The sequence below is a fragment of the Cornus florida genome, unplaced genomic scaffold (genome assembly GCF_030987335.1).
Source record: "Cornus florida cultivar Cherokee Brave unplaced genomic scaffold, ASM3098733v1 CherokeeBrave_3.0.0_Hap2_Chr02, whole genome shotgun sequence".
Classification (NCBI taxonomy): domain Eukaryota; kingdom Viridiplantae; phylum Streptophyta; class Magnoliopsida; order Cornales; family Cornaceae; genus Cornus; species Cornus florida.
In genome coordinates this window covers 44,397,996-44,469,365 of record NW_026775572.1, presented here as the reverse complement: position 1 = coordinate 44,469,365, position 71,370 = coordinate 44,397,996, and the positions used below count along the sequence as shown (strand labels likewise).

General features: G+C 36.0%; 4 protein-coding genes, 10 non-coding genes and 2 pseudogenes across 15 annotated transcripts; 5 read left to right on the top strand and 11 right to left on the bottom strand.

Annotated features, from left to right (window-relative positions):
* The first annotated feature begins 14,196 nt into the window (after positions 1-14,196).
* On the top strand, positions 14,197-22,864 carry LOC132294834 (putative pentatricopeptide repeat-containing protein At1g26500; annotated as a pseudogene).
* Positions 17,646-17,806, bottom strand: LOC132297571 (U1 spliceosomal RNA). Its single transcript, XR_009479275.1, has one exon. It is a non-coding gene; the product is annotated as a U1 spliceosomal RNA (small nuclear RNA).
* Positions 20,515-20,675, bottom strand: LOC132297552 (U1 spliceosomal RNA). Its single transcript, XR_009479256.1, has one exon. It is a non-coding gene; the product is annotated as a U1 spliceosomal RNA (small nuclear RNA).
* A 29-nt stretch (positions 22,865-22,893) lies between the features above and the next one.
* Positions 22,894-23,032, bottom strand: LOC132297608 (U1 spliceosomal RNA; annotated as a pseudogene).
* A 175-nt stretch (positions 23,033-23,207) lies between these two features.
* LOC132297556 (U1 spliceosomal RNA) lies at positions 23,208-23,368 on the bottom strand. Its single transcript, XR_009479260.1, has one exon. It is a non-coding gene; the product is annotated as a U1 spliceosomal RNA (small nuclear RNA).
* A 982-nt stretch (positions 23,369-24,350) lies between these two features.
* On the bottom strand, positions 24,351-24,510 carry LOC132297549 (U1 spliceosomal RNA). The gene has a single exon (XR_009479253.1). It is a non-coding gene; the product is annotated as a U1 spliceosomal RNA (small nuclear RNA).
* Positions 24,511-26,214: 1,704 nt separating this feature from the next.
* Positions 26,215-26,374, bottom strand: LOC132297551 (U1 spliceosomal RNA). Its single transcript, XR_009479255.1, has one exon. It is a non-coding gene; the product is annotated as a U1 spliceosomal RNA (small nuclear RNA).
* A 2,313-nt stretch (positions 26,375-28,687) lies between these two features.
* LOC132297560 (U1 spliceosomal RNA) lies at positions 28,688-28,847 on the bottom strand. Its single transcript, XR_009479265.1, has one exon. It is a non-coding gene; the product is annotated as a U1 spliceosomal RNA (small nuclear RNA).
* A 52-nt stretch (positions 28,848-28,899) lies between these two features.
* Positions 28,900-33,912, top strand: LOC132294832 (uncharacterized). Its single transcript, XM_059792834.1, has 3 exons — positions 28,900-29,588; positions 29,701-33,408; positions 33,602-33,912. Exons 2-3 carry the CDS (start codon positions 32,820-32,822, stop codon positions 33,910-33,912), a joined length of 900 nt encoding a protein of 299 aa, XP_059648817.1. The 5' UTR covers positions 28,900-29,588; positions 29,701-32,819.
* On the bottom strand, positions 29,775-29,935 carry LOC132297570 (U1 spliceosomal RNA). The gene has a single exon (XR_009479274.1). It is a non-coding gene; the product is annotated as a U1 spliceosomal RNA (small nuclear RNA).
* On the bottom strand, positions 30,630-30,790 carry LOC132297555 (U1 spliceosomal RNA). The gene has a single exon (XR_009479259.1). It is a non-coding gene; the product is annotated as a U1 spliceosomal RNA (small nuclear RNA).
* Positions 33,913-36,085: 2,173 nt separating the features above from the next.
* On the top strand, positions 36,086-36,742 carry LOC132296148 (protein ACCELERATED CELL DEATH 6-like). Its single transcript, XM_059794377.1, has one exon. The coding sequence runs from the start codon at positions 36,086-36,088 to the stop codon at positions 36,740-36,742; it is 657 nt and encodes a 218-aa protein (XP_059650360.1).
* A 1,867-nt stretch (positions 36,743-38,609) lies between these two features.
* Positions 38,610-38,770, bottom strand: LOC132297577 (U1 spliceosomal RNA). The gene has a single exon (XR_009479281.1). It is a non-coding gene; the product is annotated as a U1 spliceosomal RNA (small nuclear RNA).
* Positions 38,771-41,318: 2,548 nt separating this feature from the next.
* Positions 41,319-41,479, bottom strand: LOC132297586 (U1 spliceosomal RNA). The gene has a single exon (XR_009479290.1). It is a non-coding gene; the product is annotated as a U1 spliceosomal RNA (small nuclear RNA).
* Positions 41,480-44,648: 3,169 nt separating this feature from the next.
* On the top strand, positions 44,649-49,672 carry LOC132294830 (ribulose-1,5 bisphosphate carboxylase/oxygenase large subunit N-methyltransferase, chloroplastic-like). Of its 2 annotated transcripts, none has more exons than XM_059792832.1 (6): positions 44,649-45,238; positions 45,510-45,538; positions 46,235-46,443; positions 46,965-47,090; positions 47,547-47,951; positions 49,403-49,672. In XM_059792832.1, exons 1-6 carry the CDS (start codon positions 44,751-44,753, stop codon positions 49,421-49,423), a joined length of 1,278 nt encoding a protein of 425 aa, XP_059648815.1. In that variant the 5' UTR covers positions 44,649-44,750; the 3' UTR covers positions 49,424-49,672. The 2 variants fall into 2 exon arrangements, with proteins under 2 accessions (XP_059648815.1, XP_059648814.1); XM_059792831.1 differs by lacking the exon at positions 49,403-49,672 and adding an exon at positions 48,363-48,911 and having other exon boundaries at positions 44,651-45,238.
* A 1,969-nt stretch (positions 49,673-51,641) lies between these two features.
* LOC132294831 (transmembrane emp24 domain-containing protein p24delta9-like) lies at positions 51,642-59,978 on the top strand. The gene is made up of 4 exons (XM_059792833.1): positions 51,642-51,959; positions 52,055-52,264; positions 59,442-59,518; positions 59,627-59,978. The coding sequence occupies exons 1-4, from the start codon at positions 51,753-51,755 to the stop codon at positions 59,769-59,771; spliced, it is 639 nt and encodes a 212-aa protein (XP_059648816.1). The 5' UTR covers positions 51,642-51,752; the 3' UTR covers positions 59,772-59,978.
* Positions 59,979-71,370: the final 11,392 nt, after the last annotated feature.

Below are 71,370 nucleotides of genomic sequence, written 5' to 3'. Positions count from 1 at the left end.
AAAGTTTCATGTTGAAGGTAAAATACGTGTATTTTACTGCATTTTTCTAACCTGAGACCGGAATATTTGTTAAAAGAATTATAGGTATGCTTATAATTCACGTGTCACTAAGTAGTACTATTACTTCATAATAAGATGGATAAATGGTAATTCAATACTAATATATCAAAAGGCCTTAAATTGATCAAACTTATTGGACCATAGATGAAATGCTCACCCCATGTACTTCGAGGTAAAACATGTTTTTAAGGAAATTTGAACTTTTCTAGGTCTCGATTGACTGTGAAAACAAAATTCACTCATTACAATTTTTCAAGAAAGCTTAAAGCATAAATATATGTGATTTTAGTGGTTATTTACTTGTGAGTTGCTTTGGAGGAAGCTGCTGTCATGGAAGTAGCTTTTAGGTTAAAATTTTGGGTAACTAGATAAGTTGGAAGTGATTAAGTGAAGTTGCCATAATAGTGAATTGCCTTTCAGCATGTAAATGAATACAATATAAGTGAATAAGTTCTATACCAATTCTGGTCATTCTCATCTTTTTCAATCAGCCTAATTAGTAAATGTGATTAGCTGTAAATTACAAATTTGAATTGGAGGGTTTGAAAACAAAAAAGATATTGCCAAATTATTAGTTACTCTGTTATTCCTCAACAAATTTACAGTTACAAATATCTTCATACTTATTTTGAAGAGTTGTTACTAGCATGATTAGATGAATGTGTTTGAAATGCTATTTGCATGAAAAGCTTCATTTTAATTTAATTTGTTTTATTTGTAATATTTGTGTATATGAAATATTGGACAAAACTAATGCACTAAACATATAGCTATGGCTGCAAACGACCTGAAATAAACCAACCACGTTCTCTCTAAACATCTTCATAGCGCGCATTTCTCCATGGCGGAATCTAAGTGAATATTGAAGCATACACATATAGAGGGGCTTATACGATCTGTATTTCTTTTTTCGGAAATTAGATTATGAGATTGGTATGATTGTATCCCTATATATTATATATAAATGTGGGGTTCTTTAATACAATGTTGCTACAAGTAACAGATGCTATTTCTAGACACAAAATGTGATGGACCTGAAGAAGAACCTTGGGAGAAGGAGAAGAGGTAGACTAGTCAATAAGACCTGTGAAAGAATGTAGGAATACCGATTGCCTTGTGTGTGCGTTCTCAATTGTTTATTGCATGCATGAAAGTCCCTATTTATAGTCTCAGCTTGTTGCCTGACCCTGGAGAGTTGCTCTCGGAGCTCGAGCCTACTTGCTACGCCTGCCATCACTACCCCTCTAGGTGTATTAGGGTCATAATGTTCATTCATCTTGTGGCTCTATTGTATTAAATGCACATCCCCTCAAAAGTGGCAATATGTGATTATAAGTGTTACACTTGAGGCTTCATCATCTCATTGACTAGGTCTATAGGCTTAGTGAGCTCTAGTTTCTCATCCTCCAAACCAAAGGTCCTTCTGGATCACAGAGAGAGATATAGACCCCCTAGTCCATCCTACTTTGGTCTTGATGTAGTGTTATACCTGTGGAAGTTGTCTTCGAGTGCCCTTAAGTGGGTGTCACACTTGAGATTACGATGCGTGTTTGTAATGGAGCTCTACTATGGCATCCTTAAGCTCCACCAATGTCGTGCTGTTATGCCACCATGGACGAATCTAGCTTGGGCTCAGGGGGGGCACATGCCTCCCCTTGGCCCAAGCTGGCTCATTAAATTTATTATATATATAAATATATAGGGATGACAATGTGGCAGAGTTGGTGCGGATTTGACTAAACCCTACTCCGTCTCGTTAGAAAATTTATCATACCAACTCCGACCCTATTCCAAAATGGGTTTGTAATTGTTATACCATCTTTACCCCTACTTTGGTAGACAAAATACCGACTCCGCCCCATATACTTAGTTTAATTGCGAGGTGCGGCGGGAGTGAGCCAGGTTATGCCACTTTTATTATGTAGTTAAAAATATAAAAAAAAACTAACCCAATGTGCTCAAATTGGGCTAATAAATAAGTTAGTCCAACTTTTAAATTACTAAGTATTGAATATTAATATATTAATATATTAACAGACATTTCCAGTAAAGTAACAAGGGTCTTAAAATTATAAAATATGTATTTTTTATATAAAAAAATTAAAAGATACATATATAATTAGGGGAAGGACGGATTTAGTGATGACGCCGCCCAAAACTCGCTTCGAGTTTTCAATTATTTCGTCCTACCCATCCCAAACCTATTTAAGGGCCACTAAATCCACCCCATTAGGGGCGAGGTGGGGCGAAAACCCTTCGGGTTGGAAAAAATTGTCATCCATATATATATATATATATAATATTTGTAAAATATTACTTTGTGCCCTTTTCGAAATATATTTTCTTTCAAAAACACCCTTAAGAATGATTTTATTTTTATTTTTTAATTATACATATAGGTATATAATGTGTAAAGTGTTACTTTATGGCCCCTTAGAAACTAATCTTGGCTTTGTCACTGCATGCCACATGGATATGTGGGATCCACCCCCTACGGAATGTATATATACACATTTAGGGAAAGCAAGTCTTAGATGTATTTACTTTTTTAGAAAATTTAAATCTGAGATTCGGAGAAATTATTTTTTGTGTGGCCAGGATGCCAATTCCCCATGCCTTGCCCGCCAACTACTTTTTACATGTATATGAAATATTCTATATAATCCTCCTAAAATATTTAATTTATAAAATTATCTCTTTTTTTTCTTTTCTTTTCTACTCTTCAAATCTCTTTGATTTCCTTTAAAAAAAAATTAAATCTCGTTTCTTCAATCAAATCCTAACTTTTCGTCCCATCAAAGTTCTCATTTTTCTTAAAATTTTTCCTTTTGTACTTGTTAATTTGCTATGATATATGTAGTATGTAATTTTTCAATGAAAATATTACTACTAAACAATATTTTAGTTCTTATATTTCTTTTATTACTCATTCATTTAGCATATTATTTTGCATTATTATTATTTTTTGATTGATTTGAACAATTAATATTCATCGAGCTCAAGTATGCTTGGCTCGTTATAAATAAATCACAATTAATATTCATCGATCTTGAATATGCTCGTTATAAATAAACCAAGTAATAATAACGCATTGATTTATTTGGGTGGATTACAAAGCCAAGGCTACAGCATTATATATATAATTTTGGATATTTTTTATGTTAGGAGTTAATGGGGGTTATGAGAAGGGATTCCAACTTAGGATCATGGAATTGAGGTACTTAAGATATGACCTTTTATTACTAGCAACACCACCACACCTTATATTAAGATAGATACATGGCAGGATAAAATATATAAATGCAAAATACTCCCATGAGGTTCAAAACACCCTTACATTTTTCAAATTGAACAAATAAAGATATTTTCTCAATTTGAATATTAAAATACTTAAAAGGCCCTTAAGCACAAATTTCATTCCAAACACAATGGAAAATAGACTTGCACTGCTCAAAAAAGTTGTTTAAGATTAATTTTCTAAAAGTATCCTTAAAAACAATTGATGCACTTCAATTTGTATGTTTACATCATCTTTCACATCATTTGTTATATCTTTTCAAACAAACAGATCAATTCTTTTCTCTCTTGAGTTTGAAGGAGATAAAAAGAAATCTGTTGACAAACCCCAAATGTTATAATCCACCTCTTTAATCCTCTCCACTTCTCTTCCAGCTCTGTCTTGTGGTTGGCCTATTCCTCTCCATATCTGAAGACCGTAGTCCTTGAAGTGCCTATAGTCCTCGATCACCGACTCTGTGCTCGTCTCCCAGAACACTCCTTCATTGTAGTCCTTTCCATTATTGGTCTTCGCGGTGAGCAGCCTCGAGTCCTCAGACTTAACTAGCAGGCCAGACCCTTGGCTGAAGTAGCCCCTGTATGGTGTGGTGGATGATTTCATCCTTAGTACCACTTTGTGCCACCAGAGCTGATTGGCTTGTGTCGAGCTTGAGAATGAAGATGTCCTCTTTGTTAATCCCCTTCTCTCCTATGCATAATGCTTCTATGAACACAATCCATGCATCAATTAGTATGAAATTAATGTAATATCACTACTTTTAAAATTATAAAATCAGAACAATAAATATGTCTATATAGTAGCCATCTCATATATATATATATATATATATTCAACATATCAAAATAAGCATGATTGACACGAAACATTTGTAACTCTAATTTTGTTGAGTAACCGGTTACCAATAATTTAGCAATGCCTTTTCTTCCGAACTCTCCAATCCAAAGTCGGAATTTATAGCTAGTCACATTTACTGAGGTGAAACTTAGCAATTACATTACACCAAAACACGAGTTCTTGAATTTGGTGTTTGGTGTGTGCGCCTCTACATTAGAGTATTAGACTCTTTTATATATTGATGACATTACACCAAAACATGAGTTCGAGTTCTTGAATTTGGTGTTTGGTGTGTGCGCCTCTACATTAGAGTATTAGACTCTTTTATATATTGATGACAATATATAAAAGAGTCTAATACTCTAATGTAGAGGCGCACACACCAAACACCAAATTCAAGAACTCGAACTCGTGTTTTGGTGTAATGTAATTGCTAAGTTTCACCTCAGTAAATGTGACTAGCTATAAATTCCGACTTTGGATTGGAGAGTTCGGAAGAAAAGGCATTGCTAAATTATTGGTAACCGGTTACTCAACAAAATTAGAGTTACAAATGTTTCGTGTCAATCATGCTTATTTTGATATGTTGAAGAGTTGTGTCTAGCATGACAAGATAACTAAATGTGTTTGAAATGCTCATAGCATGAAAAACTTCATTTTAACTAACTTGTTTTGTTTTTTAGCTTTTTGTGGATATGCATATATTGGAGAGAATGACAATCATTATGAGATATTGGAGAAAATTAATGCACTGGCATAACTAATTTCTTGTATTTCCCGCTTTGATGATTTATTTAAAATTACATGGTTGGTGTAATCTAAAGAAAATTGGTGTGGGTTTTAACTTGTTCAAATCAGGGAGATAGAAGTGTTCGAGTAGAGAGAAGTTTAACGGATGGATTCTATATATAATATTTAAACTATTTTCATATTTATATATATATATCAAACTTTTAATACACTACACAACTCTGTTACTCAAAAAACTATGTTTCTCAAATTTTTAAGTAACTACAATTATGTTGACAAGTCTATTCTAAATACAATTATGTTGACAAGTCTATTCTACCTTAGGAAGTGTACTGATTTAATAAAATTATCTCAATTTTGTTAATTTTGATTTTTTTTTTTTATATGTTTGTTCAAAGGGTAAGTCTTAACTATAAATTATTTCCACCACTTTTCAATGAAATCACTTTTTGTTGTTTAAGCATATTTAACATGAAATTATGTGCCGATAGAGAAATAATAATAATAATAATAATAATAATAATAATATCAAAATGCCATCAATTGATCAAACTTACTACTACAAGTGATCAAACTCACTCCATTTATTTTCAGGTAAAAAAAAATTTCAAACTTTTTATGTTACAGTGGTACTGTTTGATTGTGAAAACAAAATTAACTTACTACAATTTTTTTTTTATGGGCAAGTCAATTTCTTAAATTACAATCGAAACTTGTATACATACACACATATATACAAATTTATATACATGATAACTGTGAAGTCTGTGTACATAATTGTGTGTGTGTGGTGTGTGATTTAAATGAAAAGAAAAAGAGAAAAGAAATATAAAAAAAAGTGGGACCCACATCACTTTTTAAGTGATTTGTGAGACCAAAATTGGTCTCTGCTGCTCTCTCTCTCTCCCGACTGCTCTCGGCTTCTCTTTTTTTCTTTTTTCTTTTCTTTTCATTTTAACTTCCATTGTTGATTGCTCCTTCATCTTTTGTCGGATTGAGGTGCCGTTTGAGGCGAAACGAAGCTTGTAGCGAGCTCTACGCATCCATACTATCAATTTCCAGTTTTGAGTCTTCCTTGGAGCTCGAATTTGGAGGACCTATTCTAGGGATTTCGGCTTAGATTGTGAGGTAGGGACATCTTAAGCCATGGAATCTTGCTCTATAATGAATCATGCTCCTCTATGTGTGTTATAGCATGTTTAATTGTTGTTGATTTTGATTAAAATGATTTAATTGACAACATGCTAGTTATGTAAATGTGTATAACATGGTTGAATGAGAAGTATGTCTATGTGATGGTTGTTTACATTTTTTTTGAGGTTACTAACATGCTATAATGATGCCATGAGAACATGCTTATTTATTATTGTGCTAAGTTCCCATTTGTCATTATGTTGAGATCATGACATGAGCCTACATCTCATTGGGTTGCATGAAAAAGGGAAGTGGTTGTCTTGAAATGAAAATGGGGATTTGGGAATGAATGTTTTGGAAAAAAAATTGGTTTTGACAAACCCGGTCGCTGCAGGGTTACCAACGGATCGAAGGTTAATGTAGCCTAGGGAGGACTAGGGAGAGTACCCTAGCGTGGTTGAGCTATTCGGGCCCCTCGACGGCGCCACGGGGTCACCAAGGGCCTAGGGACGGTAGCCAATCCTCCTCTCGTCGCGGCGGGGTTACCAAAGGGGGTTACATTAACTTTGAACGTGATGGTTTTGAGAATGAAAACAGGGAGTGACTTTAGCATGCATTGCATCTCACTCTATTTGCATTTGTGTGTGATTGAATTTGACTTGTACTTGTAATTATTTTTCCCCTTCAATGCATGTCCCCAATCTCCCATTGGCCTATGGTTTATTTGGATTCACTAGGACACAAGAATTGTGTCTTAAGTGTCACCTGCTGAGCTATATGCTCACCCCTATATCTATATATATATTTTTTCAGGTCTTGGAAAAGAACTGGTGGATGACAACCCACCTCAAGCTTGAACGGCGTTAGAAGTCCACTTTTGTATCTTTGTATATTCCCCATTATTTTGTAAAACACTAGAAGTGCAAAGATGTATAATTATTTTGTGGAACTTTGTCATGTAATATAACTAAAGTATTGATGATGTTTTAGATGGGGATTTGATAGTATGCAACTTGTTGATGAACGGATGGATAATCCTAGTTTGAAGCATTGTCTAGATTAGTTGGTTGTATCATTATCTTTTGTTGCCGTGAATTCGGAATTTGAGCCATGACAGGTTAAAAAATGCAATTAAACAGGTTGTGATAGGCCTATTTTTAGGGGAAGTCATGCTAAATTTTTTTTGTTTAAAAAGTGTTAGTTTTGAGTCGTTACAAATTTAGTATCAGAGCCAAGGTTCGAAAACCTTTAGGACGACGGGTAGAGGCCTACTTAGGGTCACATGGAATGTTGTTTGTGTTGCTTACTTGACTACTTGCTACGAGATATTTTACTTAAATGAGCATGCTTAACTGCCTATGTGCTTACTGCTTACTTGTTTATGTTAAAATGTTTCTTGCATAGTCTTGCATGCTAAGTGTTGTACGGTATCAATTTTTGTTGAGTCGTCCACAATCTTAGTGTTATGTTTCTGAATCGTTTTCTCGTTTTATAGCACGATGTCACGGCGTGAGGAACCTAGAGAAGTTGGCCCTAGGCCAACAAGGGGCGATGTTGGTGAGAGCTCTAGCTCCAATCCGGTGGAGCCAGTTGATGAGAACATGTTTCTTAGGGACTTGATTCCCCCAAGAGCTGTTCCCCCAAGAAGAGATAATGTTGAAACACCCTTACCCGTAGAAGTGGGTGAAGGTTCTGTGGCACTGGAGTTTAATCGTTTGTTGCAAAATGTCATGAGGGCAACGATTGCTGCTCAGTCGCAGTCGGCACCACAACCTACAGTTCAAGTTGAGGAGACTCCAGCTCAGAAGCGTCTCAAGATCATAAAAGGGTTTTCTCAGTTGATGCCAGTAATGTTTGAGGGCAGTGCGGATCCAATGGTAGCAGATGACTACCTGGATCAAGTTGAAACCCAACTAACTTCAATGGATGTGACAGAGGATCATCTAAAGATCATCCTAGCTACGTATAAGTTTGTTATGGATGCCAAGGTTTGGTAGAAGTCAATCACCAACCAGTACAAGATTGAAGAGATGAGTTGGGACAGGTTCAAGGAGCTGTTTTATGAGAAGTATTTTCTACTTTCCAAAAGATGGGAGTTACAAGACCAGTTTTATAATCTTATTCAAGGGAACATGTCAGTGGCGGAGTATGAGAACAAGTTCACCTCACTCTCCCTTTTTGCTCCAGAAGTGGTGAGAGATGAAGCTAATAAGACTCGGAAGTTTGTTTCCGGTCTTAATGATCGGATGAGGCCATTGATCATGGCACAGTTCATTAAGGTTTATTCTGAAGCAGTGGAAAGGGCTTTGATGTTAGAAGTTGATAATAAAGAGAAAGATGCAAGAAGAGAACAATGGAAGCAAAAAAGGGGTGCAGGGCTATCTTCAGAGGGATCTTCTTGGAAGAAGAACAAGGGTGGTTCATCTCAGTTTCAGGGACAACAGTCTACAAGATCTGCTCCTACCACTTCTATGCCAGCTGGATCTGACAGGAGTGCAGTTGTTTGTTATCAGTGTCAGCAGCCTGGGCATTACAAGTCCAGTTGTCCGATGAGATCGTCTTCAGTTTCGTCAGCTCCGAAGGCTTGTTATGGGTATGGCCAGCAGGGTCACTTGATTCGTGATTGTCCAGGCCAGGGAGCAGGCACAGGTAGTGGCAGGGGGTCACGACAGAGGCCGTCTCAGTCGGCTACAGTTCAGTCAGGTTTCAGACCGCCACCACCACAGCCTGCCATGTCTTCACAGGGTTCACGGTCAGTTTGGAGGGATACTCCTACTATGTCAGTGCAACAGTCAGGTGTTCAGGTTGGCAGTCCTCAGGCACAGGTACCACAGGGACGTGTTTTTGCACTGGCACATACCGATGCATCTTCTGGACCGTCAGTTCTTCGAGGTATATTTCCAGTGTTTGGTTGTTGGGCCCGTGTTTTGTTTGACTCTGGTGCATCTCATTCTTTCATTTCATCATCATTTGCACTTGCATCGGGGTTGGAAGTTAGCTTCTTGGAACGGGCGTTGAGTGTTGATACGCCAGTTGGGGTTTCAGTGTCTTTAAGCTGAATTGTGCGGGAGTGTCCCATTGTGATAGTCGGGCGGACTTTCGTGTTTGACCTTATCCTCCTGGAGATGACTAGCTTTGATGTCATTCTCGGGATGGATTGATTGGCTTCATTTCATGCCACGATCAACTGTTACAGAGGAAGGGTTATAGTTTGCACTCCCGAGGGAGACTGTTTCTTTTTCGTGGGAGATCGGAGTGATTCCCACATTTCATCGTTTATGGAGTTCATGGACGAAGTCATGGTGATTACTTCTTGGCTAGCCTTATAGCCGAAGAAGATGATGTTGGGAAAAAGGATTATCCTGCAGTTGTTTGTGATTTTCTGGACATGTTTCCGGAGGATTTGACAGAGTTGCCTCCACACCGGGGAGTGGAGTTCTTTATTGATTTAATGCCAGGTACCGCGCCGATTTCTATGGCACCATATCGAATGGCCCCAGTTGAATTGGAAGAATTGAAGAGGCAGCTTGATGATTTGAGGATGAAGGGTTTTATCCGACCGAGTGTGTCACCGTGGGGCGCACCGGTCTTATTTGCTAAGAAGAAAGATGGATCTTTGAGGTTGTGCATTGCTTACCGGAAGTTGAATCATGCCACCATCAAGAACAAGTATCCTTTGCCAAGGATAGATGATTTATTTGATCAATTGAGGGGAGCCAGTTGTTTCTCGAAGATTGACTTGAGGTCTGGCCATTATCAGTTGCGGGTTAGGGATGAGGATATCCCGAAGACAGCATTCCGTACACGGTATGGACACTATGAGTTCCTTGTTATGCCTTTTGGCTTGACTAATGCGCCAACGGCATTCATGGACTTGATGAACCGCGTCTTTCACGATTACTTGGACCAGTTTGTGGTAGTTTTCGTGGATGACATTCTTGTGTACTCACGGACTCTGGAAGATCACGAGGTCCATTTGAGTATTATTTTACAGATTTTGCGAGAGCACCGATTGTATGCCAAATACAAGAAATGTGAGTTTTGGCTACAGGAGGTGAAGTTTTTGGGGCATGTTGTTTCAGAAGGTGGAGTATCAGTTGATCCATCAAAGGTTGAAGCAGTTTTGACTTGGGAGCGACCCAAGAATGTGTTTGAGATCCGCAGTTTTCTTGATTTAGCGGGTTACTATCGGAGACTTGTGAAGGATTTCTCCCGTTTGGCAGCTCCTATGACCCGTTTGACCCGGAAAGGGGTCAAGTTTGTCTGGAATGAGGCCTGTGATTCATCTTTTCAGGAGTTGAAGACGAGATTGACTACAGCGCCAGTGTTGGTGATACCTGAGCGTGGCTTGGGTTATGTGATCTATTGTGATGCTTCACGTGACGGGTTGGGATGTGTGTTAATGCAGGATGGTAGAGTAGTGGCTTATGAGTCTCGACAGTTGAAGACTCACGAGTACAACTACCCTACTCATGACCTGGAGTTAGCGGCAGTTGTACTTGCCTTGAAGTGTTGGAGACATTACTTGTATGGTGAGAGATTCGAGGTATTTTCACATCACAAAAGTCTCAAGTACCTTTTTTCCCAAAAGGACTTGAACAACAGACAGAGACGATGGGTTGAGTACTTGGAAGATTACAACTTTGATTTGCAGTATCATCCGGGCAAGGAAAATGTTGTAGCTGATGCCTTAAGCCGAAAATCTCATGGAACTTTGGCCAGTTTAGCTATTCGGAAGTGGAAGATGCTTGAAGATCTGGCAGAGATGGGATTACAGTGTTTTGATGATGATGGTTACAGTGAGTCGGCATTCTTATTTAGTCTTGTGGCTCAGCCTACTCTTGTTGTACGAGTGATTGAGTCACAGAAACAAGACCCGGACTTAGATGCCATCCACGCTTTGATCTCTAGTGGTGAGACAGTGAAAGATTGGGCCTTGCATGCAGATGGGGGTCTACGGTTCAGGGGTTTGTTGGTGGTTCCCACAGTATGTCGTGAGGATGTCCTACGGGAGTTTCACACTTCCCGTTTTGCAGTTCATCCAGGTGGTACTAAAATGTATCACAATTTGAGACGTCAGTATTGGTGGAGCGGGATGAAGAATGATGTTGCACAGTTTGTGGCTAGATGCCTTACCTGTCAGCAGGTGAAGGCCGAGCATCAGATGCCAGCAGGTTTGTTGCAACCATTACCTGTAGCGCAATGGAAATGGGAGCATATCGCTATGGATTTTGTGACAGGTTTTCCAAGGTCACGGAGGGGCAATGAGGCCGTATGGGTCATCATTGACAGATTGACCAAGACGGCTCACATTTTGCCTATTAAGGCAACAGATGATGCAGAGAAGCTTGGTGTATTTTATGTGAAAGAGATTGTAAGGTTACATGGAGTCCCTGTAACCATTGTGTCAGATAGGGATGCTAAGTTCACTTCGAAGTTCTGGGAAGGACTTCAAGCAGCGTTTAGTTCAGCGTTGCATCTTAGTACGACATTCCATCCACAGACAGACGGTCAGTCAGAGCGTGCTATCCAGATTTTGGAGGATATGCTTCAGGCATGTGTACTTGATTTGGGAGGTAGTTGGGAGGATCACCTTCCACTTATTGAGTTTGCCTACAACAACAGTTATCAGGCGAGCATCCAGATGGCTCCATTTGAGGCGTTGTATGGTAGACCTTGTAGGTCTCCTGTTTGTTGGATTGAGGTAGGCGAGACAGCCGCCTTAGGACCCGACATTGTACTCGAGACTACTGAGAAGATTAAGTTGGTAAGACAGAGGTTACTTACAGCTCAGAGCCGACAGAAGAGCTATGCGGATAAGCGGAGACAACCGTTATCCTTTGAGGTGGGAGACCACGTTTTTCTACGGGTTTTTCCACGGAAGGGGTTGATGAGATTTGGGAAGAGTGGCAAGTTATCGCCATGATTTATTGGACCATTCGAGATTTTGGATCGGGTAGGAGAAGTTGCTTACAGACTTGCTTTACCACCACAGATGGACAGAGTTCACAATGTCTTTCATGTATCGATGTTACGAAAGTACGAGCCAGATCCATCTCACATTTTGAGTTGGGTAGATGTGGATATTGATGAGGATGTTTCCTACGAGGAAGGACCAGTTCAGATCCTTGACACTCAGCAGAAGGTGTTGAGGAACAAGACGATACCAATGGTGAAAGTCCTTTGGAGACACCACGGAGTCGAGGAGGCTACTTGGGAGTTTGAACAGGAGGTTCGGTCCAAGTATCCAGCGTTGTTTTCTTCCTCAGGTATGTCTTAATTTCGAGGACGAATTTTTTTTTTAAAGTTGGGGAGAATGTGAAGTCTGTGTACATAATTGTGTGTGTGTGGTGTGTGATTTAAATGAAAAAGAAAAAGAGAAAAGAAATATAAAATAAAGTGGGACCCACATCACTTTTTAAGTGATTTGTGAGACCAAAATTGGTCTCTGCTGCTCTCTCTCTCTCCCGACTGCTCTCGGCTTCTCCTTTTTTCTTTTTTCTTTTCTTTTCACTTTAACTTCCATTGTTGATTGCTCCTTCATCTTTTGTCGGATTGAGGTGCCGTTTGAGGCGAAACGAAGCTTGTAGCGAGCTCTACGCATCCATACTATCAATTTCCAGTTTTGAGTCTTCCTTGGAGCTCGAATTTGGAGGACCTATTCTAGGGATTTCGGCTTGGATTGTGAGGTAGGGACATCTTAAGCCATGGAATCTTGCTCTATAATGAATCATGCTCCTCTATGTGTGTTATAGCATGTTTAATTGTTGTTGATTTTGATTAAAATGATTTAATTGACAACATGCTAGTTATGTAAATGTGTATAACATGGTTGAATGAGAAGTATGTCTATGTGATGGTTGTTTACATTTTTTTTGAGGTTACTAACATGCTATAATGATGCCATGAGAACATGCTTATTTATTATTGTGCTAAGTTCCCATTTGTCATTATGTTGAGATCATGACATGAGCCTACATCTCATTGGGTTGCATGAAAAAGGGAAGTGGTTGTCTTGAAATGAAAATGGGGATTTGGGAATGAATGTTTTGGAAAAAAAATTGGTTTTGACAAACCCGGTCGCTGCGGGGTTACCAACAGGCCGGAGGTTAATGTAGCCTAGGGAGGACTAGGGAGAGTACCCTAGCGTGGTTGAGCTATTCGGGCCCCTCTACGGCGCCACGGGGTCACCAAGGGCCTAGGGACGGTAGCCAATCCTCCTCTCGTCGCGGCGGGGTTACCAAAGGGGGTTACATTAACTTTGAACGTGATGGTTTTGAGAATGAAAACGGGGAGTGACTTTAGCATGCATTGCATCTCACTCTATTTGCATTTGTGTGTGATTGAATTTGACTTGTACTTGTAATTATTTTTCCCCTTCAATGCATGTCCCCAATCTCCCATTGGCCTATGCTTTATTTGGATTCACTAGGACACAAGAATTGTGTCTTAAGTGTCACCTGCTGAGTTATATGCTCACCCCTATATCTATATATATTTTTTTTCAGGTCTTGGAAAGGAACTGGTGAATGACAACCCACCTCAAGCTTGAACGGCGTTAGAAGTCCACTTTTGTATCTTTGTATATTCCCCATTATTTTGTAAAACACTAGAAGTGCAAAGATGTATAATTATTTTGTGAAACTTTGTCATGTAATATAACTAAAGTATTGATGATGTTTTGGATGGGGATTTGATAGTATGCAACTTGTTGATGAATGGATTGATAATCTTAGTTTGAAGCATTGTCTAGATTAGTTGATTATATCATTATCTTTTGTTGCCGTAAATTCGGAATTTGAACCATGACAGGTAAAAAAATGCAATTAAACAAGTTGTGATAGGCCTATTTTTAAGGAAGGTCATGTCGAATTTTTTTTATTTAAAAAGTATTAATTTTGAGTCGTTACAATAACGGCTAGGATCACATTAGCTGTTAAGTGTACTGTGTACGGTCAAACACCAGGCAACTGGGATGATTAGGTATGGACGCCTTTTTCAAAGACCATTAAGCTAATGATTAGGTATGGACGCCTTTTTCAAAGACCATTAAGCTGTTTTCCGACGAGTCAGAGAGAGATGATGGCATTGTAAAAATCGTAGAGTCAGAGTCAAAACATTATACCCCAACCTCAAGATAGACTAGACAGACAGACAGACAGGCAGACCGACCTTTTACTTTGATCTGATACTTGTTGACTCCTTGAATGCATAACTGATCTTTGTTAGCAAAAGAGGACAAGTCAGTGAAATTGATGGTTGATGAAGGGTGAATGCATATCTGATCATTGTTCATGTTATTACCCTTTTGTTATTGTCAAATACAAATACAAAAGCAAGCTTAAAAGTTGAATGCGCATATCTTCCCATCTTTCTTGGTTGGGGCTTCAATGGTTTGGAAGTTGATGGTTGATGAAGGTTTCCAGGCGGCGGATATTGAGACAGTTTAAGAAATGACGGAGAGACCGGCCCTTTTCAAGACTAAACAATTCCATAGAAGCATTGAAGCCTTTTCAATCAACGAGGACCAAAAAAATTTATGATTTGGGTTTGTCAGTTAGATGTGTAAAAAAAGCAAGCTTGGGCAAGCTCATTTGGTGTTTGAAGAAATGCACAAGAGAGGGATTGAAGCAGATAATTTGACATTGGCGTCACCAATTTATCGCCTATTAACAAGGGCTAGTAGAGTTAGAGAGGCTTATAAGATTGTGGAAGGGACTGAGAAACCAGATGTAAGTGTGTGTGTATCATGGATTGATGAAGGGGCTTTTGAAGTTGACAAGGGCAAGTGAAGCAACACAAAGTGTTTAGAGAGATGATAAAGAGAGGTTGTGAGCCTACAATGAATACATATAGTATAATGTCACTGCAAGGGCATCTAGGGAAGAGGAGGAGGAAAGGGATCAGACCCACTCGTGAATTTTGGCCCCATTTTTGTTGGCGGTTTAGTGAAGGCAGGGAAGTCTTTAGAAGCAACAAAGTATGTGGAGAGAGTGATGAATAGAGGACTTGAACTTACTAGGTTTTCTTACAATATATTTTTGCATTATTATTCAAATGAAGAAGAGGTGATTATGTTTGAGGAGGTGGCGAAGAAATTGAGAGTGGTTGGGTTATTTGATTTAGCATATATATTTGCGAGACATGGGGAAAAAATGGCAACTAGAGATTGGAGGAGAAACAGGGCAATTGAACCTCTCCGACGAAGATAGGCATAACTCAGGTGATAATTCTTGTTTCATGAATTCCCCTTCTTTATTTGATTATTTCTTGAAGTAGCATTTCTTTACTGTTTATATATCGGCTGTTAAGGTCCAAACATTGTGAAGAGTAGTAGTAAAGAGATCACTAGTGGTGGAGTTGGTGAAAGATGGAACAGCTCAGAAGATAAGGTTTTCTCGGATGCTGTGCTAAATTTTCAGATAGTGGGTTTCATTCAGGATTTGAAGGGTGTTTGGAGGGTGTTAGAGAATTGGATAAGAATGAGGAAAAGATTGTGGATGGTTTGATAGCAGCCAATCACTAACGGTCAATGCAAATGTTGGTAAGCATTTAATGAGATTAGATAATTCTTTGATGCTAACTACTTGTTGGGTAGTATAATTATGGCCTATTGACGATTGCTTAAAAGATTTTGTTTAAGTAAATTTATTGTTGTTTTACTTTTACTGGGGAATATACTATAGAAACAATGAAATAGAATTATCATTGCAGAACAATGGTCATCTAAATTCCTTGGCATAAATGAATTGTTGACATAAAAAGGGGGTTTCACGAAACGTCTCTAATTTGATTTATTTCCTTTAGATATTCTCTTCACTTGAGTAGTAATGAGAACTACAACTACAAAAGCGTCTCACTTTGGTAATTTGAACATGTAACTGTGGTGATCAATTTTGACCAAGTGTATGCTATGAAATCAATGGGGAAAGAGTGGAATGGTGATAAATTGATAATTTAATGAACTATTTGAGTGAATCTTTCCAAATGGGATTTACGACATAAATTTGATTGATAGGACAGAAGTTTGGGAATCAATAAAGTATGTTTGAGTGTGGACGTGGAGCTCGATGAGCTGAAAGACAGGGACAGATTGAGAAGAGGATGCGTTAGGATACCTAAACATGGACTTTGTAAGTAGCAAAGTAAGGGAAAGGGTATTTTTTTTTTTTTTTTTGATAAGTCAAAGTAAGGGACAGGTTTAGATGGTTAGGCTTATTGAAAAATTTCTTTCGATGGCGTCTACCAGGACTAGCGCTTGTAGATGGATAAACTTTTCTTGAAGGTGAAGGGAAAAGACAAAAGGAGCATGGAAGATTTTTCTGCATAAGATCTGAAGTTGCTCAGATAAATGGAAGATATGGCTTTAGAAAGAGTAGAATATAAAATAAGTTAAGAGATTACAGTATGGTGGATATTGGTCTAAAAACATGCCTAGAAGCCTTGTATTTGGGTTATTTGTACAAGAACTATTTGAAGGGTTTTGGTAGATGTGATTAGATGAATGTGACGTAGCTTGAAGGAGAATGAATATGGTCAAATCCTCTCCTATTTATCATATATAAACAGTTTTTTTTGGCTAAATGTGGTTATTTATTGAGGAAGAATCTCAAACAAAACCAACAGCAAAAGCCCACAAGGCAGGCAAGGATCAATAAAGCAGCACTAAGGATGAGATTCAAGGAAGAATCAGCACCCTAGTTACATTACAATCTGAAGATCAGCCAAAGTAAGACCACATAAGGCAAGACTCTCTAACCAAGCAGAAGAAGCAATATCCTCAGTGCGCCTTCTTGTATCTTCATGCATTCTGCAATTCCTTTCACTCCAAATACTCCATAGAGCAGTGACAAAAAAGGACTTTCACCAATTTCCTCCTCAAACTAGAAGAAGAATAATTTAGAACCCAATGAACAGATTGTTGAAAAGAAGTCATCTGAAGAAAATCTTGACAGTGAAAAACTGAAGCAAACCAAGTCCAAACTGATTGAGCAAAGGAACAGCCCAAAAAAAGATGAGAGACTGGATCAACATCTCTAAAACAATTGTGACATATAGCAGCAAGAGAAAAACCTCTTTTTCTGTAAATTCACTGCTGTAGGCAACGCATCATGGATAATAAGGACTGATGCACAGGAAACTCTAGGTCTGTAGCAACACCAAACCAAATGGTGCCAAAAAACCTTACTGCATAATAGCAGGTTTTTTTTTCTTCCCTAGTGACATCATTAGATTATAGATTTTCACTGGTATTGAATCCGATATGTTCACTCACACACACACACACAACCTGATGTGTGCTCCTTTAGCCAATCTCTATATTGGACTCCTCGTGCATGAACTACATTCACTTTTAATGGTTCTAGTTTTTAGAACCTCTGTTTCTAATGGTGCAGGCGTCCATTCACTTTTGATGGTTCTAGTCCATTCACTCTAAAAAGGTAAAGAGGCCGGCCACATAATAGAATATCTCTGGGCTTCATGTTTGAACCCCACACATAAAAACCACAGAAAAAAAACTTGGAGCTTTATGTTTGAAACCACATAAAAACTTCATACTAGAGATTTGGGAGGGGCCGCGCGAACGCAGGCCCCCACTACCACAAATTATGACGTAGGCTCCACTACTTGAGTAGACCTTAGACAGGCACCCCTCCTAAGTGCAATAGAGGTCACCAACCTAGACCATGGGCGTCATTGATCACCCATAGATCCCGTCCAGGTAAGTATGTTGTGGGTTATGCTTTCGACTCATTATATAGGCCTGTCTACATAACTCGCATTTATGTTTTCTCGATGTGGGACAACAGAAGCAAACATTATACCCCAACCTCAAGATAGTCTAGACAGAACTTTGATCTGATACTTGACTCTTGAATGCATATTTGATCTTTGTTAGCAAATTAGGACAAGTCAGTGAAATTGATGCTTGATGAAGGGTGAATGCATATCTGAATATCTGATCATTGTTCATGTTATTACCCATTGTTAGTGTCAAATACTAATACAAAAGCAAGCTTAAAAGTTGAATGCGCATATCTTCTTATATTTCTTGGTCGGGGCTTCAAAAGTTTGGAAATTGATGGTTGATGAAGGGTTCCAGGAGGAAATTGAGAGTGTTGAAGAAATGATGGAGACCCTTTTCAAGACTAATCAATTCCATAGAAGCATTGAAGCCTTTTCAATCAATGAGGACCAAAAAAATTGATGATTTGGGTTTATCAATTGGATGTGTAAAAAAAGTAAGCTTGGGCAAGCTTATTTGGTGTTTGAAGAAATGCACAAGAGAGGATTGAAGCATTAACAAATAAAAAGCGGATAAAAAAGTAAGCTTGGGCAAGCTTATTCGGTGGTTTTAAATGAACTTTTACTTTATTAAAAAATAATAATAATAATTGGAATCCTGTCGGGAACAAAGAATGCAAGAAAATTCTGCAATTATTTTGTGGTGCTCAATTTAAATGCAGAAAGCATTTTGAAATAATTCATGGAAATAGCATTAAAATTTTATGAAACTGGACTTAAATTCATGGAAATAGCATAAACCCAGATACTGTTTCATATTCTACATATTATCTTGATTGATTTAAAATTTAATTTTCTAGGACTCAAATTTCAAGAATCAATAAGATGCCTATAATTTCCCAGGAGAGAAAAAAAAAAAAAAAAAAAAAAGAAAAAAGAAGATGCCCTATATACCTTATTCCTTGTGCCAAATAAGGTTTTGTTTCAAATGCTTCAATTTAGCTTCTTATTATTGACTAGTGTTATGTTTTTTGTTCAGATGGTTAAGAAATGCAAGTTCCTTTACTCTGCATAAGCTTGCAAAGCCCGTTGGTTAAAATGTTGCATTTATGCGGATGCAGGGGAGAAGTTTGGGACCTGCTAGAATAATTTGATGCCTCAATAGCATTCAATATTTCGCTAGAGCACTACAATTGCACTGATATTTAATTTTAAAATGTGATACCTCACTCACTAATATCTGCACGATGGGAGAAAAGTATTTATGGAGAATTCAACCATATATTACATTGTCATATGTAAGGTGTGAATAATAGTTCTCTTGTATAAGTAAAAGTAGTAGGGATTCTGGATTCTGTCTAATTTAAAAGACTACATAAATAATGGGATTAAGTAGTGATATCTGGCTCTTGTTGTTTGCTTTTGATGTACTTCCTTCATCAATTTACATGGTCCTTATATGTATAAAATTTATACTCAACTTTTCTTTTCACAAGGGATAAACATATATCGGTTTATATGTATATTTAATTAGCATATTGTGTTGATGTTTGTGGATATTGATAAGAATTTCAATTCAAGTTTCCCTTTGTAGCTTGATTATTTTTACAATTCAAGTTTCTTTAATTCTATTTTATTAGATGCAGATACTGAACATCCACCTAACAGTCCGAAAAACACATGCCAAATGAAAAATCCTGAGGTTCTTGAAGGAGCAACCAACCAGCTGGGGTGTACCACAACAGTTCAGCAAACTCAGTTAAGCTGCACTGATTCATGGTAAGTTCCATTTTAGATATCAGAACTGATGAATTTGTTGGACTCGTTATTATAAATGGTCCTACATCATAAACTAATGATATATTCATACATAATCACTGGTTGATACTCCAAAAAAGTATATAAATGCAAATATTGGTGACAATGAAATACAATACTCTGCGAATGGATCTTATACTTGTTTTGGACATTTGAAGAAAGATTGTTATATCTATCTTCTTAAGATTTCGTATATTTAATTGGAGAACTATATATTTGCTTTTCCAATATTTAGGGAGACTCCAGCGAAGGCGTATAGGAGGTCAAATAATGACGCAGAATGGAAAGTTGCTAAGCTCGTGGAAGAATATATTATAGCGGTTATGCAATTTCCCAATTCGAAGCACCTTGCATCATGTCTATTTCACTTGCCAAGCTGATAGATCTTTCTCTTTGTCAAGTGTGAACCAAATGCTGTGCTATGAACTTGTGATTTCCAATGGCCTTAAAAGCTCATTCACTCCTTTATATTGCAATCAAACATTACTCGGATATATGTTTGTTTGGCATTGTGGCAATGCAATCAAAGTCTGGTACCGCAGTTTTTCAAAGTTATCTCATATGCATCTCCCCATTTTGCTGAGGGATTTTTGGGCACTCTGTTTTGCTTTGTGGATAATGGGGCGCTGGAAGAGGATTGTTGAAATGGAAAATGGATGATATATACATATATAGATATGGCCTTTTACAAAAAGTGGCCATAGATTGCAGCAGTCCGGTCAACCTGTCTGTCAGGGAAACAGGTGGTCATTGCTAAGCAATGCTAAAATTATTCAAAGGGGGTGGATTCTGAGAATTTTGAATAATAGAGTTATTTTTGGAACACTATGGAATTTTTTCTTCAATAAAAAAAAACCTTGGGCTTAAAATATTGGGTAGGGGCCGCGCGAACGCAGGCCCCCACTACCACAAATTATGACGTAGGCTCCACTACTTGAGTAGACCTTAGGCGGGCACCCCTCCTAAGTGCAATGGAGGTCACCAACCTCGACCATGGGCCTTCTTGATCACCCATTGATCCCGTCCAGGTAAGTATGTTGTGCATTAGGCTTTCAACTTAATATATAGGACTCTCCAGATACCTCACATTTATGTTTTCCCGATGTGGGATTACAGCAGCAAACATTACCCGAGGTTAATGTGGTGATGTCTGAGAAGGCATACTTAAGCAGTTGAAAACAGAATTGGATGGATAGACGGTTGAGACAATGATGGAGACCCTTTTCAAGACTAATCAATTCGATGAAGCATTGAAGCTTTTTCAATCAATGAGGAGAAAAAGGATTGATGATTTGGGTTTATCAACGTACCAACTTGTGATTAATTGGATGTGTAAAAAAAGTAAGCGTGGGCAAGCTCAATTGGTGTTCGAAGAAATGCATAAGAGAGGGATTGAAGCTGATAATTTGACATTGGGGTCGTTAACTTATAGGCTATTGACAAAGGCTCGAGTTAGAGAGGCTTATAAGATTGTGTAAAGGATTGAGAAACCAGATACAAGTGTTTAGAGAGATGATAAAGAGAGGTTGTGAGCCTACAATGCATACACATGTAATGTTACTGCAAGGGATCAGACCCACTAGTGAATTTTGACACGATTTTTGTTGGCGGTTTAGTGTAGGCAGGGAAGTCTTTAGAAGCAACAAAGTATGTGCAGAGAGTGATGAATAGAGGACTTGAGGTTCATAGGTTTGATTACAATAGATTTTGCGTTATTGTTTAAATGAAGAATGGGTGATTATGTTTGAGAAGGTGGCGAAGAAATTGAGAGAGGTTGGGTCGTTTGATTTAGCAGAAATATTTGTGAGATATGGGGAGAAAATGGCAACTAGAGATCGGATTATGGCTGGGACTTTGATACTTCTAATAAATCAATGTTTATAGATTTATGTTTATGCTGGAGCAGGGAGTAACCTGTTCTTCGATATATACTCTGCATGATCCCAAAGTCTGTTGGAACTACTCTGCAGGTTGAAACATAAAGGTTACATTCATGCGTTTTTCTTTGCAGATTAAATAAAAATTGATTGCAATTTGTAAGACTATGCAAAATGTAGATTGTTTATTCAAGTGCACTTTGAATTTCTTGCTTTGATGGAGTTTATACATTTGATGGCTCTTTTGATGCCATTGCATACCTCTTGGAAACCTCAGCTAGAAACATGATGATTTGGTGTCACATCAAAATATAAATCTATAGCTATATCTATCTATACTATTTATAAAAGTGACAAAGTGTATAAATTTTTTATTTTTTCTATACATTTTTTACTCTCTTTTTTCTTTTTAATCAAAATATAGAATTTGAAGAGACCACACTCAATGACCTTTCCAATACAAAATTTACATTCCCACTCATTTTTTAAAAGATAATACATCTTTTCACTCCTTTTTAATGCATTGCCCAAAACTGCAGCAAGTCAAACCATTTCTCAATCTGTCTCACTTTCAAACTAGACACAAACCTTACTCGTCATGATAAGGTCATTTTGGAGGCAGCCAGGAGATGCTGGATAAACCCAGATGCAGTCTCAGGAAAGGGTCTCCATCATTTTCTCATCAGAGATGCGGCGATATTCCATCGACATTCATCTAGAGTACACTAATTCAGTCACATATTGGTGGGTTTGAGTTTATTTGATTGTTGGGTTAATGTTTAAGTTATTCAATAAAACTTATTCCTTACTCATGTTTTATATGTACTTTATTCTCATATTATGTTAAATTTTTTGTGACTTTCTATTTCTTCTAAAGGGTTCATTATCTGTTAGTTGGAAAATTCTACTATTGATGGGTTTGCTTGGTTTGCTTTTTGCTCTTGTGCTTTTTTTGGGGCTATCCGAAATCATGTTTTCAAATTTGCATATGCATTGCTCATTTGTTTGTTAGTCTTTGTTGTTATCTGTTGGGTGGTTGAAATTTTGGTGTTGACAAGTGTTATTTGATGCTCTTCCCGTGTAGGTCAGAAGAGTAGCTTTCTGAGATTCAAGGTTAGAGTTCTTTCTCCCTTTAATTATGGTGGTCCTTTTGAAAATCTATTAAAATATTGACGAACTTGTTGATTCCAATTGTTGTTTTTCATTTTGTGTTGAGGTAGGATAATATAACATTTTGGTGTAAAAAAGTTTTAAGATAACACACCTTTTCACTTCATTTTTACTATTATCAAAATGTGGTAAAATTCAGTTCAGTTTTGGTGACCATCAGAGTAATGAATTTCTTTTTGCTGAGATTTTTTTTTTTTTTTTTCTTGGGTAGGGGCCGCGCGAACGCAGGCCCCCACTATCACAAATTATGACGTAGGCTCCACCACTAGGGTAGACCTTAGACGGGCACCCCTCCTAAGTGCAATGGAGGTCACCAATCTAGGCCATGAGCCTTCTTGTTGTTTTTCATTTTGTGTTGAGGTAGGATAATATAACATTTTGGTGTAAAAAAGTTTTAAGATAACACACCTTTTCACTTCATTTTTACTATTATCAAAATGTGGTAAAATTCAGTTCAGTTTTGGTGACCATCAGAGTAATGAATTTCTTTTTGCTGAGATTTTTTTTTTTTTTTTTCTTGGGTAGGGGCCGCGCGAACGCAGGCCCCCACTATCACAAATTATGACGTAGGCTCCACCACTAGGGTAGACCTTAGACGGGCACCCCTCCTAAGTGCAATGGAGGTCACCAATCTAGGCCATGAGCCTTCTTGATAACCCATTGACCCCGTCCAGGTAAGTATGTTGTACCATATGCTTTCAATTTGTTATATAGAGCTCTCAATGTAACTCCTACTTGTGTTTTCCCGATGCGGGACTTCAGAAACGAACATTCAGTACTCATGCACAGGTTAATGTGGTTATGTCTGATGAGGCAATAGTTAAGCAGTTGCAAAGAGAACTGGATATATTGGAGAGAATGTAGAAGAGTTTGGGATCAATTTTTGCCACATCTAATACCGTGGCATTTCGTAATCATTTTCCATTTGAAGGAGAGTTGTGGCAGCCTAGTTTTGTGGTTGGTCGAATTGTCTCCCACTTCTGGGATTTTTTGGATGCTCATTGCTCAGAGGCAATTGGATCCAGGTCAGACCATCTCTAGGCTCTAGCCCTACTACATTCATTCTGTTCATGGATGGCAGCCTCCTAGAAAGGGAGTTATTAAAATCTTTGATTTGGCTTGTAAAAGCATTTACTAATACATCAAGCAATGAGACATAAAATATACATCGTTTGATTTTGATTTCTGAAGTTCGGACGGAGAAGAAGTGATGCATTATTTGATTTCTGAAGAACTGAAGTGATGCACTTACTTCCTCTGCTGTAAGAGATGGCAGTAGAAGACCGGGGGATGTTAACTTGCAGATTTCTGTAAGACTTTATATCTAGTGTTTTATTCATGTGGTGTGGCTCCTGTAATGATCCAAACTTTGTTGGTTGACATTAGGAACTTAGTTTCCTCATTTCATAATTGTTTCTTCTCTTATGTAAAAAAAAAAAAAAAAAAAAAAAAATGGCCAATTAATCTGTCTGTAAATAGACTGGAAGGAAAGGTTTACTTTTAGATTCTATTTGAATCTACACACACACACAATAAGAGTTGTACCCTACTGAGCAACATAGAAAAACACTTGAGCAGAGATCATTAGTGATTCAACACAAGAAAAATACTCTTAAGGTTTGAGGACCATCGGATGAGCAAATGCTTGGGCTTTAGATATTGGACAGGGGCCGCGCGAACGCAGGCCCCCACTACCACAAATTATGACGTAGGCTCCACCACTTGGGTAGACCTTAGGCGAGCACCCCTCCTAAGTGCAATGGAGGTCACCAACCTAGACCATAGGCCTTCTTGATCACCCATTGATCCCGTCCAGGTAAGTATGTTGTAAATTTGGCTTTCAACTTAATATATAGGACTCCCCAGAAAATTCACATTTATGTTTTTCCGATGTGGGACTACAGAGAAGCAAACATTACACAATATCAGTACATCAACTTCACATCACCCTCACGAGGTAAGCTGCTTACTTGTTATTGTCAACAATACAAAAGCTTAAAAGCTGAATGCATATCTTCCAGTACACAAACATGCTGATTTGATAGTACACAAAATGAGTCATTTTGAACTTTGATATGTTCTTGTTGTATGCTTTTCTTTTCTTCCCCATTAAAACAACCAGACTAGAAGAATTGTAGTTCTAGGTTATTTTGATTTGGAAAATGATAGAAGTAGAAAGAGAAATACTCTATTTTATACCGTTCTTGTTGGAGACTGTATATTGAAATCGCCAAAAAACCAATTCGGGCATCGTAGCATTACTCGTTTCTTTGGGTTGCTAATGAATAGAACTAAGGTCAAAGTTATTTCTCCCTTAATTAAGCCTGGTATTTTTGAAAATCTATTAAAATGTTGGGGAACTTGTTGGATATAATCGATTCCACTTGTTTCTTTGTGTTGAAGTGGGATAATATTAAATTTTGGTGTAAATTTTTTTTGAGATTGTTGTGTCTATATATGTTCATCTGCTGTAGTGCTGTTTTACTCTTTTTTTTTGTGATGCAACTCCTACCTTAGTACCTTTGTGTTTGTTGTTCACTGGAGATGTGTTAGGGGTGTGATTAGGCATTCTGTGGAAATTAATGATATATTCATACATAATCGCTGGTTGATACTCCAAAAAAGTATATAAATGCAAATATTGGTGACAATGAAATACAATACTCTGCGAATGGATCTTATACTTGTTTTGGACCCACATTTGAAGAAAGATGATTATATCTATATTCTTAAAATTTCGTATATTTAATTGGAGAACTATATATTTGCTTTTCCAATATATAGGGAGACTCCAACGAAGGCAAATGCAACTCGTTTAGGTGGTCAAACAATGACGTGGAATGGAAAGTTGCTAAGCTTGTGGAAGAATATATTATAGCTGTTATGCAATTTCCCAATCCGAAGCACCTTCAATCATGTCTATTTCACTTGCCAAGCTGATATATCTTTCTCATTGTCAAGTGTGAACCAAATGTTGTGTTATGAACTTGTGATTTCCAATGGCCTTAAAAGCTCATTCACTCCTTTATATTGCAATCAAACATTACTCGGATATCTGTTTGTTTGGCATTGTGGCAATGCAATCAAAGTCTGGTACCGCAGTTTTGCAAAGTTATCTCATATGCATCTCCCCATTTTGCTGAGGGATTTTTGGGCACTCTGTTTTGCTTTGTGGATAATGGGGCGCTGGAAGAGGATTGTTGAAATGGAAAATTGATGATATATATATATATATATATATATATGGATTGAGGAGTGAAAGATATGGCCTTTACAAAAAGAGGCCATAGATTGCAGCATTTTTCCTATTGTAGTCCGGTCAACCTGTCTGTCAGGGAAACAGGTGGTCATTGGTCCCTAGTGAAGCTTATCACCTTGAAGTGTCCATAGGATAGTTAAGCAATGCCAAAATTAGATTTAAAGGGGGTGGATTCTGAGAATTTTGAATAATAGAGGTTAATTTGGGAACACTATGGAATTAAAGACAATTTTTCTTAAACAAATAAACCTTGGGCTTAAAATATTGGACAGGGGCTGCGCGAACGCAGGCCCCCACTACCACAAATTATGACGTAGGCTCCACTACTTGAGTAGACCTTAGGCGGGCACCCCTCCTAAGTGCAATGGAGGTCACCAACCTAGACCATAGGCCTTCTTGATCACCCATTGATCCCGTCCAGGTAAGTATGTTGTGCATTAGGCTTTCAACTTAATATATAGGACTCTCCAGATACCTCACATTTATGTTTTCCCGATGTGGGATTACAGCAGCAAACATTACCCGAGGTTAATGTGGTGATGTCTAAGAAGGCGTACTTAAGCAGTTGCAAACAGAATTGGACAGATAGTCGGTTGAGACATTGATGGAGACCCTTTTCAAAACTAATCAATTCGATGAAGCATTGAAGCTTTTTCAATCAATGAGGAGAAAAAGGATTGATGATTTGGGTTTATCAACGTACCGACTTGTGATTAATTGGATGTGTAAAAAAAGTAAGCTTCGCAAGCTCATTTGGTGTATGAAGAAATGCATAAGAGAGGGATCGAAGCTGATAATTAGACATTGGGGTCGTCAACTTATAGGCTATTGACAAAGGCTCGAGTTAGAGAGGCTTATAAGATTGCGTAAAGGATTGAGAAACCAGAGACAAGTGTTTAGAGAGATGATAAAGAGAGGTTGTGAGCCTACAATGCATACATATGTAATGTTACTGCAAGGGATCAGACCCACTAGTGAATTTTGACACCATTTTTGTTGGCGGTTTAGTGTAGGCAGGGAAGTCTTTAGAAGCAACAAAGTATGTGCAGAGAGTGATGAATAGAGGACTTGAGGTTCATAGGTTTGATTACAATCGATTTTTGCGTTATTGTTTAAATGAAGAAGGGGTGATTATGTTTGAGGAGGTGACGAAGAAATTGAGAGAGGTTGGGTTGTTTGATTTAGCAGAAATATTTGTGAGATATGGGGAGAAAATGGCAACTAGAGATCGGATTATGGGTGGGACTTTGATGCTTCTAATAGATCAATGTCTATAGATTTATGTTTATGCTGGAGCAGGGGAGTAACCTGTTCTTCAATATATACTCTGCATGATCCCAAAATCTGTTGGAACTACTTTGCAGGTTGAAACATAAAGTTACATTCATGCGTATTTCTTTGCAGATTAAATAAAAATTGATTGCAATTTGTAAGACTATGCAAAATGTAGATTTTTTATTCAAGTGCACTTTGAATTTCTTGCTTTGATGGAGTTTATACATTTGATGGCTCTTTTGATGCCATTGCATTCCCCTTGGAAACCTCAGCTAGAAACATGATGATTTGGTGTTGCATCAAGCTATAAATCTATATCTATATCTATCTATACTATTTATAAAAGTGACAAAGTGTATAAAATTTTGATTTTTTCTATACATTTTTTACTCTCTTTTTTCTTTTTAATCAAAATATAGAATTTGAAGAGACCACACTCAATGACCTTTCCAATACAAAATTTACATTCCCACTCATTTTTTAAAAGATAATACACCTTTTCACTCCTTTTTAATGCATAGCCCAAAACTGCAGCAAGTCGAACCATCTCTCAATCTGTCTCACTTTCAAACTAGACACGAACCTTACTCATCATGATAAGGTCATTTTGTAGGCAGCCAGGAGATGCTGGATAAACCCAGATGCAGTCTCAGGAAAGGGTCTCCATCATTTTCTCATCAGAGACGTGGCGATATTCCATCGACATTAATCTAGAGTACACTAATTCAATCACATATTGGTGGGTTTGAGTTTATTTGATTGTTGGGTTAATATTCAAGTTATTCAATAAAACTTATTCCTTACTCATGTTTTATATGTAGTTTATTCTCATATTATGCTAAGTTTTTTGTGAGTTTCTATTTCTTCTAAAGGGTTCATTATCTGTTAGTTGGAAAATTCTACTATTGATGGGTCTTGCTTGGTTTGCTTTTTGGTGTTGTGCTTTTTTTGGGGCTATCCGAAATCATGATTTCAAATTTGCATTGCTCATTTGTTTGTTAGTCTTTGTTGTTATCTGTCGGGTGGTTGAAATTTTGGTGTTGACAAGTGTTATTTGATGCTCTTCCCGTGCAGGTCAGAAGAGTAGCTTTCTGAGATTCAAGGTCAGAGTTATTTCTCCCTTTAATTATGGTGGTCCTTTTGAAAATCTATTAAAATATTGACGAACTTGTTGATTCCAATTGTTGTTTTTCATTTTGTGGTGTTGTTTTTCATTTTGTGTTGAGGTAGGATAATATAAAATTTTGGTGTAAAAAAAGTTTTAAGATTACCAGGTCAGAAGAGTACCTTTTCACTTCATTTTTACTATTTTTTTCCCTTTCCTTTTTCAATGTGTGCAATTATCAAATGTGATAAAATTCAATTTTGGTGACCATCATAGTAATGAATTTCTTTTAGGAAGGATTTAGAAACTATGAAGATCCAATTATGATACCATTAGATTGAGAATTTTTTTTTTTCCCTGGTCAAGGGCCGCGCGAACGCAGGCCCCCACTATCACAAATTATGACGTAGGCTCCACCACTTGGGTAGACCTTAGACGAGCACCCCTCCTAAGTGCAATGGAGGTCACCAATCTAGGCCATGAGCCTTCTTGATAACCCATTGACCCCGTCCAGGTAAGTATGTTGTAACATATCCTTTCAATTTGTTATATAGAGCTCTCCATGTAACTCCTACTTATGTTTTCCCGATGTGGGACTGCAGAAATGAACATTCAGTACTCATGCACAGGCTAATGTGGTGATGTCTGATGAGGCAATAGTTAAGCAGTTGCAAAGAGAACTGGATATATTGGAGAGTGTAGAAGAGTTTGGGATCAATTTTTGCCACATCTAATTCCATGGCATTTCGTAATCATTTTCCGTTTGATGGAGAGTTGTGGCAGCCTAGTTTTGTGGTTGGTCGAATTGTCTCCCACTTTTGGGATTTTTTGGATGTTCATTGCTCAGAGGCAATTGGATCGAGGTCAGACTATCTCTAGGCTCTAGCCCTACTACAATTCATTCTGTTCATGGATGGCAGCCTCCTAGAAAGGGAGTTATTAAAAGCTTTTATTTGGCTTGTTAAAGCATTTAGTAATACAACAAGCAATGAGACATAAAACATACATCGTTTGATTTTGATTTCTGAAGTTCGGACGAAGAAGTGGCGCATTTGTGCAGTGATTCGACTTCCTGTGCTGTAAGAGATGGCAGTAGAAGACCGGTGGATCGATGTTAACTTGCAAATATTTGTAAAACAGTAATAATCCAAACTTTGTTGGTTGACATTAGGAAGTTGTTCTCCTCTCCTTCCTCTTCTCATTGGTGGTCTTTGGAGCATTTTGAACATTGGCTAATTTGGGGGGGGTTTTACTCTCCTTGAGGTAAAGAGTGATCTATGATTTTTGAAGTGTTTTTATATCATTTTGAAGTGTTTTTATGGACTTGTATTCTGCCCTTACTCTTTTAACTTGAAATTAATCTTGTCAAATACAGATAGCTAGTTGGAACTGGAATTTTGTGCCCTTACTCTTTTTGGACAATTTGAGGAAAAACTTGTGCTAATTGGGGCAGGGGCCGCGCGAACGCAGGCCCCCACTATCACAAATTATGACAGAAGCTCCACCACTTGGGTAGACCTTAGACTGGCACCCCTCCTAAGTGCAATGGAGGTCACCAATTTAGGCCATGGGCCTTCTTGAACACCCATTGACCCTGTCCAGGTAAGTATGTTGTACCATATGCTTTCAATTTCTTATAAAGAGCTCTCAATGTAACTCCTACTTGTGTTTTCCCGATGTGGGACTTCAGAAACAAACATTCAGTACTCATGCACAGGTTAATGTGGTGATGTCTGATGAGGCAATAGTTAAGCAGTTGCAAATAGAACTGGATAGATTGGTGAGTGTGTAGAAGAGTTTGGGATCGATTTCTACCACATATAATACCATGGCATTTCGTAATCCTTTTCCATTTGATGGAGAGTTGTGGCAGCCTAGTTTTGTGGTTGGTCGAATTGTCTCCCACTTCTGGGATTTTTTGGATGCTCATTGCTCAGAGGCAATTGGATCCAGGTCAGACTATCTCTACGCTCTAGCCCTACTACAATTCATTCTGTTCATGGATGGCAGCCTCCTAGAAAGGGAGTTATTGAAAGCTTTGATTTGGCTGGTAAAAGCATTTACTAATACAACAAGCAATGAGACATAAAACATACATCATGATTTTTGTAAGACTTTATATCTAGTGTTTTTATTCATGTAGTATTGTAGTGTGGCTCCAGTAATGATCCAAACTTTGTTGGTTGACATTAGGAAGAAAAGTAAGCAGAGATTATTAGAGGTTCAACAAAAGAAATATATAGGAAAATATTCTTAAGCTTTGAGGACCATCGGATGAGCAAAAGCTTGGGCTTTAGATATTGGGCAGGGGCCGCGCGAACGCAAGCCCCCACTACCACAAATTATGACATAGGCTCCACCACTTGGGTAGACCTTAGGCGGGCACCCCTCCCGAGTGCAATGGAGGTCACCAACCTAGACCATGGGCCTTCTTGATCACCCATTGATCCCGTCCAGGTAAGTATGTAATAAATTTGGCTTTCAACTTAATATGTAGGACTCCCCAGAAAACTCACATTTATGTTTTTCCAATGTGGGACTATAGAGAAGCAAACATTACACAACATCAGTACATCAACTTCACATCACCCTCACGAGGTAAGCTGCTTACCTTTGTTATTGTCAAATAATACAAAAGCTGAATGCATATCTTCTTATCTTGTTAATGGTTAAGACATATTATTTTCAAATAGTCTTAAAAAAATATCAGTTTTGAAGAACCCTGTAGGAGGAAATGCAAGAACTGCCATCATTTGCACTTATCAGCCCTGCACGCAGTCATGTCGAGCAATTGGATCCAGGTCAGATTATCTCTCGCCCTAATATAATTCATAGTCTTCATGGATGGCAGCCTCCTAGAGAGGGAGTTATGAAATGCAATGTTCATGCTTCAGTCAAGTATGTTTCGAGAATCACGTGTTGTTGTAAGTGCTGTTGTTGGGGAGAATCCAGGGCTTGAAAGCTGTGTTGTTTGATATTCGCTTTGCCATTTGCAGTTTAGCCACATGATAAGCAACCTCATTGCCAATTCTCACCTGTGATGTTTTTGCTTGATTCAATTCCTGTTCATGGCATTACTGAAAATTTCTTTTATACTGTTCTTGTTGGAGACTGTATATTGGAGTTGCCAAAAAACCAATTCGCGCATCGTAGCATTACTCGTTTCTTTGGTTGCTAATGAATAGAACTAAGGTCAAAGTTATTTCTCCCTTCATTAAGCGTGGCACTTTTGAAAATCTATTAAAATGTTGGGGAACTTGTTTTATATCATCGATTCCGATTGTTTCTGTGTTGAAGTGGGATAATATTAAATTTTGGTGTAAAAAAGATTTGAGATTGTTGTGTCTATATATGTTCATATGCAGTAGTGCTGTTTTACCTTAGTACCTTTGTGTTTGTTGTTCACTGGAGATGTGTTAGCTGTGTGATTTTAGGCATTGTGTGGAAATTAAATTGTGCAACTTCGTTTTCTGCACAAATTTAAATGGAAGTCATTATCGTAAATGAATGCATCATGATATTGAAATGGTGGCATTTTATATAATCCTAAAATAGACCATGTTCCATCCGTTATGGTGTTGACTCCAATTTTCTATAACAGTGCCTACAGGATCCATATAACATTCAGATGTGCTCTTTGTTTATGTTACTATGAATATTGTCTTGTTCAATCTAATGTGCATTTTGATTTTCTGCAATTATATCATCTGCAATGTCATTTTTTGGCATGCTGCCGTTTGTTGATGTAATGCTGCGGTTTTTGAATTGACCATCCCCTCTTTCAGCCCCCATTCATTCATAATACAGCTTTAAAAAAGCAACATTTCAGCCGTGCTGGAAAATCAAATTGTGGATGATATGGCCACTAATTTTGTGGACATCTCCTGCCATTTTGTTCCTGGTTACTTGCCCTACTTCATATTTTTTTCACCTGTTCGAAATGCTTGAGGGGATTTTATTTGTCTAAGGTATTACATTAATTAGTGAGTACTAGCTGGAGTTTAATTAAACTAATTTTCTAATAAATATGGTGATATGAATATGATAATATCGTCACTACCAACCACAACGGTGATCGGTCGGCCATGACAAAGACGTTGCAATTCAAACAAGAGAAGTATATACCTTTCTACCACTGTCATGATGCATACCTTATTTCTTGGTGAGCCCTTAACCCTTTGTAACTTATACACATCTGTTAAACTAATCCATAATATCAACCTTTATTAATTTAGAATTTAGACCAACATTAATTCCTTAGTGGACCAACTTTGAAAACATCACACCATTGGAGGAAAAAAGACAAAAAACATTGAAAACATCATTCTTTTTACTTCTCCATAGCAAGCTAGGTTTTCTTTGGCATACATATTCATTTGATAATGTAGATAGGAGTACAAGAAGTTGGTTGTTTAAATATATACTTGTTCAAGAGGCTAAGGAGACTAATTCCAAGCAGAAACCAGTGTCAAAAAGCTAACCCTAGTGATATGCATGATGGATCCAATCTTATATAAGGCTGCAATGGAAGGAAATATTGAGGTTCTCAGGCAAAAAGCTGATCAATTTGAAATCCAAGTGACCCCCAACAACAACAAAGTCCTCCACGTTGCAGCTCAGTTCATTCAAACAAAGTGTGTGACGGAGATCTTACAGAAGTGCAGTCGATCACTGCTTTGTTCGGTGAATATCAAAGGTGAGACTTCACTTCACATTTCGGCAAGAGAAGGACACACCGACATAGTACAAGCACTTATTGAATATGGGAAAACACTGGACATTGACCTTGAAAGAGGCATTGGAGCTACCATGGAGATGTTGAGGATGAGGAATGTGGAGGGTGATACGGCCTTGTACGAGGCTGTGCGAAATAATCATCTTGATGTGGTTGAGATTTTGACGAAAGAAGACCCCGAATTTTTACATTTTCCCAATAATGCCAATGAGACTCCACTTTACCTGGCTGCAGAGAGACGTTATCTAGCTGTTGTGATTCAAATTTTACAAAATTGCATTTCACCAGCTTACATTGGCCCAAATGGAAGAACAGCTTTACACGCCGCAACAATTTGTTACGACGAAGGTAGTGATCACTAACTAAATCTTTTGTTCGTATGTTTTTGCTATCTTTAGAAGAGAATAAAAAAATAAAAAAATCTTAGGTGCCAAATTAACACAATTTAATGTTATGCTGGAGACTTCTTTTTATTTTGCAGTAAACATTCACACATTTTGTCTATTTGCTGCTATGAGTTGCTAAAAAACGTTTTTGTCAGAATGCATAAGAATTTTATTCGCCTGGAAGCCATCACTAACCAAGGAAGCAGATGTGTATGGATGGAGACCACTTCACTGTGCTGCATGGCTTGGCCATGTATCCGCGGTTAGACAATTACTTGATCTGGATAAATCCGTGGCATACGTTGTTACAGACAACGATGACAATATGTCAGCACTTCATATAGCAGCAAGCGAAGGCCGTGTAGATGTCATGAAAGAACTATTATCACATTGTCCGGATTGTTGGGAGATGATCAACAGTAGAGGCCAGAATATCCTTCACACTGGGGGGAGCATGAGAAAATGAAAATAATTGAATTTGTCTTGGTAAATTCCTTCGCCAGCAGCCTTATAAATCAGAAAGACATCGATGGAAACACACCTCATATGCTTACTGCTAGTACCAATTTCTTCAAGTACAGTGCCTTACACGTCCACCCTAGAGTGGATAGAAGGATCTGCAACAAGAAAAACTTGACTGCACTAGAAATAAAAAATGAAGATGTGCGTCCAAACCTGGTAAGGATGTCCACCTTGTCTTTTATGTGAAAATTTTTCATTACATGAAAGTAAGCCATATGCATGACAGTTGTTTAGAAGCTAGTTATGAATTCTGGTTTGAGTACTGAAAGTGCTCTCGATAGTTGAGCTTGTAAAACGTAGATGTGTATAAACATTGTGGATTTTTTTTTTTTTGGTCTTGTATTTTTTGTTCATTTTCTGGTGTTAAACTATTAGACCTAGTTGAAGAAAACCAAATCCATTATGGAGAAAGAGTTGTACAACCTTAGTTAACAGTTCAGGACCCTAGAAACCCTAGCTACCAGTAGACACACGTGAACACGAAACCTTTGGAGGGAAGATCCCAGAGTCACTAAATATATACCAATTGGCACAATGTGCCAATTAGCTTTGTTATGACATGCCTCTGTTGATGCATTTTCCTCCAATTTCATGTGCATTTCTATGTATTTTCACATACCATAAGCTTTTATTTTTGAGTAGGTAAGTGTGAGCCTATTAGCCACAACTCTTTTCCCTTATTCCTATTCATTTTCTTGTCATTGTTCCTCTGCATAGCCTATTTTCCCTGTCACGACTCCTACTAGTACTCTGCTTTCCCCATCACACATTGATCCTTATTCATCCATAAATGGAATTTGTCCAGCATAGTTTTCTGGGCTCTACTTCAACACATATCCTTGCATACTTTATTCTTGTTGGAGACAACATAAGAGAATAAGCATACAAGGGCAATCCAAAAACACTAACTATACGACTTGATCCTTTCTAATTCAAATTGTTTGGGGATACCTGCCTATATCAGAAGCTTCACGGACCTCTTTCAATGGTAGAATCTCTTTGTTGCTTAGGCATATTCGAAAAAAATAGAAACCCTAATCATTTCTTATCAGTTATCACCTCTCTAAGTAATCTTCGTTCTTCCATAATTTGTTAAAAATGAATTAATCGTGGAGAAACGCCATTTTTTGTCTATAAAGTATCCCAAAAGGCAGTCTTCCCATTTAGTCTCAGACATTGCTACTGCTTAGCAGTCATGATAGTGGAGATACATAATTTAGCTTCATTTCATCTTGGGCCATTCCTTTTTGTTGGTTTATACCAATAGTCCCATTATTCCTTCTCGGGCCTCAAATTTTTTTCCATTGTAGAATTATTACCCATGTCAAGAGAGATCTCTTTTGTTAGAATTCCATGTGGTTTCCATCCTTTGCCACAATGTCCAAATGCTTTGGGGGTAAAAATTCCCATCTCAAATTTGAAACTAACCGGATGCCATCTCCACATGTTGGTGGCAAGCATTCTTCACTCTATCCATCTTCTCCATCAGCACTAATCCAAGAATTCAACCACCATTTCCCATTCTGGAAGTGATCATATGGGGGAAGGATTGTGAGTCCTTCTACGTAGATCTTAAATATATGAGTCTTGATTTAATCTCCGAGCCCTCATTAACACCCTTTCACATCAATAGAGCTCTTCCTAACTTTTCCTTCGCCACTCTCTCCTTGCATATGAACAAGAGGTCGTCAGTTGCAATCTCAACAATAGGAACTTTTCATGGTTAACCTCATTCTAACACGCCAATTCAAGTATACCAAGCACCACAGTAAGAAATACCTAGCTGAGAATTTAAGAGGACTTCGATTAACAATTTTCTTGGAGGAGAACTAACCCCGGAAAATAGAAAACCATCATAGTACGTATAACCAGATTATCCCATCGCCCCATCTCATTAAACGTTTTATCCCTGTGTAACTGTGTAAGACAAACACATGGACCCGAAAGCTGGCAGAAGGCCAACCTGTAGAATAGAGCTATAGGTAAAAACAAAGTCCTCAAGAGGAACATTTACATCTGAAACTCATCTTTCATTTCAATTATTACTACTAATAATAATAAAATAAAATAAAATAAAAAATTAATGATGGAAAAGGAAAAAATTCACGATCCATAACATGAAAATTTTCAATGGGATCACTTCTCAAAACGAAAATTTTAAGGGGATCACATATGATCTCACTGTAAAAGTGTTTCGTATTAATTTGTATGATTCACTAATTTTGACCATACTTCAGTACTGCTCTTTTCAAATTGATCAAAGAACAAATTTGCAGGTAGCAAAGGTGGGTTGTCGAAACAAATTCAAATTAGAGAAAAGAAAGGAACCAAATCTAGACCTAACGAGACTTGCGGAGACACATTTGATAGTGGCTACACTTATAGCAACCGTGACATTTGCAGCGGGTTTCACCATACCCGGGGCCTATGATGGCGACCAAGGGCCAAAGCAAGGCACAGCTGTTTTAACGAGACAGACAGCTTTCCAATTATTTGTCATGACCGATACTTGTGCTATGGTCTGCTCAGTTAGTGCTGCAATTCTCCACTTGTTTGCATCATTTTACGATGATTGGGACAAGCGTGCTCGCCACTATGCCATTGCGTTCTTTCTCATTATAGCTGCTATGGGAGCAATGGTGGTTGCATTCGTGACTGGCTTTTGTACTGTGTTGGAATTTTCATCGGCAGCCATGGTATGCGTCAGCTGTAGCCTCTTTTTTCCCATTTTTTATTATGTATTCAAGAAATGGTGCAGCGGAAAGCGGCATTAAGAATTGTCTGGCGGTGTTTTTCATTTTAGGTTGTTGTTCAATGTTATATAAATTTTACAATTTGATAACTAGTTTTATGAATTTTGTTTTTTGTAGCCATTTTATTATTGTAATTGAGCGTAACAAAAAATAATAAATAATAATAAAATAAAATTCTCCAATCAACCATAAGGTTTGTAACCTTCCAAAGTAGAGACCAGACTCTAATTGTTGGTTGGTAACTAAGATGGCGCTTTGAATTGGGTTGTTTGCTCCTGGTCGATTTTAACAAGCAACAAGGCCGCACCGTTTAGCTCCCAGAGGAGGGTCTCTTGTATTTGACTCCGGGGATTACCTGGAGGTCTTGTGTTCGACTCCGGGAATTACGCAGCCAGAAATCCTGACATGGAGCTCATAGCAGTTGTATTTTCTTTGTTTTTAATCAAATTACTAATTCCTTGTTACCAAAAAAAAAAAAAAAAAAAAAGAAGAAGAAGAAGAAGATATATATCAATTATATATATATATACACACACATATATATCAATTTATCGTGGTTGGATAAAATAGACCATATATAAGTCCTATTATAAGATCCACTTAAACCTGTTAATAAAGTCAGATAACTAGTGGAATATAGAACATGAGTTTATCCAGAGTTGTGGAATTCTAGGAATGCAGTCAAGATGAATCCATGAGAAGTTCACATTTAGTGGACCAACCAATCAGATATTTATGCAAAGCCGTTTCTAAGCAACCATATAATATGATTACGGTTAGTCCACCTTCGTGAAAGACGTAGTGTCTTTATGCATCTACTCATTTCTCGTGTTTGTATAAAATAGAAAGATACATTTTTCGAATTGAGAAAATTCTATAGAGAAGATATGTGAGTGGGGACATTAGCCCACCACTAGCATTGCCGTGTAATTTAATGTGCCCCCACAACCCTATCTCACATTCTATATCCACAAATATGCGTTGAACAAAATCTACTGGACTATTGAATATGTAAATTTATGGAGCAACTTTTAAAGATCAACACAATTTATAAAGTTATCACACCAATCTCTCAGGCTATATATGTCTGCGAAAGAATCAAATGTCTGATACAATTGTCTCATCTTCTCTTAATTAAAATGCTGCTTCTGTGTATATATATAGTTACCAATGTTAAAAAATAAAGCTAGACTTATTAAATTCAGTAAACAACTTAGCCATATTCAATTTTCCTATATTCTGTAAATTGATGTGCGAGTATATAATTAATATTCTCCAGTGTTTTAAATATTAGATGTGCACAGTTTGCAATTTGTACCACTTTTTTCAAGAGTGTTTTATTATTATTATTATTATTTTCTTTGACATTATGTGGCAATGCAAAAATTCTGGTTTCGCAATTTTTCAAACTTATCTGGCATATGCATCTCCATTTTGCTGAGGGGTTTTGGGGCACTCTGTTTTGCTTTGTTCATTGAGGGTACTGTAAGGAAATTGTTGAAATATAAAATGGATGATATGTGTGTGTGTGTGTGTGTATATATATAATATGGATTGAGGAGAGAGATGATGGCCTTGTACAAAAAGAAACCATAGATTGGCACCATTTTTCTTATTGCACTTCGGTCTAACGTTTGTGAAGCTTATTTTATATCACCTTAAAAATTAATTGGAAACTAGACAATTTTCTTTTTTACCAAAAATAATAAATGCAAAATCTAAAATATCAATTCATACTATTAAATTTGACAATCCAAACCCACAACCTAAGAGCGGGCCTTATAATATATGGCCCACCCCATAAGCTGCATATGATGTATACACTATGCCTTGTCTACACGCCGAAACACAAACAAAACTGTACAAAACCTTGGGCTTTAATAGTTGGGCAGGGGCCGCGCGAACGCAGGCCTCCACTACCACAAATTATGACGTAGGCTCCACTACTTGAGTAGACCTTAGGCGAGCACCCTTCCTGAGTGCAATAAAAGTTACCAACCTAGACCATGGGCCTCGTTGATCACCCATAGATCCCGTCCAGGTAAGTATGTTGGTGTAGAGGTTTTCAGCCCAATATATAGATCTCTCCACGTAACTTCAATTTATGTTTTCTCGATGTGGGACAGAAGAACATTACGCAACACCAGCCTCACTTCAACTGTCCCTCACCAAGCACCCTTTGTTATTGTCAAATACTCCGGATGAAGTTTTTTCAATCAATGAGGACCACAAGGATTGATGATTTGGGTTTTTATCAATTGGATGTGTAAAAAAAGTAAGCTTGGGCAAGCTCATTTGGTGTTCAAAGAAATGCACAAGAGAGGGATTGAAGCTGATAATTTGACGTTGGAGTCGCTAATTTTTGGGCTATTGACAAAGGCCAGAGTTAGAGAGGCTTATAAGATTGTGGAAGGGATTGAGAAACCAGATGTAAGTGTGTATCATGGATTGTGAAGTTGAGAAGCAACACGAGTGTCTCGAGAGATGATAAACAGAGGTTGTGAGCCTATAATGCATACATATATAAGAGCAAGGGATCAGACCCACTACTGAATTTTGACACCATTTTTGTTGCCGGTGGGGAAGTCTTCAGAAGCAACAAAGTATGCAGAAAGAGTGACGATGAGCTTTCTGAGATTCAAGGTTGAACAATTTTTTAACTCAAGCATGGTATTTTTGTGAAAATTAATTAGATATTTTAAGAATTTTGCTGGGTTTCATTTATTTGAACTTCTGTTTTTATTTTTTATGTTGAACTGGCACCATTTGGATCTTGCAATAAAAACTGAGGTTGTCAAACTCGCATTTTAGAGCTTTTTTCTGTATGAAATACTTCGATTGGCTTAATGATAAGGCATTAGTTTGCATAATTTGCTGCTGGAGATGAGTAATTTGACACAAATGCACTTGATTACTCAGATTGGTGGTATGTCCTAAATAAGATATGTAATATTAATGATGTCAAGTATTACATTTTCTAGTTGGGTGAATGGGATCTGGGGGCAAAGGGCTTTTTGTGGTAGGTAGTCATCTCATGCCTATATATATATATATATCATGGTTGGATAAAATAGATCTCATATAAGTCCATTTATAGGATCCACTTAAACCTGTCAATAAAGTCAGATAACTAGTAAAACGTAAGATATGAGTTTGGCCAGAGTCATGAAATTCTAGTAACGCAGCCAAGATGAGCCTACGAGGAGTTCATATTTAGTGGACCTACTAATCAAATATTTATGGCTTTTCTAAGTAACCGCATAATATGATCACGGTCAATCTACCTTTGTCGAAGACGTAGTGTCTTTCTCTATCTAGTCATTTCTCGTGTTTACATAAAACAGAAAGATTCATTTTTTGAATTGAGAAGATTCTGAAGGGAAGATATGTGAGTGGGGATATTAGCCCACCACAAACATTGTCGTGTAATACAGTGTGCCCCCAAAACCCTATCTCACATTCTACATCCACAAATATGCATTGGCCAAAATTTAATAGAGTATTGAATATATAAAAATATGTAAATTTATGGATCAACTTTTAAAGATCAACACAATTTATAGAGTTATCACAACAATCTCTCAGCCTATATATGTTTGTGAAAGAATCAAATGTCTGATACAAATGTCTCATATTCTCATAATTAAAATGTTGTTTATGTGGTATATATATAGTTATCAATGTTCAAAAATAACGTTGACTTATTAAATTCAGTAAATAACTTAGCCATATCCAATTTTTCTATATTCTTTAAATTGATGTGCAAATATATAATTAATATTCTCCGGTGTTTAAATATTAGATGTGCACATTTTGCAATTTGTACCACTTTTTCCAAGAGTGTTTATTATTATTATTATTTACTTTGGCATTATGTGGCAATGCAAATAGCCTGGTTTCGCAATTTTTCAAACTTATCTGCATATGCATCTCCCATTTTGCTGAGGGGTTTTGGGGCACTCTGTTTTTCTTTGTTCATAAAGGAGGGCCCTGTAAGGAAATTGTTGAAATATAAAATGGATGATATGTATGTGTGTGTGTGTGTGTATAATTTGTGTGTAATATGGATTGAGGGGAGAAAGATGATGGCCTTGTACAAAAAAAGGCCATGGATTGCACCATTTTTCTTATTGCAGTTCGGTCTAACGTTGGTGAAGCTTATCTTATCACCTTGAAGTGTCCATAAGATTGCTAAGCAAGCTAAATTTTAATTTATTTTTAAAAATTAATGGAAAATTTTCATGTTCGTGAACATGGTACCACAAATTACAAAAAGACTCATAGGTACAGTTTTCAACCAATGAACGAAGGCCTTTTAATTAATTCAAAAAAGGGGTGGATTTTTCATTATAGAGTAATTATAACAAAATAGAAACACAATGCGGAACACTAAACAAGTTTCTTTTTACAAAAAATAATAAATACAAAATCATAAATATCAATTCATACTAATAAATTTGATAACATAAATCCAAACCCATAACCAAAACAGGTAGACTGGGCCTAATAATATAAGCCCAAATCATAAAGAACAGGACCTTGTCTACATGCTAACACATAAACAAACCTATATAAAAACTTGGGTTTCAATAATTGGGCAAGGGCCGCAAGAATGCAGGCCCCCGCTACCACAAATTATGACGTAAGCTCTACTACTTGAGTAGTCCTTAGGCAGGCACCCCTCCTGAGTGCAATGGAAGTCACCAACCTAGACCATGGGCCTCATTGATCACCAATAGATCCCGTCCAGGTAAGTAAGTTGAGAAAGAGGCTTTCAGCCCATTATATGAGTCTCTCCACATAGCTCCAATTAATGTTTTCTCAATGCGGGACAGAAGAACATTATGCAACATCAGCTTTCCTCATTTCACCTGTCACCAGGTATGTAGGAACGGATCCACGTTCAAGGGTGTGGGGCCAATTGCCCCCGCTGAAATTTTATTTTTTTATAGCATTTTACCCTTATAATTTAGTCATTTTTAGTAATATACCCATGACATATTACATTTGCCCCCACTAAAATTACTAAAAAAATGCACTATTGCCCCCCAAAATTCATTTTTGCCCCCACTTACCTTAGATCCAGGCTTCGTCCCTGCAGGTAAGCACCCTTTGTTATTGTCAAATACTCGGATGAAGTTTTTTCAATCAATGAGGACCACAAGGATTGATGATTTGGGTTTTATCAATTGGATGTGTAAAAAAAGTAAGCTTGGGCAAGCTTATTTGGTGTTCGAAGAAATGCACAAGAGAGGGATTGAAGCTGATAATTTGACGTTGGGGTCGCTAATTTTTGGGCTATTGACAAAGGCCAGAGTTAGAGAGGCTTATGAGATTGTGGAAGGGATTGAGAAACCATATATAAGTGTGTATCATGGATTGTGAATTTGAGAAGCAACACAAGTGTTTCGTGAGATGATAAATAGAGGTTGTGAGCCTATAATGCAAGGGAAGAGAGGGAGGAAGGGATCAGACCCACTACTGAATTTTGACACCATTTTTGTTGCCAGTGGGAAAGTCTTCAGAAGCAACAAAGTATGCGGAAAGGGTGACGAGTTAGGTTTACTTCCCAAAGTGAAATAACTAAGCCAACAATGTCAAACCATTCAAATTAGACTCAAATGATACGGTAAGGATTTTTTTATTTATTTGGGTGTGTGTGAAAGATATAGAAGGATGATTTCTATGCCCAAATGTTGAGCATCCAACCCTAGCGTGTAAGCTTAGTATGTATGCAACTCAAATGGATTAGCTAGATTGGCGGGTCAAATCCAAGCTTAACCAGTTACAAACTTACAAACCCTCGATTCATACTGACTTTCAATTATAATTATCTCGGCTTAGGGTTGTGTGGGTTGAATTATTTCATTCATCTAATTGCTCATATGCTTTTTCTTTAACCCACTCGTTCACTCTGAAAAGTACTAATTTAATTTCGTATACTAGCTATTTTTTTTTTTTTTTTTGATAAGTAATTTCTTATACTAGCTATTACAACATCATAAACTTTAGTCGACAATTTTAGGTCACAATTAGATTAAGTTCGAGTTGGTCGGTTTAGACTTATATCTAACATTTTAATGTAGTACCACTAATAATAACTTCACTCTAATGCTAATTCATAGCCTATTTTAAAATTATTTTATTATATCATCAATTAATTATATCATTTCACTTAAATAAAAGTTAACTTAAACATAAATAAAAGTTAAATTATATCATTTCACTTAAATAAAAGTTAACTTAAACATAAATAAAAGTTAATCAATTAGGCCAAAAACTTCGATTGTTTCAAGGAGTCTAGCGCGGAGTTCAAAAAGAACCACGTGAAGCTTCTACTTCGGGATTCACTTTCAATACTTGTCAATATTTTTTCACTATTTTATTATCTTGGTAAATTAAGGGAAGGAGACTCAAACGGGTCGCTCGTAAATTGAATCTTTTATCGATTATGTCATTTTATTTTACTTTTTCAAAGTAAGAAATGTCGAAACTTGTCAACCTAAAATTCATCAAAGGTTATCTAGACGTCTACCACCAACTACATGCTCAATTGTTAATATGTTTGGTTATTTATCCTACGTTTGATGTACATAAATGGAATGAAATTGAATACATATTTCAACTATTTCTTTATTTTGTATGCAATTTAAAATGAGAATGGCCATTCCATTTGGAATGAAAATCCATTCCACAACTAAACTTATGGAATGGTCATTCCATTTCCAAGTAATTTTTTTAAAAAAAATCAATTTCCCAAAAAACCATCATATTCCAAGTAAAAAACCACCACTACCTTCCACCACAACTACCTTCACCTTTCACTACCACCACCACCACCCTTCCACCACCACCACTACCACCAACTTTCACCACCGCCTACCGGTTTTCACCACCACCACCGCTTTTCATCACCGATACTGCCTTTATTTATTGCAACCACCACGGCCACCACCTTCCACCATCACCGACGCCACCGTTACTGCCTTCCACCGCTACCACCTTCCATCACCACCACTGCCATCGCCTTCCACCACCACCACCACCATCGCCTTCCACCACCGCCGCCCCCTTCCACCTCCATCGCCGCCTTCCACCTTCCACTACTGCAACCAACTTCCGCCACCGCTATTGCCATCTCCATTGCCTTCCACCACCACCGTCACCGTCTTCCACTACTGCAACCAACTTCCGCCACCGCTATCGCCTTCCACCACCCCCTCCACCACCTTCCACCACCACCACCAATGTCGCCTTCCACCACCACCACCATCTTCCACTGTCTTCCACCCCCTCTATCACCTTCCACCACCACTACCACCACCGTCGCCACCACCACCACCGTCACCGCCACCGCATCCCACCACCGCCACCGCTTTCCACTGCCTTCCACCACCACCATTACCGCCTTCCACTGCCTTCCACCACCACCACAGTCATCTCCATTGGCTTTCACCACCGCCACCTACATCACTATCTCCTTCCACCACCACCACCACCACCATACTACTGCCACCTTTCCACTGCCTTCCACCACCACTACAGTCATCTCCATTGGCTTTCACCACCGCCACCTACACCACTATATCATTCCACCACCACTACCATACTACTGCCGCCGCCTTCCACCAATATTGCCGTTGTCGCCGTTGCCTTCCACCGTTGTTTTTTTAATTTATTTGTTATTAAGAAGAATATTACGGAGAAGTTAATTTAAAATTTATTCTATTCTAAATTATAAATTAGTCTAACCAAATAGTAAAATGATTATTCTCATTTTATTTCTACACATTTTATATTTAGAACTAAATAATAAAATGACACCGTTTTCATTTCATTCCTACTTATTCCTACTTACGTTTCATTCCGTTCAATTCCTGGTACTAAAGTCAACATTAGAGTAGTATTAATATAGGCATGAAAGCTTATCCTCAATGGCTAAGCCACAAGCTATAAATTAAGCTGCAGACATCTCATCCAGTAGTCCCCAACATTTGGATTCGAATGTTGAGAGAGACAAAGAGAGAGAATGGCTACTCTCCTCGCTCTCTATTCATCTTCGTCCTCTGCTTTTCTCGCCCCTGTAAAAACCCTAAAAAACGTCTCTTTCTTAAAAGCCAAAAAAACCCTCCATTTCGAAAGACCACTCTCGGTCAACTCCCTCCTTTCCTCCGAATCTGACCCCCTACCGCCGGCGGTCCAAACCTTCTGGCAGTGGCTCCGTGAGGAAGGAGTAGTCTACTCTGAGACTCCGGTGAAGCCCGGCGTTGTACCCGAAGGTCTGGGTCTGGTTGCACAGAGAGATATAGCTGAAAACGAGGTCGTTTTAAAGGTACCCAGAAGGCTCTGGATAAACCCAGAAACAGTCTCAGCTTCAGAGATTGGGGATGTGTGTAATGGGTTGAAGCCTTGGGTCTCTGTTTCCCTGTTTCTGATCAGAGAGAAGCTGAGAGATGACTCGCTGTGGCGATATTACTTTGATATTCTTCCACAGTACACCAATTCTACCCTATATTGGTGGGTTTGACTTAATTTTCCCCTTGTGCGTTTCAACGACTCATTTTTTTTTTTGGGAATCTATCATTTTAAATATCTATTGCTCGTGAATTTTACTGTATATTGGCAGTCTAGCTTAGTTTGCATTGTTGCAATTGTTATTTAATTTATTTGTTGCCGCATTCGGGTAATGTGTGTGTGTATATATATCTATGTATTTGAAGATGTTACCTGTTTACCATAGGTATGAAATCTTAGTTTTGATGTGTTGTTTGATGGTCTTCCAGTGCAGGTCAGAAGAGGAGCTATCAGAGATTCAAGGTTGAACTATTCTCTAACTCAAGCATGGTATTTTGTGAAAATTGATTGGATATTTTAAGAATTTTTGTGGGTTTCAATGGTTTGAATTTCTGTTTTTATTATTATGTTGAACTGGCATCATGTGGATCTTGCTAAAAGAAGGTTGGCAAACTTGCATGTTAGTTCTTTTTCTGCTTGGTATGCTTCGATGGGCTTTTTGACTAGGCATTAGTTTGCATAATTTGCTGCTGGGATGAGTAATTTGACACAAATGCATTTAATTACTCAGAGTTGGTATGTCCTAAAAAAGATCTGTAATATTAATGAAGTCAAGAATTACATTTTCTAGTTGGTGGATGGAATCTGGGGTCGAAGAGAGTTTTGCTGTATTTTGTGATGAGTATGACTATAATCGTTCATTTTGTCACGTACCAAGTCACAACCACCTGGTAATTCACTAGAGATCCACAATTCTCAAAGCTAAACATTGCTGCAATATCATCACGAAATCTACTTTTCTTAAAATTTTGTTATAATGTGAATTGCTGTGAGTCAAATTTTCTTATGGGCAAATTAGATTAACAATTACATTTAGTTAATTTGAGGGTTACTCTTAAGCCTGGGAAAACAGTCTTTGTGGTTTATATACTTATACTCTTATTGTGTTTGTTGTTTACGATCTGCAATTGAAATTTCCAATAAATTGACTTTATGCAGGAACCCAACTATTGAGCACAACATTAGCTGTGAAGGAATATGTAAAGAGTGAATTTCAGAAAGTCGAAGAAAAAATCATACTTCCTCATAAGCATCTTTTCCAATTCCCTATAACATTGGGTGACTTCTTCTGGGCATTTGGGATACTCAGATCAAGGGCATTTTCCCTTCATGGTCCAAATCTAGTTGTGATACCTCTTGTGGACTTGGTAATGTCATGTATTCTCTTCAAATTGGTTCCAACTTTGACTGCGCATTTCTAGTAATTAAAAATGTATAAAAAGAGTTCAAGTTCTCCCGTTATAGAATGTTATCAAACTTGTGGCAACAAAGTTCATGGTCTGTGAAACAGCCAAAATATTGTTCACATAATAATTCAAAATAAAATTCAACATCAATCTTAATATTTGCTTTATTTTTCTAATTTCCTAATATCCTATGGATAACAAGAAGTAAATATTCTGGACTTGCCTCGAATCAATTGTAATGCCCAAATTTTTCAAAAATTGACATTAGTATATTGGTATGCATGCTTGATGCCTGTTGTGACTCCTAATATTTTGGGTAAAACCTGTATTCATCACTCAAGTATAAAATTTAACTTAACCATTCATCTGTTTATTATCAGATAAATAAATTTATTTATGCAATGTGGTTGTATTTTATCTGTAAATTCAAGTTTTTTCTGCTTTCTCTGGAAATTTAATTCTGTAATCGTAATATATATCAGATCAACCACAGCTCCAGTATAACGACAGAAGATCATGCTTCGGAGATTGAAGGACCAGCAGGCCTTTTCTCTTGGGATCTCTTATTTTGTTTACGGTCCCCAGTTTCAGTCAAGGCTGGCAAGCAGGTTATGTCTTCATTCTGATATTTTTCACAATACTACTTTGGTGATAGTGATGTTAAAATGAATATTTCCACTATGAGTAAAGCTATTTGTGGTGGGTATATTAATGAATCACTGGCATCCACAAATCTGAATGCATATGCTTCTAGCCTATATTGACATGGATACTAACTACTTCTAATTTAATCACAAATGTCGCAATCATTAAAATATGAGAAAAGCATAATCATTTGGATGTGTAAGAGTTAAGTAGAAAATAGAGTTATTAAGGGTTTTCTGTCTCAAAATCTGTATTTGGGGTGCCATAAATTAAACTACCATCACAACTCAGAAGGAAAGTGCTAAAGAAAACTGCCTAAATCACTACCCTGCAATCCATAACTGGCCTTGGAAGGTTATATGAGATTATATTTTTCTGACATGTAGTATTTCTATTTGACAAGTTAGGACTTTTTACAGATTTTCATCCAATATGCTTTGAATAAGAGCAACGCCCGGTTGGCTTTTGACTACGGATTCATTGAATCAAGGTCAGACCGCAATGCATATACCCTAACTCTAGAAATATCTGACTCAGACCCATTTTTTGGGGACAAAGTGGACATTGCCAAGTCAAATGGTCTGGGTAAAACTGCAGATTTTGACATAAATTTAGACCATTCTCTTCCACCAGCACTGCTTCCATACCTGAGGCTGGTGGTGCTTCAGGAAACGGATGCTTTCCTCATGGAATCTCTCTTCAGGAACTCCATTTGGGGCCACCTTGAATTCCCTGTTAGCCGTGCCAATGAGGAGATTGTATGCCAAGTGGTTCGAAATGCCTGCAAATCTGCTCTTTCTGGCTACCGCACAACCATTGAAGAGGTACATTTCATCCTTCACAAGTGTTGCTAATTAGAATTAGTTCAAATATAATGTCGACAATCCCTATTATCTGTTTTTTGCACATTGCATACATGTAGTGATCCATCATCGAGTCCCATATACAATATTTTTCATACAATGATTGATCATATAGGGTAATGGAGCATGGCAATATTCAAAATAATTGTGACCTCCCAATTGATATGCTTTATGCTAATCTTCTTTTTGAAACTTTATGAGTCCCATCAAACATAACACTAAGCCTGGCATCAATCACCATGCAAAAGCCTTGCCTGTGTTGTGGTTAAAAAAATTCTGCTCCAATTTTTTTTGGAAATTCGTAGAAGGTTATTTCTTCGGATACCGAATTGCTCTAAGCTTATGATTACTCGATATAAATGCGAATGGCAGGACGAGAAGTTGATGGAAGAAGGGAATCTTGATCCAAGGCTTGAGATAGCAATTGGGATAAGAGCAGGGGAGAAAAAGGTGCTGCAACAAATTGATGGGTTTTTTGAGGAGAGGGAAATGGAATTGGATGAGTTAGAATATTATCAAGAAAGGAGGCTGAAAGACCTCGGTCTGGTTGGGGACCAAGGTGAAATTATCTGCAGGGAGCTCAAGTAGGATATGTAGGTGTCTTCCTCGGAACGGTGCCTGTGCACCGAGGGCAGAATTTCACTCCACCAGCTGTTTCTGAGATGAGGAATATTACTTCAGCAACATAACTTTTGGAGTTCTAGATGAATGGTGGGGAAAAAAAAATGCACAGACGATGAGGACTCATAATCATGTTTCCAGGAGGTTTCAGCTAGGGTTTTTCAACATGGATCAGTAGTAGTTGTTGCTGCCCAGACTTTTGATTGCTCTCTTATTTCCTCCTCGTTTTTTGTGTACTATTATTTTTTGAGATATTTTATGTAAATGAGAATTCATCAAAGAAATTCGAGAAATTTTCTACTTGACAATAGCACCCTCTTTTTCACATCCGGCCTTGGGTACCGGCAAGGAGAGTCGATAAAATCAATTCGAATTCATTACATATAAAGAAACACTAGAGGATGTACAGAAAATATAAAATCAGGGATCAGTGTAGACATTAGCAATTATGTCAATGTAATGAAATCAATATATACAGCATGTATACAAAACATATACTGCCTGCTAGGCAGCCAGGGGATATATATAAAGGTATTAAGGTATACCAATATATACTGTGGTGTGTGTATATATATAAATAAGGGAAAAGTGCAAAAAACACTCCTGAAGTATATATTTTATAGCACTTTTATCCCATGTTTAAAAACGTGTGCAAAAAACACCCCTATTCTTTTTAATTTGTGCGAAAACACTCTTCAATTAATATAATGCTTATTTTATCTTTTTATTCTTCCAAAAATGCCCTTAAACTCATTTTCTCTTTTCTCTTTTAACCTTTTTTCTCTCCAAAGGAGTTGCAGACACACCGATGAGAACAGAGGATGGTTCAGCAGGTTGGCAAGGCGATACATCGGGGCTCCTACATTGGACTTGCAACACATTTGGATTATGGAAAACTCAAAGGAAGAATCAACTGAATGAGTCTGAAGAGAACCTAAACGAAAACAAAGAGGCAAAACTGGTAATGTAAATTCTTAAACGTCAACTCCTCCATTTTTTTTTACCCTGTACTTGTGCTTAGTAATCAAAATTACATGAGCTGTGTATGCCAGCACATTTGCAATATAATTCACAACCAATGCTTATAAGGTACTGTTATTTGAGCTGCATTGATGACCTGTTTGATTGTGTGTACAAATCTAGAGAGAGAGAGACAGTGGCCTACGGTGTATGGATGAAAATACTTCCATGCGTGTGAACACACCAGTAGTCCAGCCTACGCAATAGAAAATATTTTTATTACATTTAAACAAAATATAAATTTATGTTGTTAATTTGCTATTATATGATATGATGGACCATGCTTTTACATTAACTTTGGCTAATAAATTCAATTCGCTAATAAATTCAGTTTGAAAAAATTACTCATATGTGGAGATGATACGTATCTCTCATTTTTTTTTTTTTTTGAAATTTCATGAACTAATGAAATTTTCGGTGATGGGTTGAGAACTGAAATTTCCGGTCTGATGCAGGAATAATTTTCGGCCTGAATTTTCGGCCTGAATTTTGGACTGTTGCGGGAATAAATTTCATGGGCAGTAATGCTTGGCTTGCTTCTTTATTCCGGCCTGATGCGGATATAAATATCCGACCTGATGCTGAAATTTTCGGCGTGAACCGCAGCGGTGACTCACCAAGGCCGGCGACAAGGATAGCGGCGAGAACGGGCTCTCCCCGTTTCTCTTACCCTCCCACTTTTCTAACTCATCCGATTCCAACCATTGCCTTTCCTATTCCCAAATTCTAAAAAAAAAAAAAATAAATAAAAATAAAAATAAAAATAAAAATTCCCACTCTATTACTACCAATCTTACAACTACTGACATAAAGAAGCAAGCCAAGCATTACCTTTCTCGGGCTCTACCCCTCTGCTGGATGAAGCCCCTTCTCCACCGTAGGTCCTCTATTTACTTTCAGTGTGGTACCGCCATCACTCCCTTAAAGAGTTAACGCCAGAACAAACTCTCGATGGACCTGGGTTAGCACCAAGATGAAGAAGAAGAAGAAGGGTCAAACCCTTTTTAGTTATTTCACAAAATATATTATATATTTTATATATATATATATATATATATATATATATATATATATATTATAAAATGTGTTGCTAAGGGTATTTTAGTCTAATTTTTATAAATAGAACATATTTGCACAAATGTCATAGTTTAGGAATATTTTTTACACGGGAGGAGTGCAATATGCCCTGTAAGCATATGTTTTTTGCACTTGACCCATATAAATGATAATAAAGAGAGAAAAGCAAGGTATCTGCTTTTGTTTTTCAGATTTGAAGAGACAGCAGCAATTCAAGGCAAAGAAAGCAACAAGAATTAACTTTTATAAAGTCTTGTGAGAGAAATAGAGGTTTTTTAATTAAAAAGAAAAAATTAACATGTAATAATTTTAAAAAATAATTTCAACGAGATTTATATATATATATATATAAATCTCTATATAATATTATGGATGAATTGTTGCACATAAAGTGGACACCTCATACTAGAACACCACTCCGCTCCCCAAAAACATTTTCTTTAAGTCAGTGGTAATTCAACCCAACTTCATACTAAATACCACCACTACTCTAGAGTTTAATAGATAATAACAATAATACGTTATTGACAAGTGATTGTTTTAAGCACTGATTTTATTTATTAGCATTAGAAAATTTTATAATTCAAAATTATTTTTCAAAATGAATAAAACAATTATTTTTATTTTTGGGAAAAGAAAAAGCAATCTGTGATAAGAAACTCAAATAACATGAATTCTCTTTTCTTTTTTTTTTTTTCATATGTTCAAATAATTTAATATTTTCAATATATTACATAGATTTCTTCATAAATATTTGGCATCATTCACAAAAATTATTAATATAGTTAACAAAATTTATTTGTATAAATTATTATTTAATGAATTGATTTTTTTTTTTTTTTTAATGATTGTTACAAAAGCATTACAATTTCACTGACATGTGACCCCAGCAAAACCCTCTACCCTTTTGACTCTGATTGTCTGTCTTCTTCGTCTATCCATTCTCGTTGATATCAACAACATTTCATTTCCTCTATATCGTCTCCGCCATTTTAGCCCAATATATATCCTCTCTCTCTGTATATACAGCTATTTTTATCGACGATGATTCAGAGATATACAATCTTTGTTGTTGTGATTCTAGGCTTTTTATCAAGCGTGGCTCGATCGGTCCGATTCGATATCCAATCGGGTCACACAAAATGCATAGCCGAAGATATCAAAAGCAATTCGATGACTGTGGGCAAGTACAGCGTGGTCAATCCCAATGAAGGACAACCCATGCCCGACTCTCACAAGCTCACCGTCAGGGTAATCAAAATTCCAAAATCAAAAAGTTTCTTACTTTATTTTCTCAGTAACCAAACGGGTTTTTGTTTCTATTTTCTTTTTCAAATTCTGTGTAGGTGACTTCTTCGTATGGGAATAACTATCACTATGCGGACCGTGTGGACTCTGGAAACTTTGGTTTCACGGCGGTGGAGGCTGGGGATTACATGACTTGCTTTTGGGTCGTTGATCACAAGCCGCAGAAGATGATCACCGTCGATTTCGATTGGAGGACTGGTGTTGCTGCTAAGGACTGGTCTAATGTTGCCAAGAAGGGCTCTGTCGATGTAAGTCTCTCTCTCTATATAATATATATATGACTCTGTTTCTTTGTTAACAAAGTTTGGAAATTTCAACCAAATTTATATATATCATGATGTTAATAATATGTGTTGATACTTTTTTAGGTTTTAGTTTCCATTTTATTAATTCCCAGTTTGCAATTTTGCATTCATTGACAAATTCACCCCCTAAAAATTAGGAGAAATGTTTTTGTATAATCTTGAAGTACATTCAAAAATTAGTTTGATAAGTTTTGGGGGAAAATGGTTTTAGTTTGATTTATATATATATATATATATATATATATATATAAACAAAATATTATTGTGCATGTATTGTATGTTTGTATGTAAGCAACAAAATTTATTTGAAATTATGATTTATGTTTTGAGTAGTGAGTAGTAAGATGCAATGAATATGTATTGTGAAATCTGTTGTGTATAATGTATTATAAGATATGAAGTATGAACTACTTCCTTAGTCAGATATACAAGCATTTATGCTATAGTGCTGTGAGTGTAACCCGGGTCCCAAATTTTTTGTACTGTATAAAACATATTCCCTTAGGGTTCGTTTGGTCAGATGAAATTAATGATGAAAAGTGGAAGTGAAAGAAAGTGAAATGAAATAAAGAAAAATCAAGTTTTCAGCATGCATTTGGTTATGAGGAATTTTTTTCAAGAAAGTTGCCATAAAGTATTATTTTGTTATTTTGTTAGTTTGGGTTGTTTGAAAGTGAAAAGAAAGTGATTCTACTTACCAACACTACCTGTATGTCTATTCTTCCAACCAAGTCCTCGATCCGGTCGATGCTTGCTTCAAAATAGAAAGATAGTCAAAAAGCGAGAACTAAAAAAAAAAAAATTAATATTGTTCAATGGATCATGAAAAAAATAAATTAAGGCTACCAATTTTTGGAGGCTGGATTGGACATAGCTAGAGAGTAGTAGACTCAACTAGATATCAATGTTTTTTTTTTTTGTTTTTTTTTTTTTTTTTTATTTTAATTTTTAATTTTTAATTATATATATATATATATATATATATTTTTTGTCCCTCCCAACTCGATATTATTATTTTATTCTTTTTCCATTATTAATCACTATTTATGTCTATCCAGGGCTAGTGGATTATATTAAAAAAGATACAAGGTATCCTATTTTATTTGAAAAGAAAAATAAGTTTGTTTCATAAAAACACTGACAACTCACAAAGAAGATGAGAATCACCCAAAAAAACAAATACTACGTACAAATAAGTAAGTTGTTGGATAAAATAGGAAATCAAATAAAAAGGGGCTCCTTTTTTTTTGCGTGTTTTGTGCGTGAGAAGTGTTAGGAAAAAATAGTCCGATGCGGGAAACCAATTTTTCCACTTCCTTTCTTTTCTAGTTGATTCCATCTAACCAAACAGTCTCAGGAACTTTGATTGCAGGAGGAAATCTGGGATAACCGAACTCATGTGCGTGAAGATTAGTGTTTGGTAGGTGATGCATTTTATACATGTAGTTTGTCAACTAACACCAACAAATAGCGGTTCGGAAAGAGTCAAGGGGAATAGTTCTTCATACAGTAATCTGTGGTGTAGCAGCACTGGGGCTTTTTGAGAAAAACTCTGGAAAGGATGACAATACCTACTAACCTAAGTTACCCGTACTCGGGTACGGGTGTCGAACATGGGCATGTGTCTAGATGTCGGATCCATATATTTATCAAATTATAGGACACGAGGACACGGAATAAAAATGTCCAAAACCCGGGCACGGGTACTTGGACACTTCATATATGTTGTAAAGGAGAAAGAGTACTCCATCACTTATATAACTTTTAGTATTGCACCAGTTAAATTTATATTTTTGATTAATTTTGCTTTTTTCTCTTTTATCAAAGCAAGCAGGTGAAATAGTGTCAGGAAGTACATTTTTTGGCAGCCACATCATCTTTTACCATACCTACATCATCTTTTATTGATTTACCTCAAACCAAAAAATAAATAAAAAATAACTCAAACCAAAAAAGAAATAAGAATTATAGCTGTAAACCTGTAACAAATTTTTTTTTTTTTCAAAATTGTGAGAAGTCCCAATAGCCAGCCCAAAACAAAAGGGGCCCAACAATAATTGGAACACCCCTACAAAAGAAAGCCCAAATAACAGTCCAGCCCAATGTATTTGTGTGTGGAATGGATGTGGTTTATAGCTGTAACCCACGGTTGTAATCTACATATAATAATATAATATTATAATGATGATCCTGATAGCTTAAAAAACAGTGAGCAGAGCACGAAAGTTCCTCTTTCTTCGACAACTCCTTCAACCTTTCTGAACCTCAAAACACAAACCCTATTTTCAAACCAGAGACTACCCAGGAGCTTCATTGTGAATGTCTGATCAGCTGTGTCCGACTCAAAAATGAAGTGTCCAACTTGAATCCAGTGTCCATGTTGTGTCGACACGTACACTCTCGCCATTACCAGCGAGTCCAGGTAACATAGCCCATATATATATATATATATAAGCTATAATTTTCCTTTGATTATTTCTAAATCACCGAGGAAATAATATGAAGAAACTAGCCTTTATATATGTGTGGGTATATATAAGTTAGAAACACTAATAATTATAACAAATTAACATTAAACAGTAAGAAAAGCTCTGCCCTGAGATATGGCGAGACACGTGAATATGTGATCCTAAAGTTGTTATTTCCTTCTATGGGCTGGTGATGGCTAGAGCAGCTCCAAGGTACAACCCAAGTTGCTCACAGCCATGAATCCTCTATGAGGACGTTCACAGAAAATACAGTACAAAATCTCCATCAGTTGTCCAAAATTGGTTAAACTACGTTGGAAATAGTAGATAATAGGAAGAGATTTATTGTAGATGAAATTGCAAAGAGGGAGGAAGGAAGAGTATATTCTGATGCTCTTTTTTTCTGCAACCCTACGGACTGTTGTACTCCTAGTATTTATAGATTAGGATTCCAACGGTAAAAAAACGCATAATAAGAAAATCAGGGAAATAAATTAAATAAAATCACACACAATTAGGGAAGTAATGCAAATAAAATCACACACAATTTAGAACGTAGCTTTAATAAAATCACACACAGTTTAGAACGTAGCTGCAATAAAATCACACAATTAAGAATCCTATAGACTAGTTCAAGAGGTTTGGAAAACCATTTATATAATTGAAGCAACTATATTTCATGTAATCGGTGTAGGTACCTTCCAAGTTCGAACCTACACTTTAGTTGCTATAATCATCAATACTGTGTATGATTTGTTATAATTGTTAGTGTTTCTAATTTAAATATATATATATAAAAGCTACAGTTTTCCTCAGATTATTTCTACCAGGTTCTTCATCAGTACAACACAAGTTGCATTTGTAACATGAGAATTCCAGCCACATGCCACCACTATATACCAATCAAGGAAAAGTGATATTAATACTTCCACTTGCCCTCATAAGCATATGCTGCTTGCTTCTTAGAGTATTACCAATATTGATTCTCATTTTCTTTTGATAAGTAAAAGCTATCACCAAAACACACCAAAAAGAAGGCTGCCAATATACATGTGAGGTATACAAGAACGAACAGAAAGCTCCATTCTAAAACACCCATCACCTAAGAAATGAACAGAAAAGTCAGAAGAAAGAAAAATGCCTTCCAACCCATTTCAACCTATGGAGCGTTCAAAGTCTCCAAATTCTGTTGTTTCCAAACACTTCCCGTGTCAGCTTCCTAACCCTAACTGACTGCTCTAGGCAAGTTGTGATGCACCAAGAATAGAGCCAACAAAATTGGAAAAATTACACCTAATTTTCATTTTATGCATCTGACTTCTGCCCCCTTAACTATTGAGGAATTTGAGCTTTTTGACTGTGTGAACGGCTGCAGATTAACAAAGTCTACTATTGCCTACCTAGACACCAAGCAAATAAAGTAAATTATATATCCTTACTATGGACATCACTACAGCCTACGTCCAAAGTTAAAATCCGTGGTATATTCATTTTATAGTTTTTCTACAAAGTCCAAACATTAGGTAATGTTAATTAAAAGGAAAATAAAGTCAATTGTGTTTATTGTTAGCAGCTATGTTACCTGGACTCGGCTGTAATGGCAAGAGTGTCCGTGTCGACACGACCCAACATAAGGATATATGTATTTTTTTACCGTTGGAATCCTAATCTATAAATACTAGGAGTACAACAGTCCGTAGGAGTACTATAAGATATTTTTTGAGTCGGACATGGCTGATCGGCTTCCATTCATAGTCAATGGTAGTCTCTGGTTTGAAAATTGGGGTTGTGTTTTGAAGTTCAGAAAGGTTGAAGGAGGAGTTGTCGAAGAAAGAGAAACTTTCTTGTTAAATGTGCATTTACTTTTTGATTCTTATAAATATATGTATATATATCTTATAGTACTCCGTGCTCTGCTCACTGTTTTTTAAGCTATCAGGATTATCATTATATCATATTATTATATATGGATTACAGCTGTAACCCACATCCATTACATACACAAATACATTGGGCTGGGCTATTATTTTGGGCCTTCTATTGTAAGGGTGATTCAGTTATTGTTGGGGCCCCTTTTGTTTGGGGCTGACTTTTGGGCCTTCTCAAGTCCATTGTACATTTTCCATTATATCTATATATTGTTTGAAATTTCGAGAAAAAAAAAAATACATCGCTTACAGTAAGTTATTTTCTTATTTCATTTTTGGTTCGAGGTAAAATAGTAAAAGATGATGTGGGCACAATAAAAGATGATGTGGCTGCCAAAAAATTGTAGTTCCTGTTTGACGCTATTTCAAGTGCTTGCTTTGATAAAAGAGAAAAAAGCAAACTTAGTAAAAAATACAGACTTAGTCAAAAATATAAATTTAACTGGTGCAATATTAAAAATTGCACTAGTGACGGAGTACTCTTTCTCCTTTACAACCTATATGAAGTGTCCAAGTACCCTTGTCCGAGTTTTGGACACTTTTATTCCATGTCCCCATGTTGTATAATTTGATAGATAGATGGATCCAACCTCTAGACACATACCTGTGTCCGACACCGTACCCAAGTCCAGGTAACATAGTATATGGGTTAAATACAATGACCTCCCCAAGGTTTGGCCTAATTACACACAGAAGAAACTTTTAAAAAATCTTGCAATGACTTCCCCTCTTATGAAATTTACCTTTATAGTTTATACCCGGAATATTTTAACAATAAAATATCTAATCTTGTGAAATGACGACTTTGCCCATGTGTACAAGAGTGTTCTTATCTTCTCTTCTTCCCTTTCTTCAATCTTCTGACCTTTATTGATGGTACACCACCACTACCACCACCACCATCGTCACCAACCACCCACTGATGACAGCCGACATCTGAGTCTACATGGGTGGTTGGTTTGGTAGATAGAAATTCTTTCTCCTGTATGTCCCAGTGTACGGATTTACATATCACAGTTCGTTTTTATGATATGCAGCACCCATAAAGATGAGTGGCAAGGAGATTTATAATTTTATTTAATCATATTATACTCTGTTTCATTTTTGTTTCCAAGAGTAATGATTTTTATGTATATATATGCTTAAATATAAAGAGTTTCTCTCTCTGGGTTTATGCGCTCGCACACACACATATATATGCATGCATATACATATAAGGAAGCTATCTCTCTCTCCTACACATACTGAACTTAATGCTTCAAACAGAAGCCACCTTCCACATTAAAGAAGATTATCAAATTAGATTTACATTTGAACAATACACATCTCTTCACTCAAATTTTTTATAGTTAATACACTTAGTGAAGGAATATTGAAAAAATTATGAGAATTTACTTGAGTAAATTTTTGAGTTTTGATTTGGGCCCTTGAGATAGGTGGGGGTGGTTGGTAGAGAGAGAGGGGGGTATATTTGTCCATAAAAATGTTATTTTTTTGTAATTTAATACCATTGTAAGGGTAATAACATCGCAAATTAACATTAAACAGTCCAGTCTTATAGCAAAAAGATAAATAGTGAAAGGAAAGGTCTGGCCTAGGATATAGCAAAGCGGCTATTTCCTCATGATGGCGATAGCAGCTCCAAGATACAACCCAGTCGCTCACAGCCACAACTCCTCTGTGAGCAAAGGAAGTCCATTTACCAAGTCTTGATTAGTTGATAATAGGAAGAGGTTTATTGTAGATAAAATTGCAGAGAAAGTATAGGGAGGAAGAAAGAATATATTCTCTATCTTTTTCTGCACTCCTATGGTCTGTTGGACTCTAGTATTTATAGACTAAGAGTTCAACACGGTTAAAAACAGATAAAATCACGCGCAATTAGGAAAGTAACGTTAATAAAATCACAAACAATTAGGAATCCTATAGACTAGTTTAAACTTTGAGAAATTTTTATATACCTTAACTGAACCTACCAGATGAACTAAACTTTGTTCCAAGGATTAGCTTGGTTTTTAAATAAAAAAATGCTTCATAATTTCAATTTTAATATATGTTTTTGAGTCATCTAGTATTTTCTACAGCAACTTTAAACAATTGTAGTCTACTTAGCAGTTTTTTATTCAATGTTTACATTAATCTTTCTTCAATGCTTTTTTCTCAGTTTAGTAATTTAACCATGTTTTATTTCATCTTTCTAATTTTGTGATTATATGCTCAATAAGACATATTTTTTAGTACTCTCAATGGTTTTAAATTGATCTGTGTTACGGAAAACGCAGCAGCGAACCCAAGAACAAATCAAGAAACATGACAAAAAAGTAAACACACCACACAAAAACACAAAAATTTAGCGTGGTTCGGCAAAGCCTACATCCACGGTGAAGATCCGGCCAAAGTATTCACTATTCAAAAATCAGGAGATTACAAATTTCAGACCCAAGCCCTAGCTCTCCCTCTCTCTTTTCTGCGATTTTCAATGTCTCTCAATCCTCCACTCCAAACTCTAAACACCCTTATTTATCGGGCTACAAGAGAGTACTAAATAGGGTCCATGACCCACAGGCAAAGCTCGTTCATTGGGTCATCAGGTTTTAGTTGCGACCCGACACCAAATTCAGGCCACAACATCACAATCTGGTTGAATGCACTTCAATTTGATGTTTGCAAGTAGTCGAATTGGTGATATAAAAATTTAATGCTCTGTGATCTTTTATTTTCCAGGTCATGGAATTAGAACTAAAGAAACTGTACGACACTATTACATCCATTCATGAAGAGATGTCTTATCTTCGTGAAAGGCAAGTAGATTTAAGTTATATGTTGAACATTTGATTATGTTATTTCTTTGAGGATTGCTGTTGATTTATCACAAGCAGGTTCTTACATACTACAAATGTTTGTTGCAGGGAAGAAGAAATGCAAGAGCTTAACAGAGCAACTAACTCCAAAATGGGTTGGTTGACTCTTCTTTCACTTCTTGTTTGCTCATCGGTGGCAGGTTTACAACTATGGCATTTGAAGTCTTTTTTCGAGAAAAAGAAGATTATATAATTATATCCCGAACTTCTTCTAGTATCTTATCTGCCTGCTGCTCATGTACAATTTTCATCAATAGCATATTGGGAAAAGAAATGTTCGTACATCATTGCCAGATAGTGGTTTCTAATAATTTAAATTTGCAAGATTGAAGAATCTTAATTTGTGTATAACTCCATTTTTGACATTCCTGAAATTTTACGAGTATTTTATTCTTCTTCATCCCCATGAACAATCCTTTGCAACACCCCCCTCTCTGTGGCAGCAACTGCAAAACCCGACAGTGATCACGAGTATGGAGCCTGGAAACCAAGGCATAGTTTCCAAGCAACTTGAGCCGTGCGCTGCATTCAGGGGAGATACTTGTGTGACTCCAACCTATAGAAAAGCTTAGGTTTTACTGCCGTAAATGAACTAGCCACCGTACTCAGAACTGATGTGCTATAGAATGCAACATTGTACGTTTGAGTGGTTTGTGTTTTGATATAAATCAGTTATGGCGACCTGCTCGCTTTGTGTTCTTATTGAGCAAGCCCGGAAGGAGGGTCTGGAACAGTCAGATCCCAGAAGGAGAGAGAAGGGTGTGAGGTGCTATTCCATCAGTGCAGACAGAGATTTGCTTGGCCTGTGTAGGTATGGCGGATAATGAAGGCGTGCTTGAGAGCCTCCATTGTTGAATTGTCCACGAGTCATGTAAAAAGCCGATGATGAACCTCTGAACCGTCTCTTCGTTTTGATGCAAGTACTGGACTGAGCTATAGAAATTAATGGTTTTGGGGTCGTGGAATTAGAACTGAATAAACTATATCTCGCCGTTACATCCATTCGTGAGAGGTAAGTGAATGTGAATCTATTGTGTCTAGGAATGCTTGGTTGAGCTTTCTTTTACCTTTCCTTTGCTTACCGCTACCAGATCGCTCTCTTTTTTGATAAAGTTATGCAATAGAGACCAAAATTGCAGGGTAATTGAACTCCCCAAATTTAACTAATTATTCAAAGAGTTGTGATAAAGTGAAACATATCTGATTACATTTATGTGAGTAAGAGATGATGACATCATTCTCTACTCCATAAATTGGTCGGATTAATTATCAATTTTCATATTCAAATGGCATAATTAGTAGTCAGTTGAGATCTGAAATCTGTAACTACTCCTTTGAACTATTCAGCTAACTCGGGACTATTCAATATTAACATTTTTTCTTCAGATATTATTTACACTTCTTTGAAAGAAGTTTACCAAATGTTAGATTCCAGCAAAAATATGTCTAATGTCATGGCATCAGTGATGTGTATTTACTAGATGATCTCATTTTAAGATGTAAAATGTATCGGTTTTTGCGTGTCAACTAGTAATTGTTCGGGACCAATGGTCCTGGACTATGTAATTATTTTTCTTACTGTTTTTGATCAAGTGTTATGCTACATTTTATCTATGGTAAGACATTTTAACTGATCTTGTTGTAAGATGTTAAATGTCTGTGGAAAGATTGGCACCGTAAGAAGTGACAATACGTGTGTGTGTCTATACTGCGTCAAGTGTAACCTAAAAAATATGGTTAAGAAGCAATGGGTGAATGACGCCATGACAATTATGTCTTTCTAAGAGTTATTGTTGGATCTAATACCAATTGGGATTAACACTACCCTTCAAGTTTCCTTGACCATGTCTTGACTCTGAACCTCAAACGACATGGAGTACGAGATGGTTGTGGAAAATAGGATATTAGAAAAATTGAAATTCTGACCATATGATGCATTTTTCTAGAGAATTTCAAATTTACAAAATTCTTGAAAATTTTCTAAAGACATATATTTTTCTAGACATTGGCATATAATTAAATTTGTACTAAAAATCCAAAAAAACTAAAAAGAATAAATGATAAAATTATTGTGATTTAATAGTATGAAGAGAAAATTCTAGAGAAACTAAGTAAATGGAGGTGGAGTATAAATAACAAATGAATGCTCTCATAGAGACCAAGTTAGCAAGTTTAAACATCTGGTCTACTCTTGGGGTTCAAAAATATAAAAAACTTTTTGTTGTTATTTTTCAAAACAATTCACCTCATTTTTAGTATTGGAAAGCAAAACTGATTCCATGTTAATGGATAACAAAATCTATGAGAAATGCCCAATTAACATAAATAATTGGGACGAAAAAGGCAACGGAAAAAATAAAGGGACGAAAAAGGCAACGGAAAAAATAAAGAGACGAAAAAGGCATCATATGAAAAATGAAAAATGCATCATATGGTCAGAATTTCAATTTTTCTAATAACACATTTTTCATATGAACACATATAAGAATAAAAATAAATTTTATTGTTAATTGCAATGTAAAAAATAAAGGGACGAAAAAGGCAACGGAAACCAAAGTTGTTAATTGTTTCCGAAAATGAACCATACAAGGCCAATTAACAACACATATAAGAATAAAAATAAATTTTTGGATACAGATTACAAAAATAAAGTAAAATTTTCAACTAAATCACATCAAATAATAAAGGTTTTTTTTTAACCCTCCCGTTGAACTTTGTATAAAATAATAATAATAATAACTCTTTCAAAAATATATGTATACATATAACAATAATAATAATACTAATAAAATACTCCATCTATCCCATATTATTTGTCAATTTCAATATTTCCATAATTATCCTTTTTAACTTTTCAAAAAACTTTCAACTCACGTTTTATATATTTAATGTTTAAAAGATAACTTAGAAATTTGAAAAAGGAATAATACATTAATCTAAAATGGGAGGAGGACGGAGTATATATCATCAGCAGGGATGAGAATTCACTGCTACTCCGAGTACTCATAAAACCCAACAGCAGCCCTTAAATATTTAATAGAGAGGTTCCTAATCCTCCACATAATACAGACTAACAGACGAAATAATTGATTTTTTATGCTTTAATGGGGTTTCAAATATCATACTAAAGCAAAAGAAATGCCCAATTAGTCGCAATTCTGCATTCTCAACAATTATCAAGTTCAGTTTTGAACATTAGATTAGACTTATTTAAAAATGGTCCAAGACTGCATTTGATTTGGATTAAGGCAAAGATCATACTGACAAATACAAGCTGTCAAAATTCAAATCAATTGAATGTGCAAATGCCAAAAAAACCAAACCTGGTTCCCAAGAAAATGACCCTTCAATTTTTTTGAAATTAGGGTATTAGAAAAACTGAAATTTCAACAATATGATGCACATTTTTAGAGAATTTTAAAATTAAAAATTCTTGAAATTTTCCAACAATGTGATGCACTTTTCTAGAGAATTTCAAAATTAAAAAATTCTTGAAAGTTTTTCTAAAGAAATGGATAGATTTTTCTAGACATTGGCATATAATTAAATTTGTACTAAAAGTCCAAAAAATCTAGAAAATAATAAATGATAAAAATATTTTGATTTTATAGTCAGAAGAGAAAATTATAGAGAAACTAAGTAGGTGGAAGTGTGCAATAAATAACAAACGAATGATCTCATAGAGACAAAGTTAGCAAGACATCTTGTCTACTCTGTCACTTAGTCCAACAAAATAAAAAGCTTTCCAATAAATTCTGCTTGTCATTTTTCTAAACAATTGAATTCAAAAATGATTTCATTTTAATGGATAACAAATTATATCAAATTCAATTGTTAGAAAGGAGAAACAAATTTGTTAATTGCAATTATAAAAAAAAAAAAGAAGAGATGGAAAGGATGAGGCCACGGCAAACTTTCTAGTGTTACAAAAATACAATAATTTTTTAAATTAAATCACACCAAATAATAAAGGCTTATTTTTCTCTCTAAATAAAAAATAAAAACAACCCCTACAAATATATATATATATATATATATATATATATATATATATATATATATAATAAAATACTTTGTCCCATATTAGTGGTCAATTTTTTCATTTTAAGTGTCCTAAATTGGTTGTCAATTTTAAAAAGTTAAACAAATTAAATGCAATATTTTCATAATTAATTTTTTTTTACTTTTCAAAAATCTTTCAACTTGTATTTTATATATTTAAAGTTAAAAAAATTTAAAAAATAATTTAGTAATTTAAAAATGGATAATATTACTCGGGTACTCAGAAAACCCAACAGCAGCCCTTAAAAATTTTTAATAGAGAGGTTCCTAATCCTCCACATAATATAGACTAACAGACGAAATAATTGATTTTTTATGCTTTAATGGGGTTAAAAAATATCATACTGAAGCAAAGAAATGCTCTATTAGTCACAATCTTACTTCCTAACATCCCAATTACAATTAACGATAAAAAATAGCGGCACAATTATGTATTCTCAACCATGTATCAAGTTCTGTTTTGAACATTAGACAATACCTTATTTAAAAACCGGTTCAAGACTGCATTTGAACATTAGACAAGACGCTCTCTCTCGAATTCCATATCTTCTTAACACCACTGCCAACACCGATCGAAACCCAAAATACAAAAAAGCAGATGACAAGAATCAACTTGAATAACATCAAATCAAATCAAAGGTTACAATTGAGTTGGGTACAACATGTCTGGATTGAATTTGAAATACCCACATGACAATCACATCAAAATCAATTTTCTTGATTTCTGTCAAGAATTAGTCAATTTAGTGATATTTCTTATTAATTTCAGTTTGATTTTATGCATTAAAAAAAAAAAAAAAACCCAAGTAGCAAGCCTTGGGATGTTGAATCAGTTAACAAGTTGATGAACTCTATGGTGATCGAACCACGATCTCTGGGATGGGAGAGATGGGATGCATGGTTCCTTCTGTGGGGAGAGAAAAATGAAAAAATAAAAGAGAGAAGAAAAATGACTATACAATTCTTGTGAAAAGTTGGCCCACACAATAAGAAGTCGTATTTTGTCAGTTTTTTTTGCAGTCGGAGAAACAACACTACTCTTGAACTAATTATTCAAAAGAGTTGTGATACAGAGTTCGAAAGTCGTACATATCCGATTACATTTATATGAGTAAGAGATGATATCATCACTTTTTTTTTTAAATGTCATAATTAGTAGTCAATTGAGATCTGAAATGTGTAATACTTATTTAGCTGACTCACTGGGACTATTATATTAACATTTTTTCTTTAGATATTATTTACGATTCTTTAAAAGAAGTTTCACCAAATATTAGATTCCAGCAAAAATATGTCTAATGTCATGGCATCAGTGATATGTATTTACTGTTTTTGATATTTGTGTCATGTCTCCCAAGTTCTTAGATGATCTTATTCTAAGATGTAAAATGTATCAGTTTTTTACATGTCAATTAGTAATTGTTCGATATCAATGATCCTGAACAATGTACTTATTTTTTTTTACTGTTTTTGATCTTACCTAAGTGTTTGCTATATTTTATATATGGTAAGACATTTCAACTGATCTTGTTGTAAGATGTTAAATGTTTGCTATATTTTATCTATGGTAAGACATTTCAACTGATCTTGTTGTAAGATGTTTAAATGTGACAATACATATATATATATATATATATATATATATATATATATGTATATATATATGTATATTGTGTGAAGTGTAAACTAAAAAGCATGGTTAAGAAGCAATGGGTGAATGAGGCCATGATATACAACCCCCGACTATTCAAAATAATTAAGCCTTTCTAAGGGTTATTGTTGGATCTAATAATACCAATTGGGATTAACAGTACTCTTCAAGTTTATATATATATATATATATTGTGTGAAGTGTAAACTAAAAAGCATGGTTAAGAAGCAATGGGTGAATGAGGCCATGATATACAACCCCCGACTATTCAAAATAATTAAGCCTTTCTAAGGGTTATTGTTGGATCTAATAATACCAATTGGGATTAACAGTACTCTTCAAGTTTACTTGACCATGTCTTGACTATGAGGTGAATGAGGCCATGATATACAATGGTTTGCTAACTTTCAATTTGATGTTGAACATATTGCAGGAGCAACCAACAGTTTACCAGATGCCTTAACACGTGAGAAGGCTTGTACACTCCATGACAGTTCTATCATGAACAAAAATGGTGATAGCCAAAATAAATCAATTATCCACAAGGATAAAATTAGTGCACTAGTCCCTTTATAGTCTACGGATTTAAAAACTCATAAGGGAAAGTCGAAAGACTATAAATTTAACAACGAAACTTCATTTTCAAATCATCTTAAAGGAGGTGGTCCCTTTGAAAAGATTATGGTCGACAAGTTCAAGGGCAAACAAATTGAGAATATCGAAGATTTATTCTTTGAAAATCTCGCCCTTAATATGATGAAAAACCCTACAAATGTTTTCAAAATAAATGAGAAACACTCAATGTTCTTAAAAAAATATCTTGGATTCTGTATAGAATGATTTCAAGACCCAAGATACAAAACATATGCTTACTACATTTTAAGTGACAAGTAAGTATATTAGTATGCTCCAAAAAGAGTGTCGACGGCTGAATGCCTTAGAAATAAATAGGGTTACACCTGAAAGTACTGATGCTTCTATTCAAACAGAATAAATTTAGGAACTTTCGAGAGAAGAAAAAATACTTCGAGAGCCAAAAGTCTAGACCAATTTATTAGTGGAATCTGCAAATTTAATTTATCAAAAGGCAAAAGATCTCACTAAGCCACGTATGAACACCAACTAGTGCTCACCAAAAATGGCATGAGTCTGCTAAAAGAATATGGGATTTTAAAATTCCAAATTTTTATGTTACTTAAGGACTCATTGTAAGATAGTTCGGATAAGTTTCACAACTGGTTGCCAACTGTCCAAAAAGATCACGAAACTAAAGCTTATGCTTTAGAAAATAGATTCTTGGCAAGTTTTCAATATCACACAGAGAAAGACACAGAAGGAATGCCAACATCTATCCAGGAAGCCTGCAACAAATTCAAACCAAAACGACCACTTGCTAAAGAAAGGAAATCCTGAATACACGAGTGATCATGATATTCGAGTAAATCGAGCCGTAGGGATAACCATGATCCAGAAAAAGATTAAAGAATCATGGACACCGAAAGAACAATGGACCACCATATTTGCTGGAAAAAGGATAATAATTCAAATCTCAGCATTAAAAAATGAAGAAAATTTTGAATTAACAAAAGCCATTAAGCAAGGCAGGTTAGTAATCACTTAAGAAACCAAGGAAATAATCAAAGTTATGAATAACGAATTTGATTATCAAGTAATGAATTGTGGTATTGATGTCATGGATGATGATGATCAGTTAGATGACAATGAAAACCAGAATTTGGACAACATGATGGAGTATTAATTGTCCTCCATCATATCGACTTTCCACTGCAACAGATGCCTTCCAAAGAAAAAACATCTTCAAAAAAAAGTACAGACCGGAAAGAATGTCAGTTTACAATAAAGTTAGATTTGAATTTCAAATCAGAATTCAAATATAGATTTGTTTCAAGTTCAGGGTCTATAAAAAAGACTCTTAAGGCATTGCATGAGGTATCGAAAGCCAGAGAGTGAGATAAAGTATTGTAAGAGTGCTTTCTTTCAAGTTTGTGTGTAGTAGTGTTAATCTTTGAAATTTTTGTGTAATATTTCAGAGTGTTTAAGTACTATGTACTGAGATTTATTTCAATAAAATAAGTCAGTGTGTTTCCATAAACTCCTTCAAATACTCCATAGAAAACCTTGAAGTAATATTCCTTTTGATTCTTATATTCTGTGATTTTTTGTTCCTTTTTCATTAAACCTGGTGAGCCATTGCTGTTGGTAAAAGGGTGTTTAGAACAATTTTCCAATGGAGAAAGTCGGGTCAAGTGGTGGTTACTAACCTCGGATCAAAAGAATTTGAAAAAGCAGAAGATAACTTCTTAAAGGTTAGTATATTTAATAATATTATGTAGAAGTGTGGTGGGCATATATTAAATTTATTTCATGTTTTGAAGCTTTTATGTTGTAATTGTTGTCTGGTCTAAAGTAAAAAGAGATTCCATGAATAAGAAATAATTTGCATGGTCTCCTTTATTATTGTTTCAAGACTCTGATTTCATGACAGTGTAATACTCCCTCCGTCCCACATTAGAGGTCCATATATGGAAATTGGAGTTTTTAAGGAGACATGCATTTAATGCGTTGTCCCCTTTTAAAATTATCAATTTGTCTTTTTTAATTTAAATATATATAGTTACAAAGTTTGAAATTTAAAAAAAAAGATAAAGAATAATGATAAAAATATAGAACTTATTTGCTTTGACTTTTTAAAGAGGACAACTAATTTAGAACATAAAAAATAAAAAAATAAAAAGACTATTAATATGGAACAAAAGAAATATTAACTCCATATATCCATGTATGGGTAGTTACCCTTATTATTATTATTATTTTTTAATTTTTGTGTGTTTGTTTATGAGTCAAAGGGCTAAATAGACATTTTAATTTGTGTCAAGTTACCCTTATTATTATTATTATTATTTAATTTTTGTGTGTTTGTTTATGAGTCAAAAGGGCTAAATAGACATTTTAATTTGTGTCTTAGTCTCATTATTAGTGTTCAATTGTTTGATGTACTACTTTTTTGCTTTTCACGTTGGTGGACCCCACACAAATAATGACTTGGGAAAATTCTAGAAAAACTACATTGTATTCTACGTATGGGAGATAGAGAATGGTGTTGAGGGCCCAATGACATGGCTGTCACTCTCCTTTATCTCTACTTTATTTTCATTTTTTCTATTTTTTCTTGTACCCGGATGCTCTTACACCCACTATGGAATCCACTACCCAATGGAATCGAATTTCATCCACTGTCTTTTCGTACAACTTTATCTCTTTTAATGAAAGAATTTTATTATTATAATAAAAAAAATTTACTCGTCTATGAAACTAATAAATTTATTATTTAAAAATTTAAAAATAGAGAATTTTATTATATTAAAATTCATAAAAAAATTATGAGGAAAATTTTATTTTGGTAAAATTTATTATTAAAAGGGCCTGAAATTAATCACGAAAAGTGGTAAAATTGAACTACAGAAAACCGTGATTATAAATTATAGAGACGATTCAGCGATTTTATTATTATTATTATATTTTTTTGGGTGAAAAAGCAACAAATTTAATTTTACTTAATAATCATTAACTTAATCATTAAAGATAAATTTATTTTTATTTAATAAACATTAACTTGTCTTTTTATCCTGTGGTGGGTGGACCACACAAATAACTGGAGTAAATGACTTGGGAAATTTCTAGAACTTCATATTTACTCACGACTTAGGTGCTCACTATTGGAAAATTCTAGAACTTCTCACTATTAGCTTATATAATGCAAGCAAGTAACCTTCCTTCATTGTATAGTCCAATAACAATAGAGAGAGAGTGTGTGTGTGAGACCGTGTGTGAGAGAGAGAGAGAGAGCAAAGTTTGAAGATGGCAGGTTTCTGGGAACATTTAGCCAGTGCATTTGCGGAAGCCGTGAAAGCAATTGGAAAAGAAATTCCCGCCGTTGGTGTACAATTGTTAGCGACTTTTGTATTTGCGTTTGTGATACATGCAACTACATGGTAATTTAAGTTCTTAGTGATCAATTAGGCTTTTGCTGCTTTTGTTTTTGTAATTATTATGTTATGTTTTGTGAGTCCTAGTGAATATATATACACACCTATGTGTGTGTACGATTGTAATGAACTTTATTATTGTTATTATTAATCTTAATGAACTTTATTATATATGCTCTTCTCTGATATATACGTGGTGGTTGGGTTAAACATCATCTTCTCTCTCTGTCACCTGAATAAAACATAAAAACAATTGTGTGTTGAAAAGCTAGTGCTTTAAAACGGAATTCAGTCCTTCCAGTTGAACAGGATTGGGATCAGATCTGACTTCTGAGATTGTGTGTTGAAAAGTTGCATCCAGAATTGGTTTTTAATGAAAAATTCAATGTTTTAATTGATCCAACTGGGAATTATGGAAACAAATTAATATTAATTAATTAATGAACTTTTCCCAGGCGAGGGCAGAGGGTGAGGGTTTAGTGTGTATTACATGCAATCCATATTTTCAATTCCATATATACTACTAGTAAAATTTATATTTTATATTCTTAAATCTTGTTTTTCATTAAGATGAGCATGATTGTTGAAGAAACTATAGGACCGTGTCTGGAGCGAGTGCATGTGTAATTGGTAGGTAATCTATAGACAAGTCTAGTGAAAAGTCCAAAACGAACATGAAAATTGATTCCCACAACTTATGTCGGACTACTATAGATCCTTACAAGTGCGACCGATCCTAAATACTGCGACCTGTCGGAATTTCTTAACAGTGTAATCAGAACTACTTATTAGGCTTACCTCAATAATTTCCCACTTCACTTGGAAGTTGGAGCACTAGTAAATCCATTCAGTCAATTTTCAATAATTGTCCAAACGCTCATCTCTGTTTTCATTTATGAAATACAACTTTAATTTCACTATCTTGATTAATATGTGAATCTGAGTGCCAAAAACTTTATAGATCAAGTATCAACACTCAATCTTTCAACAATTATTAAAAAAAATTACTTAAGTTTCGAATTGTGATCCTAACTGTGTAAAAAAAACAAATTAATTCACATATAATGGATTAACTTTTCATTTTCTCTTATTACTTTTGGAATGGTCCCCACAAACTCAATAATTCAATTCTTTACTCTGTTTTTATCTCTGTTCTTTCACCATCTTACAACTACCGTTGTACAACCATTGAACCCACCATCAAAAGGAATTCAAATTTTCTCCACTAACTTTTTGGTAAAGCTTAATCACCTTTAATATTGAATTTGACTATTATAATAGTAAAATTTTACTTAATCAACCTTTCTCTTTTATTTATTTATTTTTTAAAAAAACTGAGCTTCGTTAGACAATTGTTTTTGTTTGTGAATGTTTTATTATTTAGTTTATGGTTAAGTGCAAAAAAAAATTTCTTTACTATAGATATAGTGGAAAAAAGTTCCTGTGTGATATAAAATCCCCCTATACTATTAATTTAGTACAAATAGGTCATGTGTGGTATAAAATGACGATAAGACCCTCACTTCAGTTGAATAAATTAATAACGGGATAATTTCACTTACCTCCCTGAGGTTTGGCGTAATTACAAGCAATACCTTTTACATTTCAAAAATTACACCGTCCTCCCTCAAGGTTTGCTCCGTCATAACACTTTGCCCCCTCCGGTCAAAGTCAACGCCCGATCAAGGATAATTTCTGATGACATAAGCTATTTTAACTCTGTAATACCACATTTGCCCTTATTATCTTTGCAAAGACATTTTAACCCTTACTTTTGTATTAAAATAACCTATATACCCATAATAAAACGACAAAAAAGCTAGAGGGGGGGGGGGGGGGGAAGCCAGGAGTTGAGAGACAACGGCTGAAGCTTGCGAACGACAAACCCGAACTGGAATTCTCCTTCTCCGCTTTTCTCCTTTCTCCGTCTCTGCAATTCTCACCAAAAAACGCACATCAATGAGGAGGACGAAAACCAACACACCCAATCGCAATCTACAAGCGCCTCATCCACTCATACGACAACGTGACCTAGTATATGGAACGGGCAGCCACCATCGCTGTCATCGGTG

What these genes read in the sequence shown, in the direction of transcription:
- LOC132294832 (XM_059792834.1), top strand. Translation starts at nt 32,820, where the DNA reads ATGATGGATCCAATCTTATATAAGGCTGCAATGGAAGGAAATATTGAG. An exon ending in AACAATTTGTTACGACGAAG is followed by an intron (nt 33,409 to 33,601) that starts GTAGTGATCACT and finishes CGTTTTTGTCAG; the next exon opens with AATGCATAAGAATTTTATTC.
- LOC132296148 (XM_059794377.1), top strand. Translation starts at nt 36,086, where the DNA reads ATGAAAATTTTCAATGGGATCACTTCTCAAAACGAAAATTTTAAGGGG.
- LOC132294830 (XM_059792831.1), top strand. Translation starts at nt 44,751, where the DNA reads ATGGCTACTCTCCTCGCTCTCTATTCATCTTCGTCCTCTGCTTTTCTC. An exon ending in ACCAATTCTACCCTATATTG is followed by an intron (nt 45,239 to 45,509) that starts GTGGGTTTGACT and finishes CTTCCAGTGCAG; the next exon opens with GTCAGAAGAGGAGCTATCAG. An exon ending in TGATACCTCTTGTGGACTTG is followed by an intron (nt 46,444 to 46,964) that starts GTAATGTCATGT and finishes AATATATATCAG; the next exon opens with ATCAACCACAGCTCCAGTAT.
- LOC132294831 (XM_059792833.1), top strand. Translation starts at nt 51,753, where the DNA reads ATGATTCAGAGATATACAATCTTTGTTGTTGTGATTCTAGGCTTTTTA. An exon ending in CTCACAAGCTCACCGTCAGG is followed by an intron (nt 51,960 to 52,054) that starts GTAATCAAAATT and finishes AATTCTGTGTAG; the next exon opens with GTGACTTCTTCGTATGGGAA. An exon ending in CCAAGAAGGGCTCTGTCGAT is followed by an intron (nt 52,265 to 59,441) that starts GTAAGTCTCTCT and finishes TTTATTTTCCAG; the next exon opens with GTCATGGAATTAGAACTAAA.